At 42.8% G+C, this 60948-nt stretch overlaps 1 protein-coding gene and 2 long non-coding RNA genes across 5 annotated transcripts; 2 read left to right on the top strand and 1 right to left on the bottom strand.

The window, feature by feature from the left end:
- Positions 1–291: 291 nt before the first annotated feature.
- KLF13 (KLF transcription factor 13) lies at positions 292–38162 on the bottom strand. The gene is made up of 2 exons (XM_009681494.2): positions 37178–38162; positions 292–5993 (listed from the first exon to the last, which is right to left on the bottom strand). Exons 1-2 carry the CDS (start codon positions 37716–37718, stop codon positions 5701–5703), a joined length of 834 nt encoding a protein of 277 aa, XP_009679789.2. The 5' UTR covers positions 37719–38162; the 3' UTR covers positions 292–5700.
- Positions 17495–21823, top strand: LOC138068863 (uncharacterized). The gene is made up of 3 exons (XR_011143698.1): positions 17495–17930; positions 20622–20831; positions 21141–21823. It is a non-coding gene; the product is annotated as an uncharacterized lncRNA (long non-coding RNA).
- A 234-nt stretch (positions 38163–38396) lies between the features above and the next one.
- On the top strand, positions 38397–50447 carry LOC138068862 (uncharacterized). 3 transcript variants are annotated; one of them, XR_011143697.1, is made up of 5 exons: positions 38475–38601; positions 42977–43513; positions 47018–47164; positions 47312–47568; positions 48397–48811. It is a non-coding gene; the product is annotated as an uncharacterized lncRNA (long non-coding RNA). The 3 variants fall into 3 exon arrangements; XR_011143696.1 differs by lacking the exon at positions 42977–43513 and having other exon boundaries at positions 38397–38601; positions 48397–50447; XR_011143695.1 differs by lacking the exon at positions 38475–38601 and having other exon boundaries at positions 41350–43513.
- Positions 50448–60948: the final 10501 nt, after the last annotated feature.

The raw sequence follows: 60948 nt of genomic DNA, 5'->3' as shown, positions 1-60948 counted from the left end.
AAAGGAAAGGAAAGCACCAGCTCTAACAAATACCCCAGCTCTAACAAAGGAATTTCACTACGCAACTACAAGATACCAGTCAAAGCAAAGGAGAGTACAAAACAAACACCACATAGACTTTGTCTCAATGATTAAAAAAAAAAATCCACTTTTTTAACAATAACGCTAGGCGAAATTTAAACAGATAAAAGATATTAAACAAGATATCAAACCTCAAACTAACAGAAGAAATATTTACTAGCTTCAGCTTTTTAACTGATACAAAGACAAGTAAATTAAGAGGAAAACCAATACTGCATAATTATAAGTTTTATTCTGGAAAATGTAAACGTCACTAACCATGCATACAAGTTAAGATGATATTTTACAGTTGTTAATCTTCCTCCTTTTTCCTTTTTTCTTCCTTTTTTACTGTTGTTGCATAGGACATTGTCACAATATATGATCTATGCAGTATAAAATACATAAAAAGTTACAGCAGAGCAAGAATAGATTAGCATATAACTGTACAACTGTAATACTTCAATGTAGTGATTTATAGAGTTGAAAAGTGACCCATGGAAGCACTGATGTGCTGTTGATAAAATCGTCCGGGTGAAGATGACACCAGTAGCATCGCAGTTCTCCGCAGCTGAAAGCACGCCTGTACACCGGCGCACGCGCGCACTGGCCGGCGCACGCCTTCTCCGTCACCCACAGAGGCGGGGGCACGTGAGCAGCACGTGTGCGTGCGCACGTCCCCGGCAGGCATTACGTACACCCGTAACCGCGGCTCTAACTAGAGATGAAACTCAACTGCAGATCTCGAAAAGGGCATCCAAACTTCCCAAAGGCAATGGTGTTTGAATCTAGCATTTTGGTTCAGACCCATTGCTAGCTATAATGAAATGGATACCTATTTTTGCTCTGTAGACATCCCTTCATTATTCTGTGTGTATATATACACTGCTGTGTGTTTATGTATAGACACACACATACTAAAAAAAATATACACATATATATGTATTTATATACATGTGCACGTTTCTATAAACCCATATATATACACATACATATATAAAACCTCTACCAGTGGATGGGCTCATGTCTTCTATATCCTTGTCTAGGGGGTAAACAAGTATAATTCAATTACTTTCTAGGCTGCCTAGGGCTATAGCTTTATCCCCAAAAGGTAAAAATACAGAAGTTCATCATACCATTCACTGACAGACTATATGTTAGCACCAAATGCACAAACAGATGGTGTAAGGGAGTAAAAGAGCACCTGAAAGTCAGTTTGTAGGCATCACGTGGTGAAACTAGTAAATCAAGTGGCTATGAAAAGGTAAGCTTTAAATACGCAGAGTCCATTTTCCTTACGCTTTGTTGATAAATTGCATTCCCCAAAACAAGGATGCATTTTGCACAGTTCAAATCCCAGAATTCATGACCAAGACCTGGACGGGGCCAGTCGTGAATCTGAATAACCAGACCCGGGTAAGCTCCTCACACAGCCGTTTCTTGGCCTGCCTGCCCGAAACACAAAAAGCACTGACCTTCTGGAAGGAGGCTGATGAGTTTTTAAAGCTCGATAGGGGCTCTCTGAGCTAAAAGTTAATGCAGTAAGGAGGGTGGGCTACATGCAGGAATTGGGTGTTACCATTAAACAGAGGCTTCTGATGTCTTGTTATAAAAATATACCTTTGCAGTTATGTATTGTAAACAGACACTACGCGCATGTTATAGAAGCAAAGAACAACTAATTTGCGGATGTATAAAGGTAAAGGGGCCTTCACACAATAAAATGTAGCTGCCTAGAGTTTACCAGGACTGCTTTCTAAGAAGCAGGAGGAGAACTGAATTCATGTGGCCATTAATGCACTTTAGGCCTTTGCACAAGATGAGGTTAATGGAAGGGGTGAATGAGTTTCTGAGAGCTAGCCTAAATTATATCAATAAAATTTGATTAGAAATCTGGAGGACGCTGATCTCTCATTTCTCTCTGTTTCCACAGAGTACAATTAGCATCTTGACCCTAAGATATGAGCTGTTAGTTTGGAGAGGTGGTGAGTAGCTTCGGTTTCAATTGAATGCTGGTAGTGAAGTGATTATTTTCATTTGTACCTTTTTCCTATCTCAAGGCAGCGCAGCTCAACTCTTAGAGAAGAAGCTAGAATCATGGGTGGGGAAAAGTAAACAAACATCAAGGGCTTTCTTAATACCAATAACCTGTTATTATGTTCTGAAATTAAAAAAAAAAAAACCAACCAAGGCAAGTCTGTGGTTTGTGAGAATCTACCTCAACAGATTACAGGGGAAAGTAGGAGGCAGAAGGAGAGAGAGATGTACTCCAGATGGAGGACTGAGAAGTGTTTCCTGAGTGTGCAGTACTTGCTGCTGTGCCAGGAGACTGTTTTAGATCAGACCATTGGATGAAGCAACAGAAGGTCGCTTTGGATAAGCCCCCAGACTTCAAAACATAATTCAAGCTATTCAGACTTCCCATGTCTGTAAATCTCAGGAGGAGCAATCATGAGAATAGCGTCTTATGACCTTGCTGGCACTTCTGCTCCTAAGTAGATGCTGGAAAACCCAAAACTCTCTCTTTACACGTGAGAATATGGAGAGAAGTTTTGTTCACATTCAATTTTGAAAACTAGTGGTTTGGAATTCATCATTGTATCCTAAAACTAGCATTTATTAAACATTTAATGGAGATTTTTGAAGCTCTAGTTAGGATACTAGAACACGCTAATCTGACCGTCCACATAACTCTCTCTGAGGTGTTTACAGCTAAAACATAAAAATTTTAAAGTTGTAAAGGCAAATGTCAGAGAATTTCCCAAAAGTATAGCTATGTTGACTACATATCGACTCACAGCCTTCTCATTAGACAAACTGAGCTGCAAAATCAGCTTTGAATCAGTATTTTCTCCCCATTTAATCTTGGAGAATTATTAATAATTTATGTGAAGAAAATATGTAACAATATTTAGCTTACTGTTTGAGTTAAAGATCACCTGGTTCTTGCATGATTCAGAATAGGTTATCCCATAATCTCAGTATGCTATAACCTGGTGGGAATACTCTTGCTCCAAAACATTTGTTTGTAAAGTACCTACATTCCATTGATTCACGCTGAATATTATGCCCCTACATAAATAGACTGGAGTGGATCTTTCTTTGCTAAAGAAATTAAATGATGCTTTCGTTGCAGGGGATGATTTTATAACAAACTGAGTTGGAATGCAAAGCTTGTAATTTTTGGTGATATTTAGTTCTCCTTTGTTTTCATTTTTTTCCTCATATCCTTCTATTAAGATGTAATGAGAAACGTGTATTTTATGAATTGTTTTAAAGTATGTGCACAAGGCACCACTGACCTGTAGAACTCCTTTAGCTAGATATCTTAATTGCCCCTATACTAACTACAGCACAAAAGCACTTTTATCAGTCACAGAAATGATTGGAATGTGAATTCCTATTACCTGAATTGTATCAAACTGTTAATAATGTGTATCTCAGCAGATGAGTTAAAAAAAACAAAGAATAAATGAAATTTATAGAGGTAAACAGATCTGGCTTTCCCCTAATCCACAGTGGTTAGGCAACTCATTACACAAATTCAACAATACTTGTCTTCTTGCAAAAAAATCTTGCTATGTTTCATTTTCTTTATACCAAAGAGTAAAATTTTGCCTAGCTTGGCTTAGAATTCAAAAGGAGAAAATCATGATTTTATAAAGGTGAAATCCAAAGCAAATAAACATGAAAAAATACTGAAATATCTGCACTTTGAACTGTTTTAAAGTTTTTATCCATATAACTGACAGAATGCTTAGTATTAGAAATAATGTAAATATTATGGAAGTACCTATGAAACTACTTACAAATCTATGTTAGCCTCTCACAGTTAATATACAGTACAAAAAAACTTGCAAAACTGGATCAATGCAAAGCAGCAAGTAAGATACAGATTCATCTGGAACATGGAGGCATCCACTTCAAATCAAACAGCAGATTTGGTGTACTGAGTTTCTTTTCACTGTGCTACACTTGACTGCATTTATACCCTACAGTATTGTTAATACAAAAAAGAAGAAACTCCAGAATCAAAAAGACCTAAAATTCTGATATGCACCATCTGAGTGAGCCAAGCGAATGAAAGCGTACTTGTTGCCAATGAGGTCTCTAGTACAGCACAATGCTCTGGTCTTTTGCTGTATTCTCTACCATATAAAACATAGAAATCTACCTTCTAGTGCTCTATCTAGAGCTCGGTATTTGAAAATTATTGAAAAATAGCCAAGATTCCCTTTTTGTTTTTAAGCAGTTATTCAGAAAAGCAAGAGCCCTTCTTTATGCTGGCATGTGTATATACGAGAAACCTGAAGTACTGCTGAGCTAAAATGCCATTTTTTTTAACACTTAGAAATCCATTTTTTTTTTTCCAGTCAGAAGATATGTTATGATGATTTTTGTTTCGTTTCACCAGTGACCACGATTGTGATGCAACAAGATACAGAAACTCTGTCTTAGGCAATTTGTCTTCCTAAGATACAGCTGTACAGTAGGTAAGTACCTTGATAAAAGTTCTGATGGGCATTGGTTCAGCTATGCTATTTCCCTAGTTCATTAAAAAAAAAAAAAGAATGAAAGAAGAATAAAGTTGTTCAAGTCAGTGTGGTTTGATGTGAATATTTTGTTGGTCCCATACTGAACAGGCAGTGCAGAGAGCTTAATAACTTGGAGAAAGAGAAGACTGAATGCCTCCAGAATGCCTTGCCACCTTGCAGGAAAATGTTACCCAGTGTAAATGTGTTTCCTCCTGTTTATGTTGCTTATTTAAGGCATCTTGTTTAGAACTTTTTCTTGGAATTTTATCTGGCATTAAATAACCAAAAAAAAAAAAGTTTATCAACCTCACAGAGATTTTTGCAGTAGGAAGTTGGTTTTAGAGCATCTTCAGCATGAAGTGAAAAGACGGCTTGCTACCAAAAGCAGAGGGTGGCTTGAAGAAAGAAAGAAGACTCCTGTTTGGATGCTTCCCATTGTAGGTGTGTAACCAGGAAATCGAGCAATGGAAGAGTCTGGTACGACATTCCAGTACTGGTTTGGTTTCTGGTTTGTTTGTTTGTTTGTTTATTTTTTCCCCAGTGTGTGAAAGAACCTAACAAAAAGCTTTCTGAGTGCAAATATATTTACAGAGTAAGGCTGTGGTTAGGGTGCGTCTTCATTGTAATTATTGTGTAACATAAATATCCATCCCTGAGAAAGGAGAAGGGGGACACAATCCGACAGTTGATTTGTAAGTGTATGTATGCTCATGTTGTGCAATCTGGTCTTACAAAACTATTTTGACACCTGAGGTGAAGTGTTTTTTTTTTCTTTTTTAGATTTTCTTATAAAGAATAATCAAGAGGATTTGTTTACGGTTATAAAATGGATGAATTGAGACAGCAGGAGTCACAAAGTGGAACACTTAAGTCCATCTGTCCATGAGGTTAGAATGGCCACTTGTGTGGCCGGTAAAGAAAATTTCTCTGGAAATTGCAGTGGGAGGCAGCTATGTACTGATTTAAAAAAAAAAAAAAAAAAAAAAAAAAGGAGAGGGGGAACAAACTGGGGGAGAAGCAATAGAGTTTTTAAAATGTGTGCAACACAAATGAAACTCCACAATAGATAACAGAGGCAAAGTGCTGACATCCAGTGCAGGTAGATCTACGGGGAACTGGCGGGGCTAATCGTGGGGCTGGAGGCATCCGAGCGGCTGTAGTCACTGACAGACCCTGTCCTGGAGCTGCTCCCGCTTCGCCTCTTGAGCATGCTGGGGTGGAAGTTGGCATGCCGACGGGCGTGCTTCGTCAGGTGGTCGCTGCGCATGAAGCGCTTCTCGCAGAGAGGGCAGCTGAACTTCTTTTCTCCAGTGTGAGTGCGGTAATGGCGGGCCAGCTCATCGGAGCGAGCAAACTTCTTGTTGCACCCTTGCCAGTTGCATTCAAAAGGCCGCTCGCCTGCAGAAAGAGAAGATGGCATGATTAGAAGCATTAGCAATGTCTCCTATTTTTTTTTTTATATACAAAAGGTAGAACAAAAAAGGTTGGGAGCAAGACAGATGCCACCTGTCACTAAATGGAAGGAGCTGGTGTTATTATCCTGAAACAGGAGAAAAAATGGACCCCAGCCAGCCTTCAATCTGAGCAGCCAATAATCTGTTTTAAGTTCAGAAATTCAGCCATAACATTTATCTCTAGGATCTACTTAATAGGCTCCTGCTCAGAAAAAAGAGACCTGGGGTTTCTTTTTTCCTCTGTTTATGAAGCCTCCAAGAAATTTCCACAGCCAAATCTCAGTTTGTTAATGAGCAGGCAAAGGCAATAATTTTCCAAATAGGATTTGGGTCAAAAGTAAGGACACAGCAAGTGTCCCTGATGTAAACTTCCTTGACTGCTTAGGAGAAAGAACAAGGCACATTAGACCAATTGCTCTGGAGGCTGTTCTGCTGATTTTTTTGGGCTACACCAACAACCGCAATGCATAACACAATGGTTGTATCTGTGCAGTACCCAAAGGGAGAGAGATTTTTGTATGGACATCCGTGAATCCCTCCTCCTAAGAGATCTGCAAGAGGTAAGACGAGGTTGTTGTCAGTTGCCTTCCACTGAACTGCAGCTTAAAAGCTTAGGGGCCCAAACTTGGGAAAAAAAAAAAAAAAGCGCACACAACTGGTTTAATGGATAAACTTTTGTTGGATAAAAAACCCGTGCAAATCCCTTCAATGTCAGATATTTTCCAAAGAATAAAGCTCCTATTTCTTAGATGCCTAATTTTTAAAGAGATTGCTATGGTACTGACCATACGCAGCAGCCTGGGGCAGAATATGTACAGTTTCTGCATCCCAGCTATATCCCTCTTGCTGAGCTTAGGGCTGGTGAGGAAGCCTTTGACTACAGCAGGCCCTGGGTGTGGAGCGCTGGGAGAGCACCCTCCTGGGCCCTCTCCTGTAAACTCTCAGGAACTTGTCTCATTCGCCTGATAGAAATATCAGTGGAGCAAATACATTTTGGCTGTGTTTTGGCTGTGTTTGGCGCGTATCCAGTCACTGGTTGGGTATGCTGCTGCCTATGGCAAGACATGTCAGTCATCCCTGTTGGGTGACCAGATTCCTGAGTCTTTTCCCTATGTTTTGGCCATGCAACAGATGTACTACTGTGACAACTGGTACCCTTGGGAAGAAGAGCAACAAGAAGTGGGCTGACAGCTGGATCTGGCCTGCAGGTTTGACTCTTCTCATTCCTGAGCTGTGGCATCTTTTTTGGTAAGGCAATGGTCTTTGGATCCTATTTTTTGCCTAAGTTAATTTTCTCTGTGTTTGTTTTCATTATAAATGGGATCAGCAACTATTATTCACTAGAAAGATTGTCCCATGCAATGGCTGCTTTTTGGAAAGGAAGGCAAGTGTTAACATGCAATGTTTGCTTCTGCTGTTGACAATGCCACGAAGCACAGAGAAAATGTTACCTTTTCTGCTGATCAGCTAGCATGGCATCAGCTGTTCTTTTCTGTCTCACATTTGGTAACCAGGAGTGGGCACAACAGTCCAGTTCCTAACGAGGGAAGAGGTACTGGAGCCGGGTTGTATAAGATCTGTGTTACCCAGCACTAGCAATGAGGTGATGAAGGTATTGCATCACCTACCTCCTCCTTTCCCCACTGCGCATCACCCATAGCTGGGAATGCTCAGGTTCACACTCACCAGCTTGACTTTGATGTTAATGAGATGGTGGTGATACCTGCTCTGCGAGCCAAAGAAAAACGTGGCAGTGCACCTTTCTGCCACACTTTCTCTGCTCTTGCCTGTTATCCTTCTTCCTAGGAACTTTTTTTTTTTTTTCAGTCCTCTCTAGTCTTGATTCATATCTTCTTGGTAGTAGCCTTTAAGTTTTTTGGCCAAGTGATTTTCCCTTCCCAGGACTGACTGACAGCGGGCCTCGCTCTAGTAGTGACGCCGAGTTTTCTAGAGTGCTTCCCAGCTTTGCTGAGGTTTAGCAATACCTCCTCAAAGAAAAGCTGTATTGTGAGGAAAAGCCGGATGCCTCGCGTAAAGATACTAGAGTCATTATTGTTTTTTAAAAAATTAGCATGCAGTCAGGAACAGAGTTGCCTTGGGGTATTAATTAAGAAAAGATCTAGCTGCTGCTCCAAAACCTCACATGGAAATTCACAGGCTGTCGCCAGTCTCATCTCTCAAACAGAAGGGATGTGGTTTTCTGTGCAGGCAAGTTATATAAAGGTCCTTTTACTGGCAGTAAAGCAATCAACAGAATGAGAGATTATATGAATTGATTGCCTAATCTCATCAGGGAACATGTAGCCACAATACAGCTCTCTTGCATAAGCACTAACCCATGGACACGGTGTACTCAGCCCAGAGCTTTCACCACTGAAGCGGCTGCATCTGCACACCACATCTCAGATTCCAAAGCTGTAGTCTAGGCAATGCTGAAGTCAGAATTTTCTTTATATAATGAGTGCAGAATCTAATCCTACAAATCACTGTGGAAATGTCATACAGTATCTTTGTAGCAGGAAACATGCCAAGCATGTGAATGTGTATACAGGTAATCTTAATGTTACACCTTGGCAGCGGGAATTCTTTTGTGTTTAATGAGCATTGGTAGCAGGTCTGGAAGAGAGATAAGTCTCCAAAAAATAAACTGCTATGCTTGAAATAAAGCAAATAAAGAAATTCAGGCGTCTCTATTCTTCAGAGAGGCAGGCAAGAGGTGCCTTTCAAAGGTGATGGATATCGTATTTCATCACAGTTTCAAATAGGCTGAATCTCCATGTTCCAAATCCAACTATACTGTACCTTTCTTCTCTGCCAGAGAACATGACATCACAAAACTTCTGTTTAGAGTTACACAAGCTGGTGGAAAAACATCACATTTAACGTCAGTTGAATTTAGCTCTTAATTCAGAATTACACAAGCAGGAACATTTTTGGCTTCTTCCTGAACTCCACCCGGGCCAAAGGAAAAAATGTGTGTAGAGCTGCATTCAAGAAACCCAGAACACTCTTCGAGCTGCAGTGAGTGAGATCTGCAGGTACACCAGCTTCTGAATTCATTCAGCGGCACAGACCTAGCTACTCACGCTCCTTACGCTGTCTGCCAGAGCACACCGCCAAAGGAACAGCAGCATTGCCTGGGCTATAAAAAAAATTAAAATTGTATCTCACTTACTGGAAAGGATTCAGAAGCAAGTGGGGCCAGTCTGTTCTTATAAATTTTATGTAAAAGTCCTTTGTATTATTCTACATTTCTTAACCGTTATTTATATTGATGCAACAATACGTGGTCATGGGAAACAAGAGCTGCAGAGATGGTGGAACCCGCTCTGATACCTACTTGATAAGCTAAGCTGGATTTGCTCCGTACTTTCAGTCCATTGTTCGCTTTACCCCGATCCACATATAGCTTCGAGTGACACTCCTATACAGTCCCTGGAGCAATCTGCTTTCTGTTTCACTAGCTCATCTGGATGATATCCAGGGTTTGAACGGCAGTTAAAAGAATGAGACTATGTACTGTGTAGGTTTCAGTGTGTTTAAAAAATAACCTACAAACGACTGAGATGACAAACAGGTTGTGAGACACCATCCATTCTCAGAACTACAATGTAAGATTAGGCAATCATATCTGAACAACTTAAAATGGGATATCCACTGTCCTACAGATTAGAGCAATAGTAAATCAGATCAGTTATTGGAGCCCATTCTTTCAGTTTAACTCATGTATTAATTCTGCATGTTGCGTGTCTATCTTCAAGCAAATGCCAAGGTCATGCAGTAACAGAGAAATGCTGTATATCTTGGGACTTCCAGGAGTGACTGCAAAGCCAGAAACAGTTGTCTGTGTGATCTTTCACCTGTTCTGCTGCTTCACGGAACAGAACTGCATGTTGTCATGAAAACAGAGTAGAAACCTGAGCACGCCATTGCGTGCTATTCTTGAATTTCTACATTTTTATATACATAATTAAGGGTATATTTGGAAAGACAGATCAGCAGGCTGGGTGGGGAGGATGAGGGACAGACAGTTAAACGGAGATGTGACTGAAGCACCCTTCCTCCAAGAGAGGAAATGCTACCCTGGGAAAAAACATTCAGCCAAGCAGTCTGTTTCTTGAGACTGGCTGATATTAAAAAAGAAAAAAAAAAAAACCATTCTTCAATAGCACGGACATGCATTTAGGAATATTTTCATTTCTGTTAATCTCTTGTTTACAAACAGGCTCTCTTGAATAGCTGAAAAACAAGCCCTTAACCTTCTGAGTGCAAGAGAGAGAATAACGCGTAGCTTCGATGTTATGCAAATGGCAGTTTCTTTATCAAGTATTTAAAAGAGGGAAAAAGAACCCCAAAGTTTCAGATGTCCAAATTCCTATAAAAGGAAACCAGGCAGTTCTAAATTCATGACTGAGGAGGGGCTCATTTCTTAATCGAAAAAGGCACTGCCATCTTGTAACCTGCTTTTGTGCATCTGTCTGTCCAACACAATGTCTTGGCTAACTTCACCAAATCTGGCAGAGTAAAGAACTCAGAAATATTAAGTTCTGTTGGCTCCACGAAAAAGGAATAGAGGAGATCCTAGTAATGTTCTCACTGAAAAGAAAACCTGCAGGGTGAGTTTGACTGTCATTAGATTCCAGAAACCCAGCATGGGAGAGAGTTAAGCATGCCCCAAATCTGAGAAAGGCTCCAGAGTTCAGGCGTTCTTCGACACTGGGACACAATGCTCCCTCTGAACCCGGGACACGGAGCAGCGACGCGCTGGGCTGCATTAGGGTCTGCTGACAGACGTGCGCCTGACCCTGCTGTTTTCATTGCCAGGGATGTGGGTTTTTTTAGGAACTTGAATTCTCTTCTCAGGTTTCCAGCAGACGTGTACCCAGGCATCAAGTACAACCTCACTTTAAAGTGTGGGCACCTTTATTTTAATCTTAACAAATCCAGTCATGAAACTGGCAGATTCTTAGCTCTTCTGTTTTCTGAGCGCACAGGGAACTACTGCAAGTGAAACTGGGCAGGAGCCGCAACAGCTACTGTAATGTCCATTTAAATCCATGTTATATTTTCTATACCTTAACATTCATGGGGACAACTGAGACATACACGAATCTTTCTTCAAAGGGGAATTTCAAAGGTGCAAGTTTATGTTTTAAATGAATGCGTGCTACTGTTTGCTCTGGAAGAGCTTGCATTATTCCATCTAGGAGCAGAAACCGCACCATGTGACTCATCTGTATAACCACCGCTGACCAGAGCAACTCAAATACCAAATGATAAACACACAATTCAGCTACTAGGACGATAATGGCTATAACGCCAGAGAAACAGAAGTAGTGCAAATTCCCTCCCCTAGCGTTAACCACAGCCAGCTCCTCCCAAGAACCAAAATAACTGATTTGGTATGTTCCACAGGGTTATCTGATCCTGCTTTAAAACATCACCCTTCACTTTCACCATAATGGAAACTATTGTATTTTTTTCAGAGATTAGATTTTATCAGTCACATTCCAGGTTTTTATTTCAAGCCTGTTCAATAATGTCAGGCAGATCTTAAATCTCATTTTTCAGTAACTTTAGCTACCTTACTGCAATGTATTTTCATCAGCCACAATTTCATTATCTTTTCTCAAGGTACAATAATTCTAGCTTTTTTAGGCTTTCCTCTTCCAGGATACGCAATCCATCACAGAATCTTTTTTGTTGTCTAAAACGTGCATGCCCCAAATTACTGAGTCCCTCTTTGAGCAGGGGTGCCCAAGCTGGACTGCTCTGTGTGCTTGAGTCTCTAGCACTTAGCGCTTTTTAAATATCCATATTTCTTATCCTGTATTTTTGCACAGTGAATTAAGACTCTGAAATTTGTACCTGTTACCTTTACCAACTCATCTTCTGCCTACCATGTTAACTCCTGTTGGAGTCTCGTTTGGTCCCCATGTTATTTCTGCTGACGTGAGGCACGTCTCTCCACGAGCAGCACCTGAGGCTCCGGGCTCCACCTCCAGCCAGAGCCCCGGCCCAGACCCCCGCACACACAGCCTGTAAGTAGCCGAACGTCAAGGTCCAGCAGGAATCTTAAAACAAATTGGCTTTAAAATGAAAGGGCCATAAATTTAATGAAAAGAAATATTGCTGCCGTTTTTGCTAAGGTTTTGAATAAAAGACTGAAATAAAGGCTAGGGCTACGTGGATAATTTATTTTTTGATTCATTGTCTCAACTGAAAAACTAAAAAAACCTTTGAAACGTGGATGAGTTTTGCTTCTCAGCAAACCATGAATCCCACAGTCATTTTATTTTTGTTTGACCCAAACGTTTTTTAACACCTTTTTAATTCTTTTAAGCTTTGGGGACAATTTTCAACATAATGATAATGCTAATCTGTAATGAATCAATGAAACATGTTATCGCAACTTTTCCGGAAAAAAAAAAAGGCCTAAACTATTTGCAGAATTTAACTTGCGTATAATCCTGTTCTTCAAAAAAGAGAACAAACTGTTTGTCACAAGTATAGTTTGTCTAGCTTTATTTAAAATTTTTTTTTGTTCTTGGAGCTGTCATGTTGAACAGATTAAATGGAAAGCTCCCTTTTCACAGATACTTCTGTATGTTAGGTATTTGCTTTCTAACTTAAAAAGAAATGCAAAGTTATTAACATTCTTTATTAAATTTCTTGGCAGCTTTCCCCCTGTGAAGATTGAATGCCTGGGATTTTTTATTGGGTGACTAACTGGAGGTCTGGATATTGATCTTGTAAGAGGACAATCTCATTTGTGATTTCAACAATTGTTTAGCTCAGATTTTTCCTCTTCTTATTCCTATTTCAATGTAAGTTTTGGAAACGGATTATCATCCCATTTTTCCACTAGACCTCCTGCTGTTTATAACCACAGTGGATTCTCAAAGGCAGCCAGCAAGGGTAGGCCAACAAGCAGAGCACAAGGACCATGCAAGTCTCTCCTCCCCTTCTCAGAGAAATCTTGGAATACTTTTTAGGTCTGTGTTGAGAGTGTGAATGAGAGATGCCTTCTAGCACCGTAGCGGGCCCAGGGAGTCTTAGGTGATTCCCTGCAAAGTAGGAGGAACTTATTTTCCACTCTCATGATAAGCTACTTTGGTGTCCATGTACATTTTTCTTCCTGAGCCATTTTGCAAACTGTTGGTAAGAATGATGCAGCCCTTCAAAATGCTGTATCTGTTTTGAGTTCTCCTTTCAAAAGTAAAAAGATGCATAACTTTCTACTCTACTGCCTCCTAGTCGCCTTGCTGAATTCTGAGTCCTAGAGGCAGACAAGAAATGTAACTCCTATCCAAGCAGAATTTCAGCCTTGCACTGCAAGTGCAAATTGTGGTACTAGTACATTGAGTTGTCTGATTGCAGATGATGAGTAAGGATGGCAATTACTGAAGTTTCCAGGTTAGTTTTGAAGGCGGAAAAATCAAGTACATGTTTGCAGGTACAAGGTTAATTTGTAAAATGCTAATACAAAATTTGAGTTGTGCAATTCCATCCATATTTGTGGACTGAAGTTTAGAGACAAATAGTATATGCATTGCCTCACTCTAAAACAATGTCTTTTCACATCTACAACAGAGTTTTCCTCCAGGCTTTGTGTACCTTGAAAAAAAGCAATGAGCACTTGCAAAACTTCTGTGAGCACAAGGACCTGGCACTTCTGATCCCCCCTTACCTTCTCAGGCGAGCTCTATGGAGTAGCACTGCGTAGCTGCAAATAAACATTTCTTTCCCACAGAATATATAAGTGGTGAGGACACTGTTAAGTGCCTCTAAAAATACTTAAGTGACTTTCCAAAGGATTCAGAATAAGCCATGGCAGAGCAGGAACTAGACTCCAGGAACTGATTTATAGCTAGACCTATTATACTCTCTTCCCACCTCTGAACAGACTTTCTTTTTTTCTGACACACATGCAAACACTGATTTCATGAAGTCTGCATAGAGATCACACAAGTGTGATAGGTGTGATTCTTGCTGTCATATGTTTAATGAATATATTGTCACTGCCCAACCTTACGATGCTTGTCTATTTGTACTCTTATCAGGAGGGCAGATGACAGATTAAACAGTGGCTCACAGAAAGTTTGCATTAACTACCTGTCCTGTTGGACTGTTCCAGGGAAAATCACATACAGCTCTGAAGCATTAAACACTTCAAATGAGTTATTACATTTTTGATAGCTCTGCACCTCTCAAAAAAGAAAACTCACAGAGAGCAAGTTACGAAACTAAATGGGATCTCATTTCCCGAAGACAGTTAGTAAAGTGTCAGTTTGGCTTCATTTGTTGCCTATGTGCAAATACTTCCAGCTGCATTTTTGCACTTAGTTAAGTCATAGCTTTATATAATAAAAAGACATTCTGCAGAAATGTAGTTCAGACTACTGTTGTCACCAACACAGAGTATTCTGCCTAATGTGGAACTCTGCCCCTCTGTAGAAACTATTTTTAACCAAAAACATTAGAAAGATTAACCTCAGTTGCAGCTTAAAAGCTTTACCAGAATACAAATACTAGTAGGCCTACTACCTAGGCCAAGAGGCTGCAAAAGAGCCATAAAATCTTAAGCTTCAGGGCACCAGTTAATTTCCATAAATAGCAGTAAAGAAAGTTGTCACCACTTCCCCCAACTTACAATTAGTCCCTTGCTCTATGGAGGGTTCAGTCTTGTTTCAGATCAAGCATTTGTCACTTGACACGCTGCTAAACGCAGGACCAGAAACAGTATCTCGTTCACCCCTACCAGTATGGCAAAGAAGCAACCTACCCAAGGTCCATGCCAAAAAGACCAAGTGTATTTCCAAACTTACATACGTTAATGATCTTTTCTAGATTGAAATAGATTGTTACAGTTCCATGGATACTTACAGAGTGAATTGTATTTTGTTTTTCTTCCCTCTAGCTACGTTTATCTTTTGGTATCTCTCTCTGTCTCACTCTCACTCTCTGCTAGGCTCTGCTAGAAAATGGGGAATCCTGCTGGGCAATTGAGAAATTCAGTTCTTTCCTATAGCTTGAGGACCATAGATATAGGTCACTAAAAGTCCTTTGGGAATGCCGTGGTTTGCAGTTCACATCAACGTCTGCAGACCTGAGCACTGCGAGTCTGATGGTACAGGTTTTACTGTACTTTTATATCAAGATACATCACACCTGTCATCTCTAATATTAGGCTTTCTCCTCTGCAGTTTCTCAGTTCCTGGATTCTGAAGAGTTCACACTTTAGCTCGTCTTCCTTCCTCGCGCAACCCCTCCCTGGCTTGTATCTTCCTTCCTCTTTTGAACTACAAATATCAGTTGTGCTGGACCAGAGGCTTGTGAAGCTCTTAAGTCAGCTATATAGACTACATCAAAGCTGGGTCTGCATAAGCATAACTGTGCTTGTTGTGTATGTTAAAGGAGTCTTCCTTTGAAACACATTCAGATACAAAATCACTAGATTCAGTACAGCCAACACTTTAGCTTTCAGGAAAAGTCATTTTATGGGGTCCAGAAGATGATAGAAATGATAGGCGTTTTTGTAGACGGTTGAAGCCTGTAGCAATGTCATAAATGTATAGATGCAGATCACTGAAACATCCTCTCTATTAGAAGTAGCAGAAGCATCTGAAGCTGCTTTCGCTAAGAGACTGAACTCAGCTGAATAAAGCATTGAAGCAAAGGTGCTTTTATAACTTTCTGAATAATTAATGTAACCTGCCATATGCTCACCACTTCGGTAAGAAATGTGTACATCTGACAACTCCATTTGATGCATCAGTAGAGCCTAGTGGGGTAGAAAAGCCAGCAAAAAGACAACTCTGAAACTAAGGCTGAGAAAGTATAAGTGAGGGAACAGAGATATGCAGTATTTCCAAACACTCCTCTGGCTTAGAGATTCCTCTGCGTTAGTCTAGCCACATGTCACAGGCTATCTTCACTTACTAGCAAAATTCACTCTAATCTCATGAAAAACAGTGAGGGGAGATGAGTACACTGTTTGTCTTTGCTGTCCTCCCCAGCTTCCCATCACAGAACTACTGGCAGCCACCATAAGAAGGTAAAGAAACAATATTCCTGTGGTATCTAAAGCAGTGAGATTTAGCAAAACAGTTCTGAATAATCTCTTCATATGCATGCTGTTGTGAAAATGCATAATGCATCATATCTGAGTTTCTGCTCTCCTTTCTTGTCTTTGTAAATTATTACCAAGAGTGAGACACGAGTGTGAGGCCTTTGTATATGCTAGCCAGCTGGCAAACAGCACAGTTGTATGGCAGCATCCTTTACTTATTGAAATGATATATATTACGTGAATTATTCAGCACACTCAGGACAGCACTCCGTGCAACAGGGTCTCACAGCGAGGCTACCTCTGCTCTACCCATGTCAGTCTGCTTTGCCTACAATGACAAACTGTTTTTCTCCCATACAGTGAAGCTATATTCTTGCCTCTCCAAGGAGCTAACGATTGTGTAATTCACATCATCATCTGCTTTGTGCCTAAGCTTGCTAGAGAAAGTTCTCATTTAAAAGACAGGTATTTCTTTAGCTAGCTTTTCTCTAGCCACAGCTGTTTTGTGTCTGAGATTGTAAATAAGGTCAGTTACAGACTAGAAGAGAGGGAACAGATGGTGGTAAAGGACAGTGTCAGACAAATGTCACCATTGCAGCCATCCCTGTCCTCACTAGGGTGAAGTGGGGCATGGTTAAAAGGAACTCAGGAGAGTAACAGAGAAGAGCGCGAGAGAGCACAGAAAAGGGCTTGCTGCAGGCGAGCCTGTGGCCTCGCAGGGAAGCCAGCCTTGGTGCTTGCTCCGTGCGCTCCTGGCCGCTTCTGGAACAACTATAAACCATATCAGTCTCACCGGAAGCTCTTCCAGAACAAATACAGTAAGTTTAAACTGGGATCTTAGTATCGTTTCTACCATTTATACTAGGTCTTTCGTACACTCTGATTAGCTGCTGTAAATGCTGCTTGACTTCACAACTCTTGCTGGGCGGACAGGAGGAAGGATGCCTTTCCAGGCTAGGTCAGTGAACAAAACACTCGCTCTCTGCTAGTTTCCATCTGCTCTCTTCCCTGGTCCCAAGCAGCACTGTGGGGAAAGCCAGGATGCCTCATGAGGCTGGGCATCAGGTGTGGCATTTTCCTCTCCACCTTCACTTTTCCTTTCTGATGTTCTTAGCAAAGCATTTCGGGGTTGGGGGCAGCTGATCATTTACAAACTCAGTAAGAGGAATTCTTTCTGCTATCTTGATGGCTAGCAAAAACAACAGATAACTTAATGGTAGCAACTGCATTACTGCTGTATCTTCTGTTGGCCTTGTCCAAATCTACATATGTAATATGTACATATTGTAATATGTACAAATATGTAATATGCACATATGTAATATGTACAAATCTACATATGTATTTCCCTTGACTTTTTTCCATCATACTTGCTGTAGTCTGCTACCTGATTGCATTGACAGTATGTACATTTTCAATGCACTATCTCTATTGCATAGAGATAGTCTGTACAATTGCAAAGAATCAAAACTTCAGCTACCTCTTATAAAGCTGGGGCTCCAATAGCCAGAAGAAACCCTTGTGAGTAATAGTAGCGTTATATGATTGTAAGAGATGGTGTTTACAACGCATTGCAATTTCAAACATAAGATATACATCTTACAGTTCCATATGGATTCATCGTTCCCATTTAATGCCTCTCTCTTGTTGATTTTACCTTAACCGTAATGCATAACGCTGACCATGGCCATCTCCTTCCCTAGCGTTCTGAGACACAAGCAAAGTCAAGGCCTCCCATCTAAGACAAGAGGTAGGACGCCGATGAGGTCAGAAACTGCTTACCCTCACAGGGGAAACCTCTCTGACTAGGTGAGTGTGCACACCCTGTCTCCCCATAGCAATGACTGCTATCAATCATGCTGCTGTTAAGCATCATGCCTCTGTTTACATAGACTTTTGCAGCATCCCATATAAAAGCAGCATTTATTTCCCCTGCTGCTGGAATCTGAGTAAACAACGCTATTTTATTGAGCACCGATGACAAGCCCAATGCTTGAAAAATGAAAAAAGACAGCCTCAGCGCTGAAGAGCTTATATTCTAAAACAATGCAACCTAAATGTTGGGTTTTCTGTCAAGGTTAAGGCCCTGCAATTGCTGTATGCAATTTCTGTTTGGTAAACATAGAACTCCTACTGAATCTCCTTATCTTTGAGGCATGAAATCCTAGACCATTTCAGGGCTTAATAAAGGAGCTGAAATGCCGCTATCTTAAAAGATCAGCATCTTCAAATTGATGTTGTCCCTCCTGTGGCTTGTTCCAAGGATGGAGATCAATAACTGACCCTTTGACTTTTGCACTTAAATGCAAGATAATTAAATTGCATTACGCTGAAATGATGAAGGGCTGAATTCTGGGGAGAGGAAAATGTGTCTTAGCTATGTATCATTTCCAAACCACACTGAAGTATCAGACTCTTAGCAAAGAGAGGATCTCTAGGGCCTAGTATAGTACCCCTTAATTACTGTATTTCTCTGCTTTGTTGTTCTACTCCGTTCTGTGAATGTAAGGAAGGGAAATGACCATTAAAACCTTTAGTGTGAATAGAAAATAACAGAAAGAAACACCATAAGTACAGCCTCTAAACACACCTGGGTATTACTGAGTGAAAAAACTAAAAAGAGGGGGATTTTTATCCTTTTCTATGGATCAATTATACTTTTGATAAAAATACTTCAGAAGTATACTAGGGCTGCAAAGCCAAAAACTGTAAGTGCTAATCAGCAAATGTGACCTATTGCATCAGCCCAGCAAAGGAATTTCAGCCTAGAATTCTTGCCTCAAGCCAAAACCTTGTTGAGCAAGAGGCTCTCTTCATTCCTCATGTACAAAGCTTATGTCTTCAGCACAGGTCAGGGAAGTCTGGCCTGTTATGGTTTTAGTCCCTGTTACATTAATGAAGCTCTATGGGGTTTTGTTCTTCTTTTTTTGGAAATGTTAATAAACTAATTCAAGCCTCTTAAAGTGATAAGGGACTGGGGGAGGGCTTTCCAAACATATGCGATAAAAATATAGTGCTCCTACCAAATGAATGCATGTAAAATCTGAAAAGGAAAATAATAACATGGATCCTAATGAATATATGTGTTGATTGAGATCTTGTTTAGTCATGTATAGTCCCAAGTACATAACACGTGCCAACATACTGATTTGTCGTGTGCTACAAGCTGAGGATTTGGACTGCACCACTCCCCCTCTCTTAGAGTAAATAAGGAGATTAATGAAAATGTTATGCAGACAGCAGCTGAAGCCAAGGAAGGAAACTCCCCAGCCTTGATTCTTCATCCTCCAGGAGGGGGGAAAAAATCCTCCCCACAGCTGACACATCTACACCAAATGTGTCTACAGGGAATGTGTAGTTAAGGTACCAACAGACACACAAGGTTTCCATTACAAGCTGCTGCCTGGATCTCTGCCCTGCTGCCCGAGAACCGCTCAGCCTGTTACCCAGCCCACTCTGCAAGCACCAAACAGCCCCCCATCAGGCTGCCCCCCAGCAGCAACACGGGAGCTCCGCGGAGCGTTATGCTCTTGGGCACACTCTCTTCCTCCAGCCCACTGTTACAGGGGAAAAAAAGATTATATGTTCACTACAGAAGGACAATTCCCCCTCTTCTTCCAATATGTGCTGTCACCTCTTGAAGCCTAGGATTATGTACCAACAGAGCTGACAGGGTAACTGCCAAGTTAGTTACGTAGTCTTTACACGGGAAAAATTATATGGGTAGCAGAACTAACCAGTAGGTACTCCCGGAGGGTAGCAAAAATGCAACGTAGTCATTTCTCAGTGTCTCAGCTGCCTCTTTGGAGGTTCTCTTGCCAAGGTATCTCCAGAGAGAACTGTGCTCCCTTACTGACAGGTGACGACCTGTCCTCCCTCAGAGTGGGACACAGCTTGTTCCTTACTAAAGCCCACCATTCTTCTCTCTCTACCTGAAAATCCTGTTATCTACTGCTGGATTGAAGTTGGAAAACTGTAGTTAGTTTAGGTGATCTTAGCTTGTGATGTATCTAAGTTCTGATCACTGTGGGAGCTTGAAAGTTAGACCAAACCGAAAGCCTCCGACCTGAAGATACCTATATTGCAAGAATGCTTGAAAGCAAATGGAACCACCCCAGGCCATCCCTGTCTATACAATACAGAAACTACCTCTGTAGCAGTTTAAACAATGCTGTCAATGAAAGTTTACCTCATAAATAATTTTTTGTGGTGGATTTCATCCAAAATTTGCATGGCAATTTTTCTACTCTCTGGTACAGCAATTGAAATGTTTTAAGTTGGAGAGCAGCTGAATAGCTAATGACAAGCTATATGCATCTGGTGTGAATTGTGAGTGAATCCATGCTGAAACTGTGAAACTTTGGCTCTGGGAGCTGTTACCCAGCAGCTGCCTGAATAATTGCAAAGGAAGAATCATATGACTTGATGAATCAGTCTTTTCTCTGATCATTGTGGTGACATAGCAATGATTTTTTTATTATTCTGTTCTATTAACAATAGAAAAGTGCTTGTAAGAAAAAGGCGTATGAAATTAATGACAAGCTGTCCTGCTATGCAAAATAAAAGACCAGAGTATTCTTCACCTACAATTGAGACCTGCGCTTCATTTATCTGAACTCTGGAAGATGTTGAATATGATCTGCCACCTACTGAAGTTCACATACTTCATGTGAACTTCACATACTTCATCAAGTCGCATAGACTTTAAGGGTAAGTTATGACATTTTATGTGCGTAGCACCTCCCAGAATTTGGGGACTGGACGAGAAGCCAAGCAAATAGAAGTTAGTTAAGTTGCCCTTAGCTGCAACTGCAAAATGTCTCTTTGTGAACTTTACAGTTTTTTAATCAATAACCTCACCGTAACACAGCATGCATGAAATGTGGGATGTCAGGGTTTATAAGCAGAGCAGATGTTTTACAGCACAGTGTCACAGTCTGGTACTGTGCGTTTATTACTACTGCATGGAGGAGAGAGGGAGTGGGATTTTCATTTTATTTTTATTCTGATTCTGGACAGATTATTGTGCTGGAGACCAAGGTGGTACTGAAGCAGTTTATGAGCACCAGCCAACGACCATATGGAGCATCCAGCTACAGGCAAGGGGCAGCCCTGGGAAGTAGTTTTACGGGCCGATAATCAAACAGTAGGTCTGTGTTCCGACTGCCTGACACCAAGCAGCTGCCATTCAACGTATACATAAATCCATCACATTCACTTTAGAAAATCTCCTGTCCAGATTGTAAAGCCACACGTGCCATTTCAAACAGGATTCAGGTTTTTGTTTTTTAATATAGGAATCAGATTCTATGAAAACAGTTTTAGTCATATTCTGATGTGCTCACTTTTGGAGTAGGTCACCTTTTTAGAAAAGACAATGTTTCCAGTTAACAGCTCTGGCAAGCTGCACTCATATACCCAGTTCTGACAATATCTTCCCTATTTTCCATCTACTCATCTAGCAGTCTCCTTTAATCAGTTTCTTTTCAAGACCACCCACCTTTCTCTCACAGCTGTACGAAAAGAAAAAAAAGAGCAAGTTACCTGCTCCTTTCTAGTGTCAATTTGCTTTTCATTCTTTTTTAATGCCTTAGTTTTTTAAAACTACAAACGTGTATAAGCAGACACAGAAAGACATCTAGATGTCTTTCTCACATATAAGTAGAAAATAAAAAGAGATAGTTTTCAGCAGTTATCATGGATCTGGTTGTCTTTTAATTTTGGCTGTCTTAAATTTTTAATCACTGGAGAGAACTTGAAGGGATGTACACCCAGTCCTCTAAAAATCAGGCTCCTATCCAATGTCTCAAGCTGTTTCTAAAAGCACGTGTGACCACCTTGGTCATATTCTATACAAAATAGAAATAAATGGTTATTCATAAGATGTTGCTATGAGATTGCCTTAGACTTCCTCCTTAGACAGACTTGCCAAGCAACTTCTCCCTAAGTCTGCAAGACCACAGGCATCAACGAACCATGTGGAGGGGGACATCTCTTGCAACAGAAGACCGGCTGCTTTGTTGGACTGCAGCAGAGGAGCAGTACTGCTCGAGCACCATTACTCTTAGCGTAACACCCAGGTGCAGCACAGCTCCTGTAACCTCTCTATGTGTTATGAGCATTTTGCAGGACAGCTTGTTTGCAGGATCACAGACTGGCCTCACCTGCTGTGTCTGACGTGTGGGGTCACAGCGTAGGAGAGAGGGCATGGTGAGTGCTGGAAATGAATGAAAGAAACATGCGGTTGTGGAGGAAGATAAGTCAGGAGCCAATTACCTGCCTGAGTACGGCCCTGGATGCGAAACATAACTGAAATGCTAAGATACTAAGTGGAAGACGGGCATGTTTCAAAGGTAGCTTTGTCAATGGTATGTTGGTATACACAACTTTGAAAACACCCCTCTTTACTTTTGAAGTAACTATCTAATTGTACGCTCACATTTAGGAATCAACTGGATTCTATTTCTCAAAGTAGTATTGGAAGGAACAGTTTTCCTGTTTCAAAATCTAACAAATTAATATACAAACACTGCTTCTTTATCAAACATAACTGTTTTCCCTTGTAAAGCCTTGTTTATGTCTTCATGGCTTGCCTTTACAGAAGAGTCTAGCAGTTAAACCAGTTATGCCTCAATATAAAATGTGGCTTACACTTAAGGAATCATGCTAGAAGGGCTGCTGGGGCACCATCATCTTCTTTAAAAGCACTCACTATAAAAGCTTCTAGATGTGTAAATCACTTTACGTGTGAGTGATTTCTTAGCAGAGGTTCGGCGTTCTACAGACCACACATCATGTAAGGATGCAGCTGCTGTAACAGGCAGACAAATTAAGAGTAGAAAGATCCCTATTACTTGCCAAAACATAAATTACTAGTGCCCCGGGCACGTTTATTCATGCTCAGGTTCACTTTCTCATTTAAGAAGCGAACAGGTCTACTCTCTAGAGTAAGCCTGTTGATTTGGGTGAGGAGAGGAAACTTGCTGCCTTTCTTCGAGATGCTGTACCTGTTTCCTGCGTATGCAACAAGTTGACCACACTTTGCATGCCCAAAGCCAAAGGGGCTAATGAAATACTCTGCAAAATACAGGATTTTAATGTTGCTAGAGATATTCAGGAGAAGAACAGAAAATGCAGATTATTTTAAACTATTACTATGAAATTCTAACACACTGTTTATCCCTGCCACATAAGTCTGTAGGCTCCTCAAAAAGCTCGTGCAAAGGACATAGTAACTCCTCCTTTGCAAAAGGTCGCACAAGTCCCCAGCTGTTCTTACTTCCATTTGGACTCCTGGCCAGTCTGGTTCTGACGTCTGGGAACTACAAAATGACTTGAAGCTGCCTTCCTGTCTGTACGCCTACCTCCCGCTGAGCACAACTCAGTCAGCCACGCTGGGGGCTCGGGCTGCGATTCAGGAATTGCAGTATGCAGAGCTGCAAGGTTCATTTCAGTAATCAGGCAGTTCTGTTACAACACACTGACTGTAAATAAAACCAAAGAAAATAGGAATTGCAGCTTCGTGTGCTCTGTTGTATCCTGTGTTAGCTTTGGGGAACTGAGCTATTCTGACTATTGCTATTGCAGCTTGACACTGCCAAACAGGAGTTTTATTTTCCTACAAAAGATGTGATGCAGAGCATACTTTGATTTTGAACTTCAGCCAGTTCTTTGAAATTTGTTTCTCATTTCTTTTGAAAGAAAACTTTCTGCAGCTCAAATTTAGTACTATTGCTCTTAGTGAATAACAGACAAATAAAAGAAAATCTCAATCTTAGGGAAAATGACATACCATTACACTACCACAAATTGGTATGCATTTACCATTTTGTGCAGAAGACACATAACCTCAGTATTGTGAAGGTATATACACACTGCTGTCTGCACACATATGGATACACGTTTGTAAATCACCTTTTTAACTTCTCCATGCGGTCGCTAAAGGCTGTAAATGCTGTAGGAGAACAATTTCATCATTCTGGATAAGGCAGGTAAGGCCTGTTTCCATGCCCTGGTATATGGGAGAAGGGACTGGACGCTAGGAAAGTGCATGTAACACAGAAGCAGGAGGGAGTAGAGCTGATCATTCACTGGCCACTGCTGTGTCTGCACAGTTCTGTGCAGGCGGTAAGGAGCTGCAACTGCGTTTTATAATGAGAGGAGTCAAGCACAAGCTTAATTTAAGAACATTTATGTAATAGAGAAAATCAAAGGCGGTCTGATTTCTAAGTGAAAAAACAATCGTGCATTGGAAGTTGTGGTTGTTCTTACTGATTTGTCCTTGAAACTGCAACAAACTAGGACTCAAATGAAAAGCATGCTAACGCAACACACTGCTTCACAAAGGGAACACCACAGAACCTCCCGCTTGCACAGAACCTATACGACTGCTATAGCCTCTCTTTGACTACTACTTTGACAAGACAGTAAGCGATAACTTTTTTGTATTTCTTTGCAAATGAGAGGGGAGCTCAGTTCCTCCAAAGCATCCAAAGAAGAAAAACTGTCAGGTGTATCACATCAGTTCCTCACCTTTCTAACAGAAATTCATCTAAACGTCTAAGCAAACAATGTTCTTACTAACATCAGACAAACATAGCTTGTACCAAATGAGTTAAGTCTCTTGTTGACCTGTAGAACCTACTACGAACAGCAGTGATCATAACCAGTTTACAATGTAGATGTACAGTATAGAAATGTATAGTATTCCCTGGACTTGAAGTCCAAGAAACACTCTTAAGAAACGGCAAAATCAAATTGCCATCGACTACCACAAGTGATTACGTCCAACTCTGAAAAACTCACATGGGAGAAAGTGTGCCTAAGAGGCACACAAAACAACTGCTGGGGTCCTGGAGTGGTCAAGCCCCATGGATTGCCTTGTAAAACAGAGCTGATATTGATTGAAGGAGAAAAGCTTTAGAAAAGATACGCATAGATGCACAGGTATTGTATGCTAACAACATTGTCAAAAATACCACGTCTGTAATTCACCAACAAGGTTTGAGTTTAGCAGCACAAAGTAGGGTACTGATGATGATAGCTCATCGCAAAGTGCAGTTACTCATGATAAACAGCAAACATTTGTCAGACATTATTCTCTCAGACCTTTCTTCTGTAACCTATTAGATACTTAATGAAAAAAAAGTAATTTTTAAGGTTTAGTGATTTGTACATTCAAAAGACAGTATATCGCATACAGAAATTGAATTATGTTCCTTTAAACTGTCTGTAAGAACACCAGAGTCAAGGATGAGAGAAGAGAGGGAGAAGAATTCTTTTACCTAAAAGTTGGTGTTAGGCTAGGCAGGGGGGACTGCTCAAATCCATATTATTTTACCCCATCATGTATTTATTTGAAGAGCTGAGCTATGACTTTTATTGTTTATTTTACAGAGCCCTAAAACTTCAAAGAATTAATATCAACCTGTTAAACAATCTCATTTTAAATGACAGAGAAGAAAAAAGGAAATACCAAGTCCAAGATCTAGGTTTAAAAGAGTATATCATTACAGAGGTGATTTTCCTTCGATAAGGTCAGTGACCTTGTTTTCTCTAGAGGCAGCACTGCTCAAAAAATTTCACATGCAGAAATGCAGAGAAAACAAGTGAGTTCTACATGGCTTTTCATCAACAAACAATGTTAGTGACAAAGTCTCTAAAAATGAATAGTCCTTCCCTGTCTAGGACCCTGTGATATGAGTCAGGTGAGCGCTTACACTCGCAGAGAAACAGCAGGTTTGCTGAGTCCCTGGTGCTTGCCAGAAATGCTGGTCGTTTCCATATACAGAAGCTGCTGTAAGAAACAGAATGACAAGATGCAGGTCTCTCCCTTGAACATAAAAGAGCACCCTGTGGGGCCTCCTGAAACTTTGCTGAGAAGATGCTGCTGCTGAACATCTGGGTTTTGATAAGCAGTGTTTAGAAGCTGTTTCTCATTACCGTTTTGTCTCTGGATTACGTAATGAGAGCTCTATAGAGTATCACATTAGACAATAAGGTGTCTGACAATCATGTTGCTAAACACATTTCATTTGTATGTTTCCCAGTTGGATAAGTCTGGAAAGAGGTTCATGGTAAAGCATTTGTGCTTGTTGCACAAGCTTTGCTTACTTCAGTGAACACAGCAAAGAAGATAGATAACACCGTAGCCTGCCCAACCAGCTCGTCCTCTGAAAGTCACCACTTGTTAATTAAAATAGCTCTCCAAAGTTAGATTTCCACCTCTCCTAAATTCCAAGCTCCAACAGATGCTGGGTTAAATCACGTCTGATTTGGTCACTGAGATGATGCCGTTAATGATATCGCTCCACTGACTGAAAGGAAGTGCCAACATAACAAAATTCATTCCAATGGGAAGCAAAAGTAGAGAAAAGTGGTTGAAGACTCTCTTGGCACAGATAAAGTAATTACTCCCATCTTGTGTGCTACATCAACCCACTTGCACACGAGATACTAACAAACCTGTGAAATGTAATTGAGGGGAATGCGTGTTGAGTAGCATTGTGTCCCCAGACTATCCAGTTATGTTCCCATTAGAATACCGTGCTTCTATAGGCTTTTCGTAAGTCATTGTATTGGTAGTACAGAGCAGCTGTGACGCTTATCTACAGTTTTCTATTGCTTGAAAATTGTCTTAAACATTTTTTGTGATGTAAATATCAAAGTTCTACTGAGTTGTTCTTTGACTTGAGGGTTATACAGATTACTTGGGATCTACACCATAGATGAAGCTGACTGAAAAATCATGGGTTCAAATACCGTATATAAAAGCTGAACAAACAGAAGTAAGAGAATTGTTCTAGCTCAATATGAATTACCCAGAAAAGATGGTACAGAAGATGAAATAGAAAGACCTGTGCTTTTTGCACGCTTGTACAGTATTCAGTCTGATCAGAGTTTCCAGATGGTCGCAGTACTGAGCAATAATCCCAACTTGCAGTTTCGTGTGTTGTTCCTTTAAAGGTGCCCTCCACTCCCTTCCCCATCTTGATTTAGAGACATCTTTCCCTGCAAGAGGCTGACACAGATTTTTCATAGTACATGACTTCTTCCTGTGAACTTTGATGAACGCTGAAACAGAAAACAGTACTGGCCTCTAAAATACCTTCAGTAGCATCTGTTACAACTCACTGTTATGAACTGAGACATTTCACCTCTTGAAGTTACTGTTTCAGGTTCTCAGCAAACTCTGGTATATATCCATAGTTATACCTTCTCCCATTCCAGAGCTTATCTTTGCAGAAAGATGCAGGGCAGGTCTGCAGGGCAGAGAAGAGCTGGAGGTCCTGGGGAGAGGGGGAATCCTCTCCCCAGGCAGCAGGTCCCACAGTTTGAGTAATGCTGAATTAAATGTGCAGATGGTGAGGAGGGGAAGTGGTCTCTTTCCAAATGAAACACAAAATTCTGCGCTTTAAAAATAAAATCTTATATTTCCTTAACAGGAACAGTAACAGACAGATTTTTTTTTTTTAAGACTGATTAGCTAGAGATAATATGACCTCTCTCATATTATGTGGCTCAAAGTAAAAGTGAATCTACTAAAACCATAGTATATAATCTATTAAACCCGTGATATAGAATTAATTTGTCCAATGACCAAATTCTACATCCTCTCAGCAGTTTGTTGCAAAGATGAGCTTTCTTATCTACTTCCTATAGGTGCATTTATGCTAATAATACTATGTAGGGGCACTGATAAATTCCCAAGTCTTTGTCGTTTGATTGCTAACAATTTTGCTCATACATTTCCTTTTGGGTTAGACTTACATATGTGGTCAATCTGAGAAAGACTATTTCTAAAGAGTTAGTGAGAAGAATTCAGTTGCTTCCAAGAATGATGAAAGTTGGGGGAAATGGAAGGTGCAAATGCTGAACAACTCTGCACAAAGGGGAAAAAAACATATCAGTGTGAATCCTGGCAGAGATGTAATCCTTTGGGGGTATCTAAGAAAATCAGTTTTGCTTTGGCCATGTTCTGAGAATTTAAAACCATACTTTGCAAATACACCCTGGGTTTGCTATACAATAAGACTAGCCATCTGCCAGCATTCTCTTGGCACCGCTTGTCTCTACGTATATAAGCCATATATATTTCCACTGACTTAGAGGGGCTTTCAGGCCTCTGTTAGAGTCTCTCATGCGTGCACAAGAAAGCTGCATACAATTCACATTGGTCTCGCAAAATATATCAATGACCAAAACAAACAAAAATTGTCAAGACAATCATGTATTAACGCTACTCTGCCGTCTTTCTGCTGGCATTAAAAGAAATTGCAAATTTAAATTCAGTAAGCCTCCACAGTACATAACAAGAATTAGTCTGTGGTTCAATGAGATTTTAGCAGCATCCCTGATCGTATTTGTTATTGTCAGATCCTAAATCATGAAATTAATAACGGAGAAGAGGCCCATAGGCACTATGAGGTTTTCCAAAAATCTATAAAGCCTCAGCCTACTGTGCAAACTTGCACTCATATAATTTCAGTTACTTATCCCAGATCACTAAATATGTGTTTCTTTGATCAATTAGTGAACAGCTCAGCAGTTCAGCAAATTTTTGCAAGAAGTATCTGAACAGGCACTAGGCGGCCATGTTCCCTTCTCAGCTAGCTCCTTTGTAAGTCCCTCTATAGTGGAAATACTGACAGCTGTTCAGTTTAAGAGGTTCAGTTCACCCTTTTTGCCTGCTGTATCTCAGCTGGTCTTATGCTGGAGCTAAGTGGTTAGCGTTTGTGCCTCTGTCTCTCCCCAGTTTTTTAAAACTGCTGTTGAAGGTGGTAGAGGCTACACCTCCGACATGCCCATTCTGCTCATTTGCTGTTCGCGTTTAGTCTAGCTGGCTGTAGGCCCAAAGCAGATGGAAGTTGCAAAATGTGTAGCAGCAACACAACGCTCTCCTATGTGAATTTTCCAGGTGCCCCTATTCCAGGAACTCACATAGTTCACAGTGAATAAGTAGAAAACAGTCTGGTAGAAACAAGAGTGTGCAATAAATCTAAGATAGCTTATTGATCCGTTGACCGCAAAGTCAAAAGGTAGCCAGTCACAAATATTTTGCCTGCAGTTGCTAACAGCATTACAAAACTGCTGTAACTGATTACAGAAAATCTTTCCTTTGCACCAGAGGTCATTTCAGGACATGCTCACTTTAATACCATTTGACTTGTGCCAAGTTCCTGGTTAGTAAATGCTTTCTATGTTAGGGCTGCAAAAAAAAAAAAAAGCTTCTGAGGCCATTTTTCCACCAGTAGCTACAAAGGTGGCTCTCTGAACTTTTAAAAACTTTTCTTTTAACCCAACTGGAGGCTCTGTAAAATCTGCTGAATCTGCAAGACCTGAAGTGTGCAGGATATGTGTGTCTGAGTCCAGTGCCTGCACTTAAAACCTACATTGTGTAGCTATTGTTAAACCATACACAGCAAGATAATGATCTCACTGCCCATGTGAATCCACCTAATAAAAGCCAAGTGGGTAACAAAGGGAAGAAGTCTACCTATCGATATACTACAAAAAGGACCCTTCAAAAGTTGTCCCACATTTGAACGATGGAATATTTTTTGGCTCCATCAGCACTGACTTCCAAACAGCTGATTCAAGACTGGAGGGGTGGGGGGGAAGTTGTAACATGCTTAAGTTATAAAACAGAACAAGAAACCACATGTTCAATATAAACAAGTTCCAGGTTTCTGCTCTTGGACGTGCCATAACTGTGTTTAGCCTGACAATAACACAGCGCAATACTTGCATTTTAAATGGTTAAAGGTGCCTTCTTTTCAGATGAAGTCTGAGTGCGTTTGTTTCATAATGAACTCATTTGGCAAAAGGTTTATTTATGCACAAATACTTTGCAGTGTCCTGCACAGAAGGAGCGATGCACGCGCTACTGCAGACCTCTACAAGTCATTCAGAATGCTTTTTCCTTAAGGCTGTGATTAATTTCTCATGCAAACAGAGCAGTAACTTGCAACTGTCCTATTAAAAGAGTTTTTGCTGGTTTACTCTGCACTCTATGTAAGACTTAGGTCTTGCTAGTGAGAAGGAAAAGGCCAACTACCGGTGTCTGTGGTGAGGAAAGCAACAGAAAGGTGATCTGCTCTCACCACTTCCAGTTGTCTACTTTAAACAGCCCACAGTCATTTGCAGTACTTAGTGGTTTTAATTAGCTAATGGTACCAAGAAAGTGATATGAAGCAGACAGCAGAGACAAGGAGACAGAGATCCCTGTCATTGAAAGGGATTTGGCAGAGGTGATGGATACCGTTATCTAAGGATTAATAACTTCTTCGAAAAGCTACTTTTGTAAAGTTGTAGTATTATATTAATAGATCTTACTACATGGGACCAGAGTGCCACCTCTGTGTTAAAAGAAAGATGGTCTGTGGAAAGCGAAATCTGTGGCATTTCTGCACGTTAATCCATTAGACATAGCGAGTTTGTGCCCTGTAGAAAAGGCAGTCCCTGATCTCTGTAGTCTGTGAATGGAGTTGGCTGGAATGGCCATACCGTAGTTGGGATATTTGTGTTAATTATCCTCCACTGCGCAGTCTGCTGGTCTCCCAAAGATCACAGATTACACAGGTTGGCAGCTCACTGCCAGAGCAAGACTTGTCTCAGTAACGGTCTTGGTTACAGCAAAATACAACGCTCATTTGTCTTTTAAACAGATTGTCATCTTCCTTCTCCTTCCTTATTCAGCAAGGCAAAGGGAAGAAGAGTGGGGAAAAATCAAGGACAGAGAACCTTTAGCTATGCTGATGACAACTGTTTCCAAGAGGGTGGTGAAGAGGAAGACAGATAGTATAGTTTCTTCGTACTTTAAAGGCTTGTTAGCTACAATACCTAAACTCTGTTAATTGTTAATCAGAAACTTTATTTCAACCAAAAAGCTGGTAGAGAAGCCTTCCCTTATTGGCCAGATTCCTGAAATACTTGCTCAATTTTTATTTTGTTCTTAAGTGATGTAAAACTGTCAGTGACTTCCATCATCTTTTTAGAAAGAATTTTTAAAAATTTACAAACAAATTTTGCTCCTAAATAGCAAACTTAACCATAGCTCCAGTATTTCTAACAAATTTGTATTACATTTCCTATATACCAGAATTATTTGCTTTTGACATGTTCCTTCATATCTCTTGTCCTATATTTCAAACCAGGTGCTTATTTGGCGGTAACACCCAGAAGATGGACTTGCCAAGATGAACAAATTCTTAGTAAAATTAGATCTCAAACAGATGCAGAACAGTAATGGCAGAACAAAGTGCTTTTCCGTTCCATGAACTTTGGCATATCTTAGCTCTCATTGCAAAACAGAGAAATGCATAGTTAAATGTGTTGGATTTTATTAAGCATGTGCTTTATATACCTCCGGTTTTGGTAAGCCCATAAGTGCAAATTCATTCCTATGATTATACTATCCAAAACATACACGTCTCAGACAACAGGCCAGTTTTCAAGCAGCAGGGACTTTCGCACAATTACTATCTCAGTAAAGACTGTGGGGAGGAGGGAAAAGAAAGCCTTTCGCAGAAAACCTGTGTAAGGATCAGAAGATGTAGTTCCCTTTAGTAGCTAATACTACTGAAGTTATGTGGTTAATACTGCTGTCAGCCAATTGGATACTCCACGCAATCAATTTAATCCTAACTCTTCTGCAGCTGAATTTACTGAAACCTATTATTCAATCCTAAATCAGTCAGGCAGAGGGAGTGAGCAGTAGCAGCTTTTCTATTCCTGGTTCCTGACTTCAGCTTCATTTGAAAATGTAAGTTTTAAAATCCTGTTACTTTTTTTAAGAAATTCATGCCCTGTGCTTATTTCAGAGACATTAAAAGACTTAGAACATATATAACAAAGGGTTTTATAACTTTGTATTGTTTTTCAAATATAAGCTTACTAAATGATACTTAAGAATATCGTTTTCAGAAGGCTACGGGAAGAGGCTGCTGAACTATTTAGCCCTGAGAAAGAATGATTATGGTTCAAGCTGGAAAGCCAGTTTAAACTGTTTTCACAAGGCAGGTACTGGAAGCTGTCCTGAAGCTACCATTTGAGCTCGTCTCAAAGGAAGACTAGTTAGAGGAAAGATTTTGACGCACTTGGCAAGGAGGGGAGGTAGAAAGCAGTAAAAGAGCACTATGGCACACAGTGACCTAGAAGCACCCTGGAGCTTTTTGATAATCTGGATGTACGCTATTGGCAGTAGATTAGGTGTGCAGAGCCAGCCAGTGGTTTCTGCCTTCTAGCACAAGAAGTCAATAGCAGCAGGGCCAGCTTCTGGAACTGAGATTGGGGGAAGCTAGCAATATGCAGAGGGCCAGAGTCGCTTCGACTAGTGTGTGCTCCTGCCTCAGGGAAGCTGGCACTGGCCACAGGCCGTGGCCTTTCCTGTTCCCTGTGGCCTCCTGTTCTGTGGGCGGGCAGCTTTGCATTCAGTCCTGGTGCCCAGAGCAGCCCAGCTGGCAGCTCAGAGCACGGACTGGATCAGTGGCTCCCACCTGTTTCACCCCGCTCTGCACATGGGCAGTCTGTGGCCCTGTGTTCGCCTGCTCTCGTGGGTGGCACAGAAGGTATTATATCAAGTTTCTGCTATTGCAGCACTTGCTTGCCAAAGGTTTGGCTCTTCACAGACCCTACCCCCTGCTACATGCACTCATGCTTCTGCGGTTGCTATGTGTCTACAGGCAAGCTAAAGGAAACCTGAGCTAAGTTTCTGATAATTTTGAGGCGCTAAAATCTAAGATATAATTTTTTCACTGACATATGAGCTTGCTTCTCCTTACCCCAGTTAATCAATTTGTCTGTATGCACACGGATTCAGCCAACTTCAAAGAAGTCATGCCTTCCCCCTGTGTTCTGAATTAATGTAGTCAGAGCAAAACAGACTTGCTGGAACTGAAAGTGAAAATCATTCTGTTAAAACACCTTATCCATACTTCATCTAAAGTCCTCTTATTTGATCTGTGTTTAGGTTGGAAAAATCATTCCAGTTTGTCAAGCCTAATCATTAAGCTGTTGTCACACTTCTCAGAGTGAGGTCTGATTGCTTTATGTCTCAGAAATTTGCTTCAAATACATCATGAATTTCTCTATCTTCATGTAGCCTAGTCATAAAGTCATTAGAAAAAATATACTTAGTGAAAACGAGGTATAACGCTTAAGAAGAAACAGTACGTAAATTAAAAGTTGACTTTTATATTAGTTCATTACTGTTGCCCTTAAAAATGTTTATTGAGATTCAGTGAAATCAAATGAGTGAATGGAAATGAGTCAAGCAATCTTTTCTACCTATTCCAATTCAGTTAATGTTTGATAAATAACCATTATACTAAAATGAACAACAGATACCTAAAGCATATCTATACGTATGAGGCTCTGGCCACTAGACAGTAATTAGGCTCTGCAATGACTCTCTCCTCCCACTGGTGCATCAAAGGAGACAAACTGGTTTCCAGTGACTCCAGAGAGTTTTCAAACTTTTCCAGTGAGCCTGTACTGAACATCTGCTTGAGGGGAAGGAGGACTTAGTCATGTAAATGCTTTGTCTGATTTTCTGCAGTCAGGAATCTGAAAAAAATCTGAACGTTTAGGGATCATCTTCAGGAGTGGAGGGGATTTTTAAAACTGGGATGCCTGTGAGATTTCTGCATCAATGGGATCACTATAACTCGGGACAAATGGAGTGCTGCATCTGTGGATCACAGCACGGCTTCTGAGGTCCACAGGAATCTCCATGGAAAAAAAATTGGACATGAAATCTACCCACTAACACTAAATATAACCTTCTGGTAAACATTAAGACTTCAAGGGCTTTATGGCTGATGATCATGTTAAACTCCAGGACATCCAGTGAGAGGGTGTGGTGGAGAATATAAATACAAAAACAAACCCTTCCCCTCCCCCTAGGTTTCAAGGCTGGTGGAGAGCACTGCAAAGATTTTAGTGACTAATGTTTTCTGCCTGGATCTACAGTTTGTCAAGTTAATAAAGATGAAGCAGTCACAAGGTTGAGAAAGCTTCACTGCTAGTGTATAACATACGAGAAACTATGGATCACTCTCCCTTCCAGTGGAGAACTTCATGCTAAAACGCTGTGCTCCGGGTGAGACCTAAGGACAAGAGGCAGATGCTGCCTCCCTGCCCATCCATCTTGTTCCTTCTGCTTGAAATATGATAATCAACATCCTCTGCACTAGTGTCTTTGCCTTGGACATGTGTGCCCTGAAAACTGGCTGAAGCCACTAGAACGGATTTCACGAGGGCATCAAACAGTCAGAAGATAGTACCAGCTTTCAGTCCCTACCAATGTGGGCTGGATTTGACCCAGCAGTACTTGAAAGGCTCTGTAGCTCCTTGTCACATCATAACCTCAACCATTTAGTCTGCCCTTCCTCCAAGCATGAAGAGCGAAGCCTTTAATTTCTGAGCACAGCAGCAGACAAGGACAAGCAAGTTTCGCAAGCAGGTTCTAAACTGCACTATACAAATATCTCTCTAGTGCTATCAGGGGTATCTTCTAGCCTGAAGTGCTGTTCTTAGCTTTCTGTTTGCCCCTGAATACCAGCAGGTCTAGTCATACAGCATGTGGAAGAAGTTTTGCTCCATAGCAGAATTCTTGGATTGTTTCTTAGTAATCAGGCTTAGAAGTTACTGGGAAAACTGTTTAAAGCACCGTCCATGTGCTGCTGGGCTACTTTCAGCACTGCCTGGTGAGGTGGACAGCTGTCCCCTATTTGAAAGGTGGGGAGACTGATGCATGGATGGTATCTGCCAAATACGATGACCACTGGAAAGCAGGAAACCCACGACCCTTGCTCTAAACCAGTGGAACCCATTACGCATTTCATAAAAACAAATATTTACCAATCCTGGAAGTCATTGCTTTCTCTGTTAGTTTAACTCCTAGTGTAGTTTAAAATTCTTTTTTGAGCCTGTCACAATTTGTATTTTTTTTTTAAGTGGGAACATGTTACAAAGCATTCTGAGGGAGGAGTAAGAGGCATTTAAGTCTGTTTAAAACTGAATCCAGAGACAGACCTGTTGCCAACAAGGAGGGAAACTTGGCAGCTCTGTTTAAAGCTTCCCACATAGACACTGAAGACACAAGAAAACAAAGAAGCCCTAGTCCCCCAGGGTCCTGCCACTCCCAGGGCAAACCCAGTCCCTTCCCTGCCTTTCCTCTAGCTCTCGCGCACGCTCTCCTTCTCTCTCAGTGCCATTAGGCACAGCACAAAGATATTAAGCCTCATAGACCTAGAAAAAATGCAGGAAAGGGTTAAGAAAAACAGAAAAAGAACTCTCCACACAGAGAACCTGGAGGCGAGCCAGCGTCCCCGAATGACTCTGCTCAGCCCAGCCGGCAGCCCCAGCCAGCGAGCAACACTCCTCGCTGCCCTGCCCTCCCTCCGCTCTGCTCGGCTCGGCTCGGCTCGGCTCTCCCCGCAGAGCGGGCATGGCCCAGCCCTCCTTGCTTTATCAGGGACAGGAGTTCCCCTTCTTGATTTCCAGTTGGTCTGTGAGCCCAGAGACATTACCAAGCTTATCTTGTACTTTGAAGAAAACAGCAAAGACCAGAAGTGAAAGACCAGAGCAAAAAAGCTGAAAATTAGAGGAGCCTATTCTCTCCAAGCCAAGTGGAAGCACCTTTCCTGTGTCAACCCCAAGGAAGCAAAAACGGTTGCACAGTGCAAAGCAGGGCGAGCTGCCCAGGGTGCCAGGAACATGCTGTTCCCTTGGCTGTGTGATGCGGGGAATTGTTCATCCATATGCTCAGACTTGATGGGACTCTCTTTTCTCCCACAGAGAGCAAAACGTACCCTCAGTTCAGAGGGACTCCTCCTCTATCGCAGGGAGGCAGCAGGAAAAGCTGGGTGCGCTAAAGCACTATGGTGGGCGTGGGTGAGACTGCCAGCTCTGAGCTAGAACCGTTCAAGAGTCATTTGTCATGTATGATTTTGGGGGTCTTTTTCTTAATTCTCTTTGTAAGTGAATGGACAGTAGATTTTAGTAAACTAATTTGTTGTCTGAAATTACTCAGTTGAACAGCTCGCACAAACCTGCTCTGGCTTCTGTGCTGCCTTGCAGTAAACACTGTGACTAGTGCTTCCAGCAGATATCAGTCTCCAGTTTTCTTGGTGCTACTTCTATGGCTGAGAGCTGTCCTGTTCCACACCACCACACAGAGGCGTGAGGGCTGGCGAGTCATGGGGCCTGTTTCAAGATGGTCCTACTAATATGAATGTGCATAACTTTGACAGAACTTGCAAGACTTCTGTTTTTCCTATGTATGTGTCTCACAAATCACAATAGCAACAAAAAAGTGATCAGATGAGAGCACCAAAAAGTGAACAACGTAACGCTGATCAGAGCAAGTTAGTGTTTGCATTCAAATGCAAACTGACTTTTCTGAAGTCAGTTTTACCCAGCTGCCAAAAGGCCTTTCTGAGGCTGCTCATGTCCTTCTCTCTCTATGCTTATGATAAATGTCTCCTCGTGACTCATGTTCAATCTCTCTCAGCTGTCTTCCTGCCCACCCTAGCTTCACACAAATGTCTGCTAAAGAAAGAAACAGAAACACACTCGTTCAGGTACCTCTAGAACATTTAATTTTAAAATACGAAGAGTACTGCTGCTTGCATTAGAAGTAATAGCTCGTATAGAGGTAGTGGCAGGAGTGCAGGGTAGGGAAAAGTGAATGGGGGAAGGGTAAGAAGCATTGGAAAGGGAAGTAGAAGATGCACTGAACAAGAAGGCTAGCAGCTAACGATTACAGCTTGGTAGGATCCACGCGGATGACCCACACTGTATTCTCTTGACTTTAAGTAATAAAAAGAGAAACATTACCTTTGAATCTATGCCCAGTAAGGGATTATTCCCAGAGGGTTTTTTTTTTTTAATTTAGTTTGGCTTTCCTGAGCTTGTGTTCGGAGAGATGAGCCCATAATGGTGACCAAATATCAGTTTGTTTTGGGTTTTTTTTCGTTTGTTGTTTTGTTTTCTAATATTTATTTTAATTACCAAGCTGTAACAAATAAATCTGTGGCTGTATTGTAACTAACCTGTGTGGGTCCTTAGATGAGCTTTAAGATGGGAAGATTTGCCATAAACTTTTTCACACCCCACATAGTGGCATTTGTGCTTTTTCTGAGGTGATCCAGGGTCAGTCCAGCTTCTCCCGCGTTTGTTCTTTTGTCTGGGGCTTGGCTCGGTTACTGCAGCCAGGGTAGTAGGTGTGGCTGCTTTTCCTCCTCCACGCTTACCAGCCGAAGACACACTTTCTTCCCCAAACTCCTTAGGAGCAATAGAAATGTGTATTTGTTCTGTGATATCAAAGGTCTCTGTTTTTTCCATCCGAAGAGCGGGTGAGTTTGGGACGTGCTGGTTCAAATCTGCCAAAATGCTAGCTACCACAAATAATGATGATCCATTGTCTTTCCCGGGTTCTCTGACTTCCCGCTTATCTTCTCCATTTGATGAAGTTGGTATTGCTCCATCAAGTTGAGAATCAGACTCCCCTTTGGGGCTATGGATAATAGCACGACTGGACATAGAAACAAGGCACTCGGCTGCAAAATGATCCACGTATGCTGCTGTTGCCATTTTTCATGAGTTTAAAAAGAAATCCAAAAAAAGAAGGAGGAAAAAAAAAAAAGCACTGCTCTCTTTCAAAAAAAGATAATGCAAGCAGACTTTTCCCTCTCCTATTCCTTAGTATCTCTTTGTAGAAGAGATGACTGAACAGCTATGAAAAATGCACTTTGTTCGTGACGATCACACCCAGCTTGTCCCCAAATCAAAAAAGCATCGGAAGTCCGACGAAAGAGAAAAATCGAAGAGCAAATCCTAGCACTGGCAGCTTGTTGCTTGGAGTAGGAGTTAATGCTGGTTTTCTAGAAGACAATAAAGTGAAAAGGCAGTTCCTCTAGCCCTTCCCTCGCATTGTGACAGTAGAATAAGCTTTCCCCGTTATTGCTCCTCGGAGTCGCCCAGAGCCCTGCGGGGGCGGGGCCTGGGAAAACATCTGGGCCTGACGTCACCAGGCGAAGCCACATCCTGGGCCGAGCAGGTTGGCGGCGAGCGCGGCCGGGGGCGCCGCCCGCGCGCCCCCGCGCTCTGCCCGCGCGCGCCGCCGCCCGCCGCCGCCGAATGAAGGGGCGCGTCCGATTGGCTGGCGGGGGGGCCCGCGCGCGCCAATCGCCCGCGGCGAGGGCACGGGCCCCGCCCGCCGCCGCCCCCCCTCCCCCCCCCCCCCGGCCCGGCCCGTCCGGAGCGCGCAGCGCAGCGCAGCGCAGCGCGGGGCGGGCGCGGCGCCCTCCCGCCCTGCTGGTGGCAGGTGCTGCTGCCGCCGCCGCCGGCCGGGGGAGCGGTTCAGCGCTAAGGCTGGTGCTAGAAGAGGGAATTTAATAGGCAGGAAGCTGTTAAAGGAGGCGATTAGAAAAGCGTTGCAAAGCTGGAGCTGCTGCAAGTGACACTGAAAAGGGAGGTAACACACTTTTGGTGTATAGCTGCGCAGCTGGAGTTCCTGTGTGGATTTTAATAGATCGTGACAGGTTTGGTTGAGTGCTAGGGGGACACGCTGTGGAAATCACCTTCCTGTGAAGGAAGCCTGTGAAGGAGGCTTCTGTCAAGCCTCTCTCGGCACTCCGCTGCCTCTAAGTTATTTAGCGGTGCAAATGTAAAAAACTTGCTTTTTGTTATTATTCTCAACTTGCAGAAGATGCAGCTCAGGCAGTTTCATAGAGGTCAGTGGGTTCAGTGCGTGACAACATCTGAATTCAGATCTGAAAGCAGTTAGTCTGTGGTGGACTTGCCTTTGGTTAGAACATGTTCTCTAAACTGTTTCCTGTGAAAGCCCCATCTTTAGCACAGAGGAACGTTTTCTCTGAGACAGACTTGGTTAAAAACCGGAGGGCTTCCAAAGAAGCGTTTTTTCCAGGATGAAAAGCTGTGGAGTTTGAGGGGGTGTAGGAGGAAGTCAACATCTGTTGCAGAAACCCAAATATTTTTGGTGCTGAGTAAAACTTTGGTTTCATACACATCAAAATGCCTTGCTGAGGAGCAGCATCTGCCCATTCTGCCATAGGGCCATATAGCAAATGTGCTTTAGGTTGTCCTCTCTAGACCAGGCTTGTTGGTCCAGCTTGGTGCTGTGTGTCTGCTCTCTTGCTCATGTGTCCTGCTGTTCTCTGTGGGACTTGAGTCCCTCCCGTTTCTGCAGAAGCCTGGACCCGCAGGAGCAAGGAGGGCCAGGGCACCGCACCAGCACGTGAGGGTGTGGTGCAGGCTGAACGGAGCCAAGTGGTTTTGGCATAGCATCTGTTTTGCTGAGAGTGTCTAAAGGAAATGTCTTCGCGTTTCCAAACCAAAAAAAAAAGTTGAGTGTGGGAATTCCCTTTCTTTTTTTTTTTTTGTTCCTCAGATTAAAAAGTAAACACAATTCCGGGAAAATATTTGTATAAGTGATTTTTTTTCTTTTGAGTTCTCAAGCTTTCTGCCGGAGAGAGGGGGTTGCTAACTAGACCTGCCTGGCAAGTCTTTGGAGTCAGTTGTAGATTTAGAGCAGCAAACCTGCAGCTCTCCCAATACGAGGAAAAACGTGGGCCATCCACGCGGGGTTGTTATTGTCAGTGGAGTTAGGAAAGGGCTGGGTTTAGACACAGGTTCTCGGTCCTTACCTCAGCCTCACGGGAGGTTCTCAATAAAGGGGCCCAAGAGGGAGGCCGGGGCCACGGCGGCTGCTGCCCCATCTGGTTTCTGCGCCCCGTCCCCCGCAGCCCCTCGCCACCACCGGGCCCTTCCCCTACCGGTCCTCTCCGCCGCCTCGTCCCGCACCGATCGCAGGCCTTGCTGTGGGGGTTGGCCATCCCAAGCCGAGGACGGAGGGGACAGCTGGCGGCACCGGCGCATTTGGAGGGTCCCAGTGGCATCGCCCCCATCACCGTGACCCACCGGCCTGAGGAGAGACCCCCCCCCCCCAGGACAGCCACCGCGTCTGATTGGCTGCTTTGGCCCCTTTCCGAGCCTGCCGGAGCAGAGCAGCCAATCAGAGAGGGCCTTACGTGGCGCGTGCGGCCTCCCCCCGGGGAGGCCCTGCTGGCGGGGCGCAGCTGTGACATGGCGGCCGAGGGGCTGCCGGGGCGGCGCTCGGCGCTGCTCGCCGTGGGGCTCACCGCGTGCCCCTCGAAGCAAGAGCTCGGGGGGGCCTGGTGCCTTTGCCTCGCGCACGGGCTGCTCTCCTGAAGCAGCTGACGTGAGGTCAAGAAACGTGCTGAGGAGCGACTGGCCGTCGGCGGGCGCGTGGGAGCAGCGGGCCGCCGGTGCGCCCCTCTCCTGCCTGTACAAACGCCGACTGCCTCGTAGAGTAATCTGTCCTTTTAGCGTAGCGTTGCGAGTACTAAACGCTTCTGCGTGAAATAACAGTACCAGATAGCCTCCCTGCAAGCCGCGGTAGTGGAGGGTCTCTTTCGTGAGCAATAAATTTCAGTCATGAGATGAGCAGTACGGAAAGATGTCATGGAAAGTTACCGGCCCTAATGCCATCAACTCCTTCTTATAACGATAATCTATTTACCTGACTGTGTGCTAATGATTGTTATTTATGGTGTATTTATTTTCTGAACAAAAGGAAAAGTGAAATTTTTGTAAGTGTGCAGTCAATCTTTAATTCCTCCCTAGAGCATCTTGCAACTGTTGACTTGTTCTCACCAAATGAGTTGAATTTTGAAACTGAGATTACCAAAAACATAAACGATACGTCCTGCCTTCCTCTTTAACGTCATTTGACTGTGTAGTTGCTCTGCTCTCAGCTGCAGGCGTTTGTCCTGCAGACTGAGGTGAGAATTTTTTTCCCAGTGTTATGTCACTATTTTTCCATCTTCTCAAATAATTCAGTCTGGGTTTTGGCACAGTTTTTTAATATTTAGTGTTTTCTTCATATATAATTTAAAGTTTGTTTAGCAACAAATGCATAGCAGCAGAATAATTTTAAATGGAATCCACCCCATTCGGCCCCTCCCAGAATAGCTCATTGCTTTAATTTACAGGATTAAGAAGTTCTGAATTGCGTTGTGAAATGAAACAAGTTTTACAATAACAAGAACTTTAAAATGAATATAACAAAAGTCCTTATACAAATGCTAGACTTGCTTCAAAATCAGCTGATATTTAGCCAAAAAAAAAAAAGACCTATGGCAAGATATTTATAGCTAATGTAAAAACTACTGCATGAGTTATGAGGATACTATAATATCACATCCTTATAAAGCAAATGATAGCGGAAGTCTGCAACATGCAAAATTAATACACATGCAGCCTGAAGCAGGAATCTTATGAGTGAGAGAAATGAGAATTTTTAACTGAGAAAAATTAGTTTACTATTCCCCACAATGTGATGAGCTAAGAGCACAGTTTTATGGTAGCAGACATTTCATCAGCACTTTTCCTATGTGAGTTTGCTCAATAATTTCTTCTATTTTTGTACACTTCTGCTTTAGAACATGCAAGTCAGACTCATGAAAGGTTTAAAACGCTGGCGTTCCTTGGACTTCAGTGAAGTTATGTTATTTTCCAGCATCTTGGGAAGCCATTCATGAGAATGGAAAAAGTAAAGGCCATGCAGTCCCTCTTCCCCTTTCAGTTCCTACATGGTAGCCAGAAGATGAAAAGACCTAGTTTCATTTTGAGTCCATAAATAGTTCCCTGTCCAAAAAAATCCAAAGAAACAAAGATGAAAAGGAAACAATGAGACTAGCAGGCATCTCTGGTTGGTGGGGTTCCTGCAGTACCTATCTTCACAGGCCTGTATTTTAACACAGTGTTTGTCTTTACTGCTGCTTTCCTGTGGTCGTTCCTTAGCGGTTCTGTGTTTGAGAGGGGCTCTGGAAAGCCACCACACGTCGTCCTGGCCAGTGCCTCCCCCTTGCTTTCCGCAGAGAGCTGTGCGAGGGTGCGTCCTTGAGTCAAAAGCCAAGGAAATAGGTGGGGACGTAGTCGTAAAGCCCGTGGCCTGTAGCTCTTTTTTCAGATGAGCAGGCCTAGTGATGCCTCATGCTCGCGTGTAAGAGGCTGGAGGTTCCTGTTTCAGTAGCGATGCTCTGTTTGCTGTGCGAGGAGCAGTAAGGACTTGCTTGTTCTTGGATGCTGTCTCTGCTAAACAAGAGTCCAGCTGCAGCTCTGTTTTTGTACCTCTCACAAGGCTAATTTTCTGTCGAGACTCCAGGACTCGCATGGTAGCTGGGCAGTTATACCCTCTGTTTAGCTATTGAGATCTACCCATTATCACTTGTTTACAAATCTCTCCTGCTGATATCAAGTTAATAATGCAGAAATGGTAGAAGGTAGGAAAAAAGGGAGGAAATGAAAAGGTTTCTTCCTGTTGAGCAATGCTCTCCATTAAATGTCTGTACATTGCTGTTTCTCCAAGGCTGCCAGTAAGCCTAATTTCAGAAATTCCTCCACGTTTTTAGGATCCCTTTAGCTCATTATAATTTTGACAAATCACTGTGTCAATTGTTTGCAAGCAATTGCTTAAATTCTTATCAACACCACCAAAGAGTCTCCAGTTGTTAAAGACTGTTTTTTAAGACTCTAGTGGTTTAAATGTGACAATACTTTTGCACAGGGCAGAGGAAAAGCTTGAACACTGAAAAAATCAAGAGGCCGTTTACCTTTATACATGGTGTCTGGGAGTCGACAACAGTCACAGATTTCACAAGCACTTGTGTCTATGTGTAGGACCACTGGGGTGGTGGAAATTACCTTATGAAGTCAAAGGTCTTGAGTTTGCACTACAGCTCTGCAGAGGTTTGCGTATCCCATCACAGAATCTGAAGTGGGTCTTGTGATATTTATCATTTCAGTTATATGAAGACAGCAAGATGAGACTTTTTTTTTAAACCATCTTTTTGAAGCAGTTACCAAAGAAAACCTTTGCAACAGCTTATCTGGAATGAGCACCTGTTTGCACTAACACATATGCAGGCTCAAAGCACTTCCAAAGAGAAAACTGCTCGTAAGAACGAAGTTGCAAAAATGCCTGTGGACTCTGCTGTGCCTCCGTTCTCCCAGCATCTCTGCCAGCCAGGATTTGTGCGCAAGCTACTGGCAGACGTATACTCACAAGTACAGCAGTGCTGATGATAGTATGATTTTTGGGTGCACTCTTTTATGATGTTCAGATTCTCTACTCTGAAGAAATTGTAAGGCTGTGTCTGTTGAAAAAGGGATTTTAACTTGAAGTCCATACCAAATCCTTCTCACTGAATAAAGGGAGCAACGGGCAGTTGGTCCCTGACTGTGGGAGGGAGCGTGAAGTGTGAGTAAGGATCTCCTTCACAGTCCCTGGGGCAAGCCAGAGCTGCGTGACCTGCTGGACTCCTCCGTTTGGGATCGGCAAGGTGGGTCATTGTCTGCTTTTGGCTATTTATGCCCTGCTGGCTGTCTTGGCAAAGTGAGACTGGTGGTGTTCGAGGATTTGTGAACAGGTCCTGATAAAATAACATTGCCTTTTCCCTGGCAAGCTGGTCGGGAGTGCTGGGAGAGCGCTGAGACCCACAGCAACAGCAACGCTCCTTGCCTGCGCTGCCAGCATCAGCCGGGACAGGAAGGAGAAATGCCAGAATAGTACGTAGGACACTATTTGTGCCATCTTTTGAGCTCAGCTGAATCCAAGCACATTGGAAACGTCATGAAACTGCTTTTGGAAATTGCCCCATCTGATTTCCAGAATAACTGGATGACTTCTGTGGGCAGTCATAGACTTCTGACTTGTTGAGTATTGTCTTTCCTTGGTGCCAAGAGTGAGTGCTAGAGAGGTGCTGTTGTAATTAATGATTGCAGACAAAACAGCAGTAGGCATTATTGGCATGGCAGAGATAAATGAATGACTGGGAAAACAAAATCTGAAGGAAAAATCATTCGAGAAGCGTTTTGTACTTTTGATGGAAGGGATGCATTAAAAAGACTGTGTTCTCTGTACTGTGCTATATCAGTTTGTGCTATCATGGATGCTATGGGAAAAGGAATGTAGTGTAGATGTAAAAACATGCTTGCACTAAAATAGTATTTTAAATTCTTACTTTATTTTCATTTATTTACTGCTACAACAGCAGACTGGCGTGACCAGGGTGTGCATCACTGGCATGACAATGTAAGGGGCAGGGCAATGGAGGGTCTTACTAGGACTCCTACTGGACTGTGTGAAGTATTATGGTGTAATGCTGTATCTTTTTGGAAAGTGATTAAAGCTGAGAAAGGGAAGCACTGCTGCTGTTCAGTACTTTGTCTTTTTCTATAGCACAGTGTGAAAAAGTAGTCCACATGTTAGAAAAGTGCAACCATGATAGCGTACACATATGGTTAGTTCTGTGTTTAACTGGTTTCCTGGGAGGACTCTTAGTGGGGCTGTCCGCATAATCGCAGCCTCTATGTATGCAAAGCATGCCTTTCTGAGCACCGAGGCTGCTTGTAGGGGAGGGCTTGGGGTTTTCCCCCCCCCCCCTCTTTCTCTTAAGGAGAGAAAAAGGGGGGAGGAAGGCTCAGTGAAACCATTGCTGCTTGCACAGGAAAATGTTTTATTCCCATGTTTTTATTTTAGAATCCAGTTCTGATTCTTCTTTTCCTCAAGAATTTCCTCAATGATTATTTCTCACATACCATTTCACCACAATGTTTAGTAAGCAGCAAGATATGTTTTGAAATATGAGACATTTTTTTATACCACGATATTTTTTCCTTTTTCCCTTTATTAGCCTTTCCTGACACTCCATATAGGACTGGCTGTAGAGCAAGGCAGGAGTGTCTGACTTTTCTGGGCAAATCTATAGGGGCTTGTGGACTATAGTCACCTATAGGCACGTGGACATCTCTGGCTTCTCTCGCTACAGCACAGCTCTCCTGATCTCTCCGCACACGCGGGTAGCATCACTGCCGGCATCCAGGTGCCTTTTACTCACACAGTGCTTATACGTTTATGGGCATTGCCCTTTCCAGACTGGAAAGCCCAAGGGCAGGAGTAAAGCGTGTCATTGCGAGCAGCAAGCTGAATCAAGGAGTTCAGTTTCTGCTTCAGCGGTCAGACCCCAGGGACCGGGCAGGTCACAGAAGAGAGCTGCAGCCACTGTGCTCACGGGGTTTGCTTTTACACGCAATCCCTGAAAAAGCTGTGACCAAAGAAATGTCATACCTGAGGCTGTATAAGGCCATTTCTCTGGTTTCTTTCACCGTGGCAGTGCTGTTCATGCAGTAACGATCAGCAGGGAGTCCTAAAAGACGGCACAGCGATCAGTGTCACTAAATGCCCAGTGTCACTAATGCAGGTCTGCTCCGCTGTGTGCCTGAGCTCCCCCGTTGGGGCTGGAGGGTGTCCGGGTTCATTTCCCAGTACAGGCATGCCTTTCTGCCACCGTCAGGCCTCTGGACCGGAGACCCACAAGTAAACACTCTCTGCTTTTCCTTTTAATTTCCTTTTTCATCCTCCTTTTACCTTTCTGCTTTCTGATTTTCACAAGGTTGCTCTCCATCGTACGTTACTGAAGAGCCATTCAGAGAGAGCAAAGCTGTAGGGCTTTGACATGCTATGAATAAACTTCCAAGCGAGTGAATAGTATTTGGTGGCCAGGGGTTGTGAGACATCCAATCATAACAACTCCGCAACTGTACCAGTGAAAGGCTTTTTAACTGTTGATGTAAAAACTTAAGAATTTTGGGAAATGTAGCTTTTCTGACATTAAAAATTTCATAAAACTTAAAATGATGAAAGCTAGGTCTCCATCTGGTGTGTATCTGCATGGAAGCAGGTCAAAACACCAGAAAGTAACTTCTTTTAAATGTAACAGCAGGTTGAATAACGCTCACCAGAGAAAAGGAGGGTGGAAGAGGTTCAGGTTAAGGTGTACTGGACATGGGAAGGTAAAATATAAAAATGAGGGATTACTCTATTTTCAGGCTCTGTAAAGGAGCCTGAGATTTCGGTCAGGTTTTGCTAGTTACGAAGCAGAAAGTCATGAAGCTAGAGGCTGTGCGTTGAGAATAATCGCTTTCACTGGATTGGGTCCTACAGAGTCATTCCTTTGAAATCCGTTTAATGCATTTCAATGCTGGTTTTGATCTTGTATGATTTATCCATTTATAATTTTTAGTCCTTCACATACATATGCTTTTTGTAAGGTATGACTATTGCATGTTACTACCTTTGCTAAGTTTCTTATCGTTCAAAACCACAGAAAATACCAACAGACGTCACCAGGAAGCTCTCAGATGAGTGAATTGATCTATTAGAGTTTATTCAACAGATGTTGTGTAACATTTATTCGCGTTCATGCTTGCAAACCAGCAGTGAACTGCAGGTGCAAATACTATTGCAAAATGCTGAGCTGTCTGAAGCAGACAATCTAACGTCAGATCAGTAATATGTTAGGTCTACTACAACTGGTCAGTTTTCCAAAATTGGCATTTTGTATTTATAAAATCATGAAAAGATTTGATGTTTGAGTACAATTTACATACAATCCTTGCTTTTGGGCACTCAGCATGTATGTGGGTCAGACTGCAAACTATAATGGAATGGGAAGTTTGTCTTCCTTGTCTCTTTGTTCTTGCCTCTGAATTGAACCATTGCAGGGAACAAAAAAAATCTTGCATATAGCATAATGAGGTGGTTTAATTTTGATGGCTGTGCCTCCCACTGGAGCATGCATGGTCAAGAGAATGGCTGCTTTCCATGTAAACCATCAATTTTAGTCTGAACCTGAACATAAAGGTGAAGTGCGTTGGAGACTGAGAGGGCTGAGCGCATGGAGAGGCTGACCTGAGGACTGCCTAGCAAAGCAGCTGCGAGCTACAATACCGAAAAGCATCTCTGATTTTTGTTGGTTTTCTCTTTTTTTTTTTTCCTTTTAAAGGGCGGTGTAAGTTTAGTACTAGTAGAGGAAACAAGACAGAGGAGAGGGAGAGAAATCCATTTTGCTGCTGCGTGACTCAAAGGCGAACGAGAGACAGACGGACAGACAGGGCTGGGTTGTGCAGGGCCCTCTGATGCTAGAGCTGAGGTGAGGTTGCTGAAAAAGTGATTTAAATGCATGTGGGTGGTTGTTGGCGTGTCTGTATGCACCTATGAGTTGTGAGATGTGAAGTAAAACTAATTGTTTTTTAGCAGTCTCACGTGGCCTCTATAGTTGTTTATTTTCCCTAACCAGTGCCTTTGAAGAAATGAACTGTAACCCACAATGCCCGTGTGGCTGGGAAAGAGGATTCTGGGAAAACTGGATCCATGTCCATAGTCTGCAAGGAGCAAGGCTGTGAGAGCCCACCTCTGCCAAGTTTGATCCCGGCTGGGAGAGCCACCTACTCCGATCAAGAGCTTGTGGCACCGGTGTCACAAAACCCAAATCCAGCAGAGGGCTTGCAAGGGGTCCTACCTGAGCAACTGTACCCAGGCCATGGCAGAAACACAGCGAGTTGAAGTGGTTGTCCCATTTTAAGGTATTTATCAGCACAGATCTCATTTTTGTCACAAACTGGCCTTTGTGTGGTGAATCTTTAGGCTGCATTTGTTCCAAGCTCGCTTTACAAGGTATATGGTCTATCCACCAGCCGCATGCCCCTCTGTGCAAGTAAAAGGGTGAGTCAGCTCCCTCAGTTCTGTGTAATAACTAAAATGGGCAAAGCTGTGTCTTACCTGCCGATTCCCTCGTCAGGGCACAGACAGGATCGCCGGAGCAGCCGCAGCACCAAGCCCCTCCGTCCCCCCCGGGAAACGGGGCTCAGTGCAGCAGTGTGGGACTGCAGCTAGGACAGTCTGCGTGTGGGTCCCTTCCCCTGATCCCCTTGCCCCTGAACGGTGTCCTGGTGCCCCATTTTGTTCCAGACAGGGCTTCCTTACTCCTGGTCTGCTGTGCATTTCTTGGCAGCAATGGGAGATTTGCCTGACTTGATGAGATTTTTTTTTTGCCTTTGGCACCACTATCAGTTCTTCTGCATCAGTTCTTCTGCAGCCAAGAACTTTTATTGCCACTTCTGCAAAGAAGATTTATCCAGCAGATAATCCTGCTCCCTGAAACAGGGCCTGACAAGCTAAGCCAACCTTTCTTTCTCATCTGTGAATGTGCAGAGTTTCACTGCCTTATACTGCTGTAAATGCTATGAGTCATTTTGTCTCCTATGTGTTTAACGCATGTACTAGCACAAATGCAGCATTTGTATGATTCCTTATAAACATAAGACTTTTATGAAGCCCTGTTCTGCTTTTCTCTCCCTTTCTTCTTGTTTGCACCATATCCAGACTATCAGTAGAAGACTTACATCTGGTCCACGTCTCCTGCTTCTTAGCCCCTGTGCTGCCATCTCTCACCTTCATGACAGTGTTATGGCTTCTCATCATCTTTACAATAAGCATCCTGAAGTGTGAATACCAGCCCTACAGATACCTAAAACCAGGATTATTTTGACTGAGACGGGATGAATTACCCCATAGCAATTCACAGATTCCCAGACTTACTGCACATGGGAAGCTTATATAAACTAGAAAACTGTATTCTGAAGCCCAACCAAGCAACATCATTGTTCTAGGATGAGAACTGTGATACCCTTGGGTATTATTTGAGAATCTGATCCTTGCATCCTCAGAAATGTCCAGCCACTGGTAAGAAGCAGTATATTTTGAAAATGGATTCAGTGTATCACTTGACAACTGAAAAGCAAATACTTTTGAATGCCATAGTTTATGCCATTAAATGGAGTAGGTGCTAGACATGCGGTTTGGATGTTAGATGTCATGTGCAGACGGACTTCAGAGAACTCTCTTGGTTTTTTTGGTGACACTAGATGATGATGACATCACCTAGAGAATGACAATATTTTCTCTTCTCCTGTCTGAGTCAGTTCCTGATGCAGAAGGTTTGTCACATCTCTAAATCTAAGCAGGGCAGTTGCAGAAATGTGTCATCAAACTACCACAAGGCTCAGTTTGTAGCGTGAAGTACAGAAACGTTCATTCAGTCTAAGCACTGTGTAGGAACTTGGAGGTATTTCCGGGAAATCCAAGCAGGGGGAAGGAGATGTGCATTTCATTGGACACAGCCGTACCAGCTGGTGCTAAAGGCGTGGGCCCACAAGTTCCCCCTGTCCCCAGTACATCCGTGCCAAAGTATAGCAACGCTATCCATTTCTTTGAGCCGTTGGGTGCACAGAGGTTTTAAAAACTGTGTTGCTTATTTGGGTACTTTAAATGTAGTTTTGGACAGAGATCTTTGACTCCCCCGTTTTGTAAATTCTTGGCTGTGATTCCTTCCTTTTGACATAAAAGGAGTTTGATTTGTTCTAAAGAAGGGACAGGTGCTGCAGGGAGCAGTATGAGAGCAAGTCCCTTTGGGAGCTCTGAAGCCGTTTCTTCCCCTTGAATGAATGTATTGAGAGATTTCCTTGTGCATCTACTGGTCCATATGCTGTAAACATCTGAAATCACATAATAACCTTGGGCAAGGGCTTACCATATCAATCATATCACTGTCTCCAGCTTAATTAGACTTTGCCAGGATCAGGAAATGACTTTCCACAGTAATGGTTTGCCCTAGGAGTTACCCTAAGCATTTGTCATTCAAGCTGATCACCCCATGTTTAAGGAGGAGTATGTGGCATCTCTCCCTAAAGCAGATTTACCAAATAGCTACTTGATGCAAATGAAACTACTCAGTAGAGACGAACCTTAAAACCTCTTCCTCTCTTCCCTTAAGTGCTTAGAGAGATTGTTGCTATAATTCTCATGACCCTTTACTGTTGTTCTTTGTGCACGATCCTGTTTCCTACTCAGCTGACATCAAAGGCACTTGGCCCTTAAGATTTCAGATATTATATCAAGTACATGAAGAGGTATTCAAACTGCAGGAAAGAAGATCTGGACCTCATTAGAAGACACAGGAACTGATCCAGTTGCAATACAAATTTTGGTCAAGGAAAAATCCAGAGACAGTCCTAAAATCTCCTTTGCAAGGAAACTCTTACATCCTTATAGTTTTTTTTTTTTTTAATGGAAACTGGGCTTACTCATTCTGCATCTGTTGCCTACTTAATACTCTTTGAGCTTGTTCTGTGACTTCAACCAAATTTGTCAGCACAACTTCAAAACAAGTGATTTCACAGATGTCCCTTGAAAGTAGGTGGGTGTTCAGAGAACAATCACCTGTCCCTGCTGATGTTGCACCAGAATTATCCCCTTTCTGGGCTTCAGTCATGTCCATAGGAAATCCCTTTTCTTTAATTCTGGTGCCTATCTGCTTATTGTTGAGCTGCCTGTGGATGTATCACAAAACTTTATTTATTTGTTTAACACTAGTCACAGATTGTGTTAGGAAATTCTTATTGGTACGCAAATTGTTTAGACAGGTGATTGTGAAAATCTGCAGTTTATTTTATTGGTTGGTTTCCTAATTCATGCAATAGTTTCCATTTCCTGAATGTAACTGCCATAGTAAAACACCAGCAACATGGATTTGCAATTTGCTGTTTGCATTGTTGCAAACTAATTGTGCAACCTAGAATTTACTTTGAGCAAATGTTTAAAAAAACAAAGTGCAATGCATTCACTCAAATATTCAAGGAAACCAACATAAAAAGGCTTAAGTAGACCTGACTTGAATGTGTTTAGAATACAAATACAGATAGTTTTCAAAGCTCATTAGTTGATTTACCCTTAGCCCAGATTATTTACTTGGGTAGTGAAACTGATCTTTGTTTTTTTGCATTCATATATTTTCAAGAATGAAAATGTACTGGGAACTGTGGTCTGGCTAGATCCCCTGGGCGATTGGCTTGTGTTCTCTGCAGGGAAGTGGGTGCATATATCCGAGGATGGAAATATTCTTCATCTGGCTGAGAAGCCTGGCTTCCGTTTGGTGCTTTATGTATTAAAAAAGCAAAAACTGTGATCATTAAGAAGACAAGTTCAGTGACATTCAGGGGAGAGTATATATACCATGCTAATAGTATCTGGCTTTAGGACAAAGGCTTATCTGCAAACTGCAAATAGACAATTACCTCAGGATCTCTGCCGGGTAGGAAGCAGTGGGAGGTTTAATGGTCTATACAATAGCAACCACTTCAGCTCTCAGGCCCCGCCTTGTGTACTAGCTCTCCTCAGACCCTCTCTCTTCTTCCCTTGCCAAACATCTCAAACATCTGCACTCGAACCCACATTATCTCTGCAGTTCATTCCCTCTGTACCTGCAAGGAAGGATAGATTTTTTCCCTAAGTAAAGTTTACACTTATTTTCTGATTTTTGTTGTACTTGTGCATAGTGGCGTCCCAGCTGTGCGCGCTGGCAGTGTGTGGCCGAGCCACCGCTGGGGCCAACGGCAGCCCAGAACAAGGGACGGCTTGTCCCGCCGCGGTGGCACCGAAACGCCAAGGGGCAGCGCTGGCGGGTTAGCAGTTCTGCGTGATTTTGTGCAGCACAAATGCTGAACAAAGCACAGTGAGTGAGTGACGTATGTAATGCATTTTCTGACAAACCTAGAGAAAAGCTAAAGATAATAAATCTCTTCAGTGAGTGGGATGAGTAGGATGCTTTTTGGAGAACTAAGGAGGCCCTGCTTTGCAACCTCCAGGAACAAGGGTGCTGCCTTTCTGATAGCCATGAAGTTGTCCCATAGCGCAGAAGTGTTGTGCTCTGTCTCAAAATAAGGGAAAATAACGTGGCTATATAATCGTGCTCAGTCATTAAGGTATGTTTCTGTCCTTCTCCCATAACTGCCTAATTTTTCGGTTGCACTATGAAGGCTAGTGTTTGCAACAGAAATCTTGTACAGGCAAAATAAGGATGCAAGTTTAATTACTTGTAGCACTAATTAGTATACTACCATGACAGCACTTGTTTGTGAATTGGAAACCCACATGTAATAACTGAGTTGGGTTTTGTTTTCATGATGTGTGTTTTGAATGTTGTAACCTGCAATACCTTTCAGAAATAATCCTGAGCAGGCAGTTTGGGTTACCATGTGGACATATTTAATAACACATGGACATGTTTTAGTGATTATATGGTGAAAATATTAAATATGACACCTAATGTCATTGTTTGGGTGAAAGGTGTTAACGCTGCGTATGTTGTCAGTCAGAATACACACGTTCTGCCTGGCACTCGCAGCGTCCACAGAAGTAAAGCGGAGAAGGTGCCTTTGTATGTCAAAGCAGCTGCATCAAGAGAGGGTTGGTTCCCTAGCTCATCTCTGAACAACAGGTTTTCTTTGGGCTGGGGGATTTCCCAGGTGAGGAATGCAGCAGATTATGCAGCAGCAAGCATGATGATGTGGAGGCAACACACAGCAGCTGACCTGTAGCGGGAGGGCAGATGAGCTGTGGTTTCCTCTGCAGGAGGAGCCCAGGTTCAGTGTCTAGTAGCCTCTGATCAAGAAACAGGCCACGGATGCCTTCAGAGTAAGGAAAAGAGATGGGTTGCATCCCTGCTTTTTCTTTCAGTGGGAAATGAATTTTGCCAGTTGGCAGAGACAACCTGCACCTGTTCTTAACAAGGAGGCAAAACAAACAAAAATCTGGGTTTCTCCTCCTCCTTGGTTTCTGTCTATCCTATTCCACCAGGTGCTTGTCTTAAATGGGGCGCTGCTTTCAAACCCATCTGCCTGCTGCCAGCGAGGTTTTGTAACTCCACCTGGCTGGCTTCACCTTTCAGTTCCTTGAAGCCCTCCTCCTAGCAGTGTCCCTGGTTTGGAAAAGCAGCTGTATTCAGTAATTCAGGGCTCCTTAATTGTATCCTTAAGGTCCACCAAAGTCCAGAGTGTTTTCCTGAACACTTTTTTTTCCCAGTCCAGTTTTCCAGTCCCAAGCAGGGGCTGGAGCCAGTGGTAAGAGTCTGCACCACCTGGTTACAGCTCAAAAAGCAAGCATCACATACACAGAGAGCTGCTAGCAAGCATCCAGAGAAGAAAAATGTTTAGGAAGATGCTGAAGCAAATAAATTCAAACAAGGAGGAATATAAGAAAACAAGGAGGGGAAAGGAAAGCTAAACATACACAGAGAGCTGCTAAACATGTCTAAAATAATAACAGTAGCAAAGAGTTGCTTTGAGATATTCAGTCAAGCACTGTCTTGAATTTGGAGAACCTTTTTCCATCCCAGACCTCTGAATTGCCCGAAGTTGTCTTCAGGGAATACATCATATATCTTACTCCTTGCTAGGCTGACTTTATGTTTTATGGAGATTACTGCAATGACTTTTTGCAAGTAGTGAATGACACAATTAAAAGCACAACAAGCGTTTTGAATGTGTCTCGAGGGCTGGCATGAACCATGGGGCCGGGATACGGGGTTCTGCTGAGGCCCTCTGCTCCCGCCCCGAGCCTGTGGCTCATAGCCCGCAGGAGGAGCGCTGATGCACAAAGCCCCCTTTGTATCCCACCGCATAATGTTCATGTGCATTTCCAGAGATGCAATGTACTGCAGCAAGCAAATGGTACAATTGCAGACAAAGCCTATGGAATATGTCTTAGGATTTGAGCAAGAAAAAGTTACGCTGTTAACTAGCATGTTCCACATTGTAGTTAAAAATGCTTTGACTCAGGAGGGGAGGGCTGTGGAAGTTTGACTGTAGATTTTATGTAAGCAAATACTGCACCTTACCTTGGAGGAATCTTTCCAATGTATTGAATAGGTAGGATTGGGAATAAGGGAAATTTTACAGTTTTGGAGTAGTCCCCTCTCTATTGTTTTCTCCCATCTTGAATAGGCTCACCATTTCTCTTCTCTTCTTTGATTTTCCATTTCATTTTGTAGCCTGCTTCTTTGACACCACCCTTCCTCAGTCCTTCTGCCATGACTTGACTTTATTTAGGTCTGACGGATGTTTGCCGAGGTATACCTTTGCAGCGAGCTGGTGCAAACCCCAGGGCTCTGGGTCAGAGTGAGTCAGAAGAGCTCAGCATTTAGCATAGTAGAGCTTTATCATTCTACTCTATGTATTGCGCAGGATTTCCACAAGTATCCCATTAACAAGATAAGACTGCCTATTTAATACGCTGATTAGGATGTTGAGAAATCATTTCAATAGCATCCATCAAGGGCCTGTTTAACACTCCTGAGTTTGCCTTGTTTCTCTACTGTGGCATGTGATTTGGTGTCTCTACCTCCTTGCAAGCGTTGTGAGGTAACTCTTGCCCTCTGTGTAAGTCTTTCTGGGGTCTTTCAAGTTACGCTGCTAAAGGTGTTCAGATGTAGGAGTCCCTTTTGAGAGCTTTATTTGTTTTTCTTCTGCTCCATTCAGTTAGTATATTTGCGCCTGATGGAAGTTACCGATCACCGCTTCTATAGCGTTGCTGTAATTCACAGGATGCTGCGCTTTATCGGCCGACTCCAGGCACCTTGCAGGCAATCAGGGCTCTGCAAGAGCCATCGTGCCAAGGGAGCGGAGCCTGTCGAGTCTGGAGACAGCGTGGTGCCGCGGGTCCCTGCCCTGGGGCAGTCCCAACTGCTGCAGATCTCACTGTTAAAATGAGCCGGAGATGCAGGGGTTTCCCAGCTCAGTGGGTGCCCCAGCAGAGGCTGAGACAGCCAGGAGAGAAGGTACCTGGGGGAGGGGAAGATGTCTGTCTCATAAGGAGCTAGGGGTGACTGCCATGGGCATGGAGGAGGAGGAGGAGGAGGAGGAAGGCTTTCGGCTTTCCATCAAGGCAAGCACAGTAGTTATGCCCTGCAGCTTTCGGAGTAGAAGAGGGCTGATGCCATGAGACGTGGGGCCTGGGAGAGCACCTGGTCTTTGCTCATCTCCACTGCGAACTGGGGGTGAATCATGGGCTTGGGAAGGCTGAGCCACTGTCTTTGATCTCATCAGCCTCCTGGAAGTTGCCCTTTGCCTAATTTAGCTGGTGGCTTTGTCACGGGGAGGAAAATGGTTGTTTCTCAGGGCAAGCGAAGGGGAAGTCACTTTGTTATGAGGGCTTGTTGCCATAGCGCCTGCCCCAAAGTATTTTAGGAAACAAACATTAAGATGTTGAAAAGAATAAAGTGAGCGGTGAAGGGCAAAAGCTCACCGTCTTTGGGTAGATGTTCACTGCTTCTCTCACTAAATCAAGTGGGTCACTGTGCAGTCTGGAGCTGTTCTTGAATATACATGCTAGAAATTACAATTTAATTATGACAGCCAGTTCAGCCTTGCTCCTGCAGTGGGATGAGTGTTAATGCAGAGCCTGAGCGTGCCAGGTCCTGCGCGTGTTCCTCTGCCAGCCCTTTGTCAGGCCCCTGTGTTTGCGACAGCGAGCATAGGTTAAAGCAAATGCCTGTTACTGAGGCAAGTAGGCAGAGACGGGAGAAGGCCGCTGTGCTCCTTAGCCCCTATGTAATTCTAAATATTTTCCTCATGGTGAGGAAATGCCCTTCCAAGAGATCACTGGCATTATGGAAAAGTTTAGTATTTATAGTGAAAGAACCCTGGGATATGTGATGTTGGAATGAACCAGCTTAGCTGGAAGACCGGCCAGCCTCTTTACAGCCACATCATGTTCCTCTACTGGGATGTACTTCACTAAAAGGTGTAAACCTACCCATTATTTTGTGCTTTTCTGTACGGGGCCTGCATTCCTTGTCCCTTAGGAAGCCTGGAAGCGTCAGGCCTATGCGATGGGGTCTTTGTTCTCCTCTTTTATGGTGGGTAGAGTTTCAAAAACAGCCAAGTAATTTAAGTGTCACTTTTGGAAAGGGAAAGTGAACATAAGTCTTTGGGACTTCCAGTGAGATGTAGGTGTTTCAGCACTTTTCACAAACTTGAACCTTCAAGTCATTGGTCACCTTGAATTTTTCATATTCTAGACCAATTTTAATAAGGGTTACTAAGGAGTGATATTTTTGTTCCCACCGTTTTCCATGACAGAGCCAAAAGAATTTGGCCACAATTGATGATCCTGAGGCCATATATAAACTTAATGTAAAGGAGCAACTTCTGGCAAGTGAACTGATGTAGGGCGTTGTTGATGGTACCAGGGCAGTGGTAGTGTTCCTCTGCTCTTTGAGGCACTGTTCTGCCCATATACTCTAAATGTTTGTATGTGTTTTGTTCTTCATTGTTAACAGCAAAGAATGCCTAAGGGTCACTGTTTACTACTGTAAGCACAAATGAATATTTTTCTGTAATATATGAAGCTGCCTACAAAACTTTCACGGACCAACAACTTGGGGTGAAGGATTTTCTCGCTACCCAGCTCCTCCCTGCTCTCCCCAGCTCCCAGCTGTATGTGACAGAAAGGGCAGGTGTGTACCCTGCCAGCCAAGGGAACACACCAAGAGCAATCCCATGCTGTAAAACCACAGCAGGTAGTTTCTAATAAAAGCATGTTCAATGCTTGCAGCTCAGCTTTTGCCTTATGAAACAATTCTTTCTGGGATTCCCAGACTTCAGAGAAACAGTGAAGCCAAGAACAGAATAGCTATCTGAGTAATCTCCTACCTGAAGGTAGTGATGCATTGCGTTTCCCTTGTTACAAGTGAATGAAAATCAGTAATACTCATCAGCAGCTGGCAAGCGGAGTGTGCAGCAAGAAGAGAAAGGAGGATGAGACGTTGTTGGGAGAGGGGCCGGCGGCCATGCTAGCACGGCAGCTTTATGCAGAGCGTGTTGGGGGGCCATGCGTTTGCTAAGCTGTGCTTGTGTTGCATGTGATGTGCCTCACTGGGAATAGGTTTGGCTCTTGCAGTCAGTATGAGCGCTGATGGGCTTCCCAGGCTGCAGTTCAGTGAAGGGCTCTTTCTTGTCTTTCTCGGGAGGGAGATGCAGGGGTAAAGAAATAACATAAAAGGAGTACGAAGAACGTGGAGTATGCTTAACAGTTCAAAGGTAGGAGATAAAGAGCAGGAAGTGGCATGCAGGTTTTTAGGAGCAAAGACATTTTGGAGATTGTTGATTTGAGTTTTGCATTATGCACAGAAGATGTTGTCCTTTATTTCTCCTTCTGTCCCTGAGGAACCTAGCAGTATGTGACAAATGTCTCTAGTGGCAAATAACTCTAATTGAGATGTAAAATAAGCAAAGTGGTGTTCTGATCCTTAGTTTCAAGTCTTTAATTAGCTCAGATATCCTGCTGCACAGCTCTGATCTTGTGCCATACCAAATTCATTGTATCAAGTATTTGCATTCCTCCCCCCCACATCCCCCACTCCTACTCCTAGCACAAGCTAATTTAGGAAATTGTGAAACCTTGTGTGAAATCCTCTTGTGTAACGCTGCCCAGAACAGCTATAGCAACAGCATCTCAAGTGAACTCCAGATTATACATGAATATTTGTATCTAGTTTTAAGGACACTTAGGTAGTGGGAAGATGTACTAGGCTGGCCTTAAATGACACCGGGGTGTGTGTGGTGACTGGAGGGTGGATCAGATCATGCAGTGGATATCCATTCCTGGCAGTTGTCCCCTAGCAGAAGACGGATATGAACCAGCACATGTTCTCCTAGGAGGTGCTGGGATCATATGGGGGATGGCATCTACCCAGGCTTTTTCCTACTGTGTGCTTTGTGGCAGAGCTAGAAACTGGAAACTGAAAACATAACTCTGCAGGTGCTGAAAACCTGCAGCTTCGGGGAGTGTTGCTTCTATTGCATGTGCTAGTGGGATTTGAGACCTGATGCTGAGCGTTCATTTAAGGAGCAACTGAAGATTTTGGCCCAAATCCCAGCCTTTTGATACCACCACCAGTGCTCAGCTGGCAACGCCACAACAGGCAGGGCAGGAAGCCCTTTGACTGCTGAGGCCGTGTGCCGTGGCGGAGGCCTGGGACAGCTGCTGGAGGTTCACAAGGGATGTTGCTGGAAAGCATGATCTGCTCACAAAGCACCAGCATGACCTAGAGGAGGGTCAGGGTCTGCAGAAAGAGGTGAAAAAAGTCGCCAGCCCTGACTGCAGGCAGCTCTGGCTGAAGACTGTACTTTCCATGGCCTTAAAGTATGGAAATCCCCCCCATCAAGGACTATTTAATGTGCTTTTCCTGTGTTTACTACACTGTGTGGTTTAGTCTGATAGTCACACTGGGGAGCTGCAGCAGGCATTGTGGACTGTTTGAATGCTTTGGATGTAGGTGGTGTCCGTGGCATGGGATTGGGCTGCTCTTCAGGCTCTGCCAGGTTGCTTTGTTTCTCCTGGATCGGAAGTTAAGGTGTTGCACTTTATCCTCATGCAAGCATCAGTTCGCCGACAGCGCTGGCCTGTGCATTGCCACCGTGTCTGAATCCAGGCAACGAACAGTGCATCAGGCCCGCTGTCTAACTGTTTATCCACTCCTTGTGTCTAAAGCCGAGATGATGAATAGAAGCAATTCTTTTAGCTCTGGCTTTGTGCCCCATAAGAAGCGTTTAATTCCTGTCATTTGCTTGCATTTTACTCTTGGCTGAAACGTGAACTTACAGCACAGTTTCTCTTTTTCACGTTTCTTTTTCTCCCATGGGCCAGTCTCATTATGTAGGATGATATTCACTGCTGAGTTAACATCAGGTAATTCTTTGGTATGCTGAATTTTGGAAGTATGCTAGGCAACTGCACTCATGATGCTTACATCTCATGCCTATGGGTGACCTACGCAGTAGAAATCATTAACTGTAATAAAGGCTAATTTGTCAGCTTGAGGCGGCTGCTGTTGTGTGAGACTCTGTTAGAGTAGAGGAGGGTAAGGACTGTTATACTTCACTAACTTTATTTCAGACTATAAAAACTTGTTTCTTCTGTTCCAGCCACTGTAATACAAAGGTAGTTTTAGTGAATCCAACCAGTGAGAAAACTTCTTGAGGTATATGTTCATGGATTTTGCTTGGCCAAAAGGTGGCTGGGATTTAACTTGTGGGTAGGGTCTGGGAGATGATCCTTTTCCCCAGCCTGCAATGTGGAACCGCAAATGAAAGAAGAGGTACTCAGCCCATGACGCGTTTTCACTTCTTTTTTTTTTATTGCCAAAAGATGAATTTGCTGGTAAGTCTCATTCTTGCCATCTCATTCTATGGCTTGAGGGAAAGAAAATCTTATCTGCCAAAGAACTTGCATGATATTCAAGTGGGAGTGAGTTCCTGGGAGACTCTTCAGTTACATTTGCTGTTTATTCCCAGTTGGGAGTTTCAAGCGAAAGTGTTCTCAGGTACTGTCACGCATGTGCCATGAATCCAATGTTTCTACAAAACATCATGTCTGGTTCATGGCTCATCTATGTACGTGTGGCAAATTTAATACTTTCAGGATGCCTCACTCATACCTGTTGTCTTTCCAGGGATGGTGGTTCTTAATAGATTATTTGCCACATTCAAAATGAAAAGACAAGCTAAGCCCAACCCTGGAAGAAGAATCAAGCTAAACAGAGGAGTCTTGTTTCTTTTTTCCTTCCTTCCAAGGCAACACCACCTATCCTCCAACATCTTAACAGCAAAGGTACTACTAGCAGAAGACTTGGTGGTTTTCTCTGAGAAAACACTACAAAAGTCCATGAATCTTCATCAGAGTTTTCCAGATTGATTCCAGATGCTGGTCACTTCTGGCCATGTGCCCTGGGTCTGCCAGGCTCATGAGCCCAAATAAGCAATCCCATTTCTGCTTGGCTCTGATGAAACCGAGCCAAGCAGAGACTCATCGAGTTAGACTAACTTTCTAATCCAACTGAGTAAATGTCAGAGTGTAAATGGGCAGAGACCCTTTGATTGTAAGCATAGTCTGCACAGCAAGCTCTCTGGTTAGTGTGGAGAGAGCAGAGGTGCATCAGCCCTGGCAAGCTGTAGCACAGATTGGGCTAAACGAATCTGCTTCTTGAAACAGTAAACTAGCCCACAAAGCTGGATTGCAGCTTCACTGGTGAAGGGAGCTGGGCAGCAGCAGCAGCATAGTAATGCAGCCTCTCCCCATGAAGTCGGTGTCCTACTACTTGGTGCAAACAAGAGGCATGAGAGGCACAGAGGCATCTTTTTCAATAGATCTTCCTCCTCTCCATCCTTACCAAGACATTGTCCAAAAAGTTACTCCTTTGACTGGGGGGAAGTTAGTTATGCTAATCCTGTCCCTAATGTCCCCTAGAGCCAAACACATGGCTAAACCTGCAAAGCCAAACTTGTAAATATGCCTAGCAGAAAGGGTTTTTTTTTTTTTTTTTTAAGAGAGAGAGAGCGAGCGAGCGAGCATATTTTATGTTTTGCCAACAGTCAAACTTTTTGGGGGTGTAGAAGTAAGTGATTACTTGACTTTTGAACTACAACCTTTATACAGCTATAAAAAAGTTGAATATGAGCTAGACCTTCAGGTGACTTTTAATCTTTTTATTTCAATAATTGGAGACTAGGGCTGTGGGAGGAAGACACCAGCTGCAGAAACACTTGTTTTTCTGTTCTTGTGGTTACTTTTCAGGGTTAGGCAATGTTTCATTTCCCAGCATTACTGCTCAACAGCCCTCCTTTCAGAAGTGTCAACATATGCAAGCACATGTTTGAGGAATTGCTACTACAGTATATAACAGTTACTTTTATTATTTTTTATTATTTTATTATTTTAAGTTCAGTCACTTGTGTGTTGTAGAGGTTAGAAAGCCCGCAGAATTTCACTGCAAGATGTATGCAAACTCTGCTGCTTAGTCAGGATTGCTGTGCTTTGTGTCTAAGCAGGCATTGTATTACCTTAGCCCGCAAGCAGGCTGCTGCAGCGCTGCATTAAGATTAAAGGTTTGTCAATGAATAACTTTCATAGTTCCAAACCCAGTGATGCTTCAGCCAGCTTTGCCTCCTCTTAAAAACACAAGGGGGAGGGGGAAGTTCATATCCCTACGAAACAAAAGCGTATTTTGTCCTAAATACTTTCATTTAAAAGCTATCAGAC

Source organism: Struthio camelus, chromosome 12 (genome assembly GCF_040807025.1).
Source record: "Struthio camelus isolate bStrCam1 chromosome 12, bStrCam1.hap1, whole genome shotgun sequence".
NCBI lineage: Eukaryota > Metazoa > Chordata > Aves > Struthioniformes > Struthionidae > Struthio > Struthio camelus.
Note: the sequence above shows the minus strand (reverse complement) of the source record. Positions and strands in the feature narration are given on the sequence as shown.

Coding starts and splice junctions, on each gene's coding strand:
- KLF13 (XM_009681494.2), bottom strand. CDS start 37,718: ATGGCAACAGCAGCATACGTGGATCATTTTGCAGCCGAGTGCCTTGTT. Junction 5,994..37,177: donor TCATCTAAGGACCCACACAG/GTTAGTTACAAT, acceptor CTCTTTCTGCAG/GCGAGCGGCCTTTTGAATGC.